Genomic DNA, 72,089 nt, shown 5'->3' with positions numbered 1-72,089 from the left:
GTACTGATAAAATATATTTTCATGCTTTTTTAACAGATAAAAATGAATGGACTGAATGGGGACTTGAATGGTGAAAGCCTGCTTGCTAAGCAAAAGTTTTAACCACTGCACTATTTCACTTTACACTGTGTTGGCTGTATATTTCTATTCAGCTCATTGGGATGTATAAGCTAGGCTAAGCATAGCTGTGCAACGCGCAATCCCACTCAGCTACGCTTAAACTTTATTGGGGAGAGAAAAAAATTACATGTGTTGTATTTTTATTTACTGTATGGGTTTGCACATTGCTTTCTACACCATTATCTGTGTATTGCTCTTACAAGCTTAAAAAGTTGATAGACTAACAGGCTTTGATGTGGCATGACTTTTCTTAGGGGTATGACGTCTGGAACTCAAATGTCTCTCATTATCTTCCACTTCATTGTTAATGCTTTTCCACTAATTTGCCAGATCACCATCATGTTCTGGACTGTGGACCATAAAATTGGGGCACAGATCTGCATACCTCTCAACTGTACAGATTTTCACAGCATGTCCAGATTTTTGGCTCATATTTTTGGCCTGTTCCTCTATTTTCCTGGCAAGTCAATTGGATGATCTCAGGATTGAAGTCACTAAATAATGACATAGCATTTGAGTTTCATACTTCAAATTCTTCAGAATGTTAAAACAAATCCTGTTACTCTCTAGCACCTTAGTTTATAAGGGCAATATTTAAAATATGTTCCGATTTGTCCCCCCATTTTGCCGAGCTTTGTCTAGATTTTTGGCATTAAGAGGTTGAGAGGTATGAGGATCTGGACATTCTGGGAAAATTCTGTATGGTTGAGAGGTACAGTGTGCATTTGCACACATTTCCTGCTTCTGCAGGATGCTGAAGTGCCATTTGGCGCTTTAGCAATACAGGAGGTGTGTCAGAAGCTGTGACACACCCCCTGTATTGCTTTCCTGCTTGCCGGTTTTATTTCAGTGTCCGCAGACACTGAAATGAATAATTTTACATTTCATTGTCCGTGAACACTAAAATTCTGGCATAATATTAGAGCTACACTCTAGTATTATGCCAGCATGGCTTAAAAAGTGCCGTACAGCACTTTCTGAGCTCAGGGGGCATGTTTACTGTCCATGCACTGCACGGACATGCCCCTTGCACTCGTACAAGGATCGTGTCCATGTAGAGCATACAGCAGCATGCCCTCATTAATATGCAAGGTGCACTGCTGCGCTACATAGCCACGATCCGCTCCATGCAAGAATAGCACTATTCCTGCATGGAGTTTAATGAATCCTGGGGTATATTTTCTGAAGAGTCATATCAACCTTTAAATTGTTAGAAATATTATTAGTATTTGTTAAAACATAACAACACCTCTTCATTTAACATAAATTGGCTATAATAGCTTATAAAAAAGAATGGTTTGTGTTCATTTCTCAGGTTTATAGCACCAACAATCACTTGTCTTCAAAGAAATATGTTACAAATATATCATGCATTTAAACATGTTATTGTAATTTTAAATAATAAGTCAGAAGCTGTTGCTAAAATGTTTCATTCAAACTCCATCACAGCAATGCAAACCTTTTTCAGATTCTTTATATAGAATAAGGGCCTATTATTAATTATTATTAATATTAATAACTATATGTATGAAGAGCATACCCACATAAATTCTTCAAATTTAACTGAATATTATGAAAACATATATCCTACTAGATTTGTTAATTAATAGGCAAAGTTGAAAATGTTAATTCCTTCCTATGCATATATTTTAACCACACAAGCTAGCAGAATTAAAGGAAAATACTCCATATGAACAGATTCAGGAAGCTGATAATTCAGTAGAAGTAAAGTACCAAAAATATGCACTTGTTCAAGCTAACTTACTTATATAGTTTAAGAATCTATTATGTATACAATGATGATAGACAAATCTTTTATGCAGACAATCCTGTTATTTGAATGCTGATTACAATATAAAATTAATGGCTTATATTTCGCAAAAGAAAAATAATATGAATATAAATTCATTAATTATATATAATAAAAGTATTAATGATTCAAATGCACTCTGATATCTTTTTAAAATATTATCACAAGTTATTCTTAGAGAATTATCAAGTACAGAAAAGGTAAGCAATTCTTCTTTGAAGTTGTATGGGATTATATCTACAAATAATCTCCTTTTATACTTATCTTGGAATCAGTAAAGGAGATTACCAGCCAGTTATCAAATAAGGCTCCAGGAGCAGATTTTTTAAGTAACACATGTGGAAATCACTTTGTGACCCAGCTAGCTCCCTTACTGTGCAAATTATTTCAATTAGTCTTTTTTGTAATTGTTTTCCATCTGCCTGACAGCCATTAGTCCTCTTTTGAATGATCATCCTAAGTATTATCCTGGAGTAACAGTTGATTGGTGAAGGCCATCACTCAGGCAGCCATCATTTTTTTTATGTCCCTAACTGTTCAGCTAGTATACTCACATATACAAGAGCCTGTAATATCTTCCTTGTCATGCCCAATAAAGATTACCATTTAAATGTAGCTTGGCAGAGCCAAGAGTACATCCCTAACACCTACACTGCATACCATACACGTTATCCAGTAGACACTAACATTGCATTCAGTTGGACTACCTACTTCTCCCCCATGATAGATGAGCTATTATTTACCACATTGTTCCAGTCTCCTACCTAGCTTTGTCAATTTCTGAGCCACTAATCTATCATGGGTCCTCTGCCTTGAAGTCAGAAATTTGCTATTTCACACCATGGGTCTCCCTGCTTTGCCTTATTCTTTTTATCATGCCTCTCAACTGTCTAGATTTTCCCAGAAAGTCCAGATTTTTGTATCACATTTTTGATCTGTTCATTAAAAAAAAGATTTTTCTGGCAAATCACTAAGGACTGAAGTCACTAAATAACAATATACATTTCAGTTTCATACTTTATATCCTTAACAAAATGCATGCTAACACCAATCCTGTTATTCTAGTAACTTCCTAAGTTTATAAGATCAATATTTAAAATCTTTCCCTGTTTTGGTCCTTTGTCCATCTCTGATTTAGGCTTTGTCCAGATTTCTTGGGCTAAGGAGTTGAGAGATATGCTTCTAAATCTTTAGTTAAATATCTAGAAATGTTTCTGTTATCCTTAATAGTTACATTCTGTATTGCTAACTGCATTTCCTAGTAATGTAATTTATTTTTAAAATGTTAAAGCAGTGCTTGTAAAAAAGCAGCAGACTGGCATTTCCCATTTCAAAGTGTTTCATTTGAAGATATTATCAACTCTATATAGTCGGTATGGAAATAGAAAACAGTCCAGAGTTAGGTATTGCATATACAATCTGTGCTCATAGTAGGAAGAAAATAAAGTTTTTTTCATAAACACACACACACACACACACACACACACACACACACACACACACACACACACACACACACACACACACACACATGCACGCACTGACCCCCGGATTCAGTAAGCCCTGCACGATGTGCAGGAAGAGTGCAGGAGCTCCAGGAGGCAAAATGTCCGCCGTGTGATCCAGGAATAAGCTGCAGGGACGTGCACGAATGCTTCTGCACTATTCCTGCATGGACGCAGCTCCTTTATGCAAATTACCCCATTTGCAGGTGAAAAACATGCAAATTAGGTAAATTTGCGATCCAAGAAGCTGTCAGCTGGCCGTGCAGGACTAGTGTAGTGTGCAGAAATGTACTCATTTAGTAACAGAGTACATTTTTGCAAACTACAAAACGGAGCCATGACAGCTCCAAATAAAGTGTGTATATTATGGGAAACCATGCCAATGGCCAAATATATGGCCACTGGCATGGAAAACTGTTTAAAAAATTTATTTTTTTTAGCCAATTTCAGCTGTTTAAACATAGGGCAGTGGTGTGCAAAAGGGATTGGGCCGAAAATATAAAAAATAACCTGAAATAAGCATTCTAACCAAAATCACTATTTTACCATTATACTCAATGGCAGGCAGAAGACAACATGGTCAGTGAATAGTAGTTGCTAAGGGGGAAGGCTCAGTGTGGGACCTGTAAATGTGCATTAGCAGGTAATCCTATGCAAATGAGGGGAATGATACTGAATCCCAGATTTCCCCTCAATGCTAGTCAGCACCCAACAGTGTAAGTGCAGGAATAGCATAGTTCAAGCCCAAGAGTTAGCTGACATCATAGGGTGTCAGGCATACTGTAAGCAGATTGGAGCCCTGTGGCTCAGGATTGCCCTTAGCTTAGCAGAGCTTAGCAAAGGGGTGTGCCTGAGGCTGCCTAGCACTCTTTACATTGCCTAAGCAGGTGTGCACACTGCGCACTGGGTATTAAAGGGGAAAAAAAGTAAACCAGGAAATAACAGCTCTGTAAACATTTGAGCACTGTTTGCATGGTGTGCCCCTGGGCTTAAACAGGAAGGCAGTGGGAAGGGAAAACAGCAGTAGGAAGGTAATAAAGGAGAACTAGCATAGCTGGCAGATGAAATGTATCAGAATCAGCCAATTACACAGGCAGCAGCCCAGCCCAGAACACTACTATAAACTATGCAAACACCTTTCCCTCTGTTTATTCCCACATACTCTACACCACCGATGTATACAAGCAGGGAAATTTTAACAAACAAAACAACAAAATGATAGGGGCTGCAGTAGCTATCATACATCAACATGTGGAAGAGTCTGAGGGTGGTGAGGATGAGAATGCTGTCGACCAACCCACAGTGAGGAGATAGAGGAGTTTACAGACCCAGGGTAACCTACCAGGGGCTACATGAGCTGTCGATAGTGGAGCCCTACAGGGTGGACAGGGACCTCCTACAGCAAATTGTTGAGCTGTGCCGGCAATGCCTCAAACACAGAACTAACAGAAGGGAACCCATCCCAGTGGATACCAAGGTATGTGTAGGCCTAAGAATACTAGCAACAGGTACCTTCCAAAGGCCAACTGGGGATATCATGGGGATCTCACAGGCATCAGCATCCAGGGTACTCCTCCAGCTCCTGGATGCTATGTCAGTACATGCCGGTGAACACATATATTTCCCCAACATCCGTGAGGCGTTAGCCAGCAATATGCATCTCTTCCACCAAATAGCAGAATACCCTGAGGTAGTGGGTGCTATAGACTGCACGCACATATGCATCAAAGCATCACCTGGTGAGCAGGGTAGGATCTACATCGACCACAAAGGCTTCCCCTCCATCAACTGCCAGGTCTTATGCGATGCCCAGGGCAATATAATGAATGTGTGTGTTGACTGCCCTGGGAGCTATCAAGACCCCCACATCTGGCATCTGATGCAGCTGTACCAGAGATTTGCCAGTGGGGACATCCCTAATGGTGGGGGGATGCTGGTTATGCACTGGAGCTGTGGCTGATGACACCCATCTGAAATGCACACACTTCCGAACAAGAACTCCATAATGAGGCACACGCATAGACCAGAATTATAATAGAGCGTGTGTTTGGGATGCTCAAGTCATGGTTCCGGTGCTTGGACACATCCGGTGGAGCCTTGCAGTACTCACCAGCTACATGTACTCAAATTGTCATTGTATGTGCCATGCTATACAATATGATCCTGCAGAAACAGCTGCAACAGGAACAGCATGGGGCAGGGCCACACAGCCCCCCACCATTGCCAAGGCCTGCACATGCACAAAGTGACTTGGAGGAGGAGCAACCTGAGCCTGTTCAGTAGGCAGAAGGAGGTGTACCCAATATGCCCTGGCCTTGGCAAAGAGGCAATGCATAGCACATACACTGACACAGTAGGGACCCAGGGAATGACACCTCTCTCTGACTCACGCATACAGTAAAAGGGATGCCAAACATGACACTACCTGTGGTCAGCCATGTATAGGGAGTGTACTATGTGCATCCAACATAGGCAGCCCTCCAGCACCATTCTCACTACTGGCACAGCCACAAGGTAAGTCACTTTTCCTACCAATTGCTGAATGGAGTAGTGTGTGTTGTTACTTGTATCTATGGTATGTATGTGAGCATGCAAGGGAATCGGGTGGTTGAATGGGATGCCAGCAGGCAGTAGACACCTATAGTGGCAGCATGAGATCTGTAACAAATACTGGTGTCACCATAGTAGCCAGTACTACACTGCAGGAAATGTGCTGGGTCACATGTGTGTCCATATGACACACACACATGCCAGTCAGGGAGGTTCACATACCCAACAACAGTCTCAGCCAGCAGGACAGGTGTAAACAAACACAAACAAAGACTTTCCTAAGGCCTCTGAATGATGGCTATGGGTAACCTCCTCCCCAGGCCTACACAGACACACTAGAACAGGTCAGGCAGTGGGATGTTAGTTCTGAAGGGTAAGAAGTCAGAAACTGATATGTAGATCAATCAAACCTAAGACCTGTAGTACACTGATATGCCTCTAAGCAGCATGATAGGTTAGAATACAGAATGAAATGGAGTACCTGACATACCAGTACAGTCATAGCAAATGTGTACAAGTGTCAGGTGTGCCCCCCATTCCTATGAAGAAATGTAGTAACAGTCAGGTGTGCTCCCCCCAATCCAATGTAGACACATAGTAACAGTCAGGTGTGCCCTCCAATCCTATGTAGAACTGTAGTAACAGTCAGGTGTGCCCCACCATTCCTATTTAGACATGTAGTACACACAGGTGTGCCCTCCCGTCATATGTAGACATGTAGAATAACAGTCTGGTGTGCCCACCCAATCTGATGTAGACACGTAGTAACAGTCAGGTGTGCCTCCCCAATCCTATGTAGAAATGTAGTAACAGTCAGGTGTGCCCCCCACCATTCCTATGTAGAAATGTAGTAACATGTATGTGTAGGTATAATACCAGTGGACCACAGATTACCTGAGGGGGCTAAGGTAGCAGGATAGATAGTAGCATTTGTACAATATGCAGGTATGTGTGTGTTAGGTTGGTGTGTGTTTTATATTGTGTGAGTGTGGTCAGGATGTATGCATGGTGAGGTTTGTCCTGGTGGCCATTGCCCAGTACTGCCAATGACAGGTCCAAGTCCTCACAACTGCAGTGCCAAACACAATGCTCCCCAGTATAACACATTCTAGCAGTAAGCCATTGTAAATGTAAGGAAGTAATATGTATCACCATCTGAAAAATGGACATGGCATGATTGTTGGGCCAGATATACAAGTAGTACACAGGAGAAAGTACCCCAGACAGACAGTGTATAATGTGTAACCATTAAATGGACACACCCTTGGAATTGTACATACAGGTTTGCAGCACATTATCTGGACTTGTAGTAGGGAATACCGATGTCGTCTGGCCAAACACTCACAGACCACAAAGGTCATAGGAATGATGTACTGAGAAATAGCTGATGTCCCTTCCCAAGCCAGCATAAGTGGAATGCCCCATGCATAACTGTGAGTCAGATGCAAGTAGTGTCCATAGCACACATGCACCCAGCTCACCCAACCACCACCCACAGGTATCCCTGCTGTGGGGAATGGTACAATATGACCCCTACCTGTGTATGGCAATAGTGAAAGAATGCAGCATGCAGTGCAGGTGTCCCTAGCTGTAAGCAGCATTCTGCCAGCATCCACAAATTAGATCAATACTGACAGAAAATATTGGCATTAATACCTAGCACACCTACCCTGACATCCCAGGGAAATATACTGTATTGCAGTTTGTGACTGTAGGACTGACAGAATGCAACGGCCTGCTACACCTGATCTGCATCTCTACAAAATGGTCTACAGTCCTCTGCCAAAGGCCTATGTCTCACCCATACTGCCAATGTATGTTATGTCATGGACTCCCAAGTAACAACTTAACATAGTCCACAGAACCCATATGCATGGTTATGTTGACAAACCACAGTAACATGTCCACCATGTCCTACTGCATGAACTGTGGACAAACACCAATGTATGTTGTGACAAGGTGATAACTATAGGTAAAGTATCAGAGAATGTTTGCATAATGTATGGAAGAGGATAGAATAATAGAGGGGTGCGGCAGCATGGGCAGCATGGAGTGTGTGAAGTCCGAAACACAAACGAAACTAAAAATACTGCGAGAATGCCAATAAGTGCCTCTACCGATAAAGGAATAAACACGATAACCAAACTGTGTATCAATCACATTTTAATATAATATAACGTAATATAACATAAAATAATAAAATGGACAACTCCAAACTAAAAGACAAACTGATGGTAAAAAGGACAAACTGGTGGAAAAAGAACAAGCAAACAAACAAGCTAGTTAAGCGCTTTCACCCAAAAAACTGGGCTTCATCAGAACTGGCTTTCAGTTATTACATCACCAAATTTAAGCCTTTTTTGGCGCCAAAAGGAAGTTACAAATTTAAAGTGATATGCACACTACACTAAGAGGTGTTTCATAATCATAAACCACCTATCAACCATGCTAGTACAAAACAAATATAAATAAATAAAACACATCAAATACAAAAATAAGTGCAGAAATAACTAAACCTGCTAAATGCATCTGGCTGATATTCAAATGCCAAAGATGTGATAAATTAAGAACTGTGAAATGAATAAAGTTAATATATATTTTATGCCAACTATAAAATAAAATATGTAAATGCATTCAGTTCATACTATAACACACAATATAAAATATAACTCAAAATGTAGCTTGTACTGAGCGATGCTGGACACAATAATATTACACTGTAATATAAAGCAGAATGCGTAAAACTGCGTAAAAATTACATAAAAAATTCCATGAAAATTAATACATTAAAAATGTGAAATAGGGGCAAAAATTGATGTGCTAATTACTGAAAAAAAAAAGTTTTTTTTAATTTTTTAAAAATTTTTTTGAAAAAACATTTTAAAAAATGTTTTAAAAAAATAATAATACAATTTTTTTATGCGATAAAAACTAGATGAGATAGTGAATTTTTTACATAATCTCCAGAAATGGTTTTACTGAAATGTATTCATTCAGTCCTGGGGGAGTTGTGGCATCTAACAAAATTTGCCACTTTGCTTCCTTATATTTCAATAAACCCTTACAATCTCCTCCTTTAGGGTCTGCCTTTACAACTTCTAAAATAATAAATTTAAATATATGGTCAGACCCTTCCCTATCAATATGTTTATAAAGAGCATTATTATTATCTTTAGTCCTTATACAGTATAAATGGTCGTATATCCTTTTCCTAAAATTTCTCTCTGTTTTTCCTATATAAAAACCAGAGCATTTTTGACATTTACTTAGGTAAACAACCATTTTACTGTTACAGTTATCAGCCTTGCTTGTGATTCTACTCCTATGTACATTATCTAGCTGTAAATGTCTTTCTTCCAAAATATGTTTACACTGATTGCAAGACCCACATTTTCTAGTCCCAATAAAAGTATTCAGTCCACTAGTTTTATTACTGTTGATGTTATAATTCTTTAGTTCCACTAACTGTTTGATATTCATCCCCATTCTATAAATAAAATTGGGTCCATTACAAACTATTTTGGACAAGTGGGTATCATCAGCTGGAATGTACCAAAAATTGCTTATAATTTTCTTAATATGGTCAGTGGCCAAATTATACTGTACGATACATGCGCTATTAAATCTTTCAGGGTTTAAAATTGTGTCTTTTACTGGAAGTACATTCCCCTCTTGTAAATCACACATAGACTGACTACCTAATAAAGGTTTGTACCTAATATTTCTAAAATGCACTATATAAGTAATTACATCTTCCAACATACTGATAGGATATCCTCTTTGTATGAAAAAATCTTTTATATATTCCAATTCCACTTTTAAATGTTCATCACCTGATGTCATTCGAGCTGCCCTAACGCATTGTCCCTTGAAAATATTTTTCTTTAATTTTTCTGGGTGGCAGCTGGTGTATTCTAAATAGTTGTTGGAAAAAGTATTTTTTCTATATATAATAGAGCTTAATTTCTGGTCTTGATATGATATAAAAGTGTCCATGTATGGTACTCCAGTTTTATTAACCAAATGCGTAAATTTTAAATATTCACTACTACTATTTAAAACATTTAAAAATAATTTTAATCTATTCTCATCGGCCTCCCATAAAATATAAATATCGTCCAAAAAACATGAATAATATGAAATGTATTGAAAAAATTCACTGTTGAACAAAACAGTTTCTTCCCAATGAAGCATCACTAGATTAGCGTAAATGGGGGGCGCACGCTGCTCCCATCATGACCCCTCTAATTTGCTTAAAATAGTCACCTTCAAAAAATATATAAAGTTATTGTCTAATACAGTAGCCATCATCTCTTCTAATAAGCAGGTGTCATCCCATGTCATATTCGCATGTTTCTTTATACTACTGGTGTATGCTTTTAACCCTTTTTCCTTGGGTATACAAGAAAATAAATCAATTACATCTATGGTCAAAAAATAAATATTGTCAAAATTCCTTTTTATTGGATATTTTTTTAAAAACATCCAAGAATCCTTGACCATATGTGGAATTTTTTCATACAAAAATTTTAGTTTGGTATCTATATATTTCCCCATCGGGAAAGTCTTGGATTTACTTCCTGAAACAATCGGTCTCAAGGGGGAGTCCACTACATCCTTGTGTACCTTAGGAATACCTATGAAGTCCGAAACACAGCCATGTGCACATACTATCTCTGGCTGCAAACACAAGAATGGATGGCTACAAACCTGCTCGTAAACCACAATAGGGGTAATGTCCTGACTTATGGCCCCTGCCTCTGGGTAACCTGTGTGAATCTGTACAGCTGTGAGGTATTGCCACAGCAAGATAAGGCCTACTGTCACATCAATGGATTTACAAGTATGGGATACTCTGCCACCACTGTACCAAGGTGCTGAACCAGTTACACAGACCCAGCAGAAAGTGTCTGCAGCTTCACCTTCAGAATGGCATTAGTTTGCAAGAATATGCAGGCGTTTGACCACAATACTGGACACAGCTGCATTCACCCTGTGTTCTCCAGGACATCACTGCGAGCAAATATGTCTAACTGACAGTATTGATGACATAAAACATCACAGTGTATAACAGTACACATGTCTGAATATCTCTGCTAACACCAGCACCATGTAGAAGAAGCAGCACAGACACAATTACCTACAGTACCCACTATCCCTTGCCCAGTTTGACCCCATATTGTCAACTGATCTACAGATATCCTGCAGAAACATTTTGCTAGCTGTAGGTGTAGAACACAAAAGTCTGCACTGGAGTACAATCTACCTGGAATTGATTCACACATTCTATACAGAAGCTCATACTGGGCATGCTCCCACACTTACAGAAATGAAGGCAATGTCAGACAACAAAATACTGAAAGGTCATACTGGGCATGCTGACACACCTAAAGAAATGAAGCCCATATCTGGTAACAACAGTGGACCATACATATCTGACAGTTGCAGATGTTAATGCATACACTCCTCAGTATGCACCAGTCATGCTTTGCACACACATTGGATAGGAATACACACATATAGCCAAGGAAAACACACTATAATATGCCAAAAGAGAGTGACAGTGACAAAGAGCCTTCCATCATGAGGCCTGTCCCACCCAACACACAGCCAAATGGCTATAACCACATGATCTGTAAATGTCACTCATCATAGACATTTGCCTCTGGAAACCCTCAGCATTATAAACTCTGTGGTGCTAGTGCTAACTGTGCAACATGACTGTACAAGGCAGTAGTCATCTAGCAGTTGTATACATGTACCTGTGGAATATAAACCTCTGTGTGCTTAAGTGTGGTGTGTCTGCCTCTAGATGAATCGCTTATGGCCCATGCACACACACTGCCCTCCCCATTGCCCTACTATGGCAAGACTGCTGATGTCAGTCACTTTGAAATTTTTCACCTTTGGGGAAGGGATAACACAGTAATCTCTGTGGCGTACCCTATAACTGGGTAATGCTTTAGTGTGATAAACTAGTTAGGTAGGAGTTCTAATTTCAGATGTGGCAAGTGTGTGTGTTTATGCCTGCGTGTGTTTGTCTGTGTAGAGATCAATACTATTTAGGCTAGTCATACTTACTACAAATCAAATGCCCTACTTTGGCATGCCTGCTGATGTTATTCAAATTGAAATACACCTTTGGGGAAGGAGTAGCCCAGTAACCTCTGTGGTGCATCCTATAACTGCGTAATGCTGTAGTGTGAAAAACTAGTTAGGAATTCTAATCCCAGATGTGGTAAGTGTGTGTGTCTGTGTATGTGTGTATGTGTGTGTGTGTGTGTGTGTGTGTGTGTGTGTGTGTGTGTGTGTGTGTGTGTGTGTGTGTGTGTGTGTGTGTGTGTGTTTGTCTGTGTAGGGATCAATGCTTTTTAGGCTAGTCACACTCACTGCAATTTCAAATGCCCTACGTTGGCATTCGTGTTGATGTCATTCCCTTTGAAATACACCTTTGGGGAAGGAGTAGTCTAGTAATCTCTGTGGTGCATCCTATAACAGCATAATGTTATAGTGTGATATAGTAGTTCGGTAGGAGTTCTATTCCCAGACATGGCAAGTGTGGGTGTTTGTTTGTCTGTGTAAGAAGCAATGCTTGTGAGGCCATTCACAGTCAATACAACCTTCTTTGATAAGACTTCTGATGTCATTCCCTTTGAAATACACCTTTGGGGAAGGAGTAGTCCAGTACTCTCCTTGGTGCATCCTATAACAGCATAATGCTGTAGTATGATATAGTAGTTGGTTAGGAATTGTATTCCCAGAATTGGCAAGTGTGGATGTTTGTGTGTGTGTTTGTTTGTCTGTGTAGGGAGCAATGCTTTTGAGGCCATTCACAGTCAGTACAACCTCCATTTCCCTTCTTTGGAAAGCCTGCTGATGTCATTCCCTTTGAAATACACCTTTGGGGAAGGAGTAGTCCAGTAGTCTCTGTGGTGCATTCTATAACAGCATAATGATGTAATGTGACATAGGAGTTCTATTCCCAGACATGGCAAGTGTGGATGTTTGTGTGTATGTTTGTTTGTCTGTGTAGGGGGCAATGCTTTTGAAGCCATTCACAGTCAATACAATCTCCACTGGCCTTCTTTGGCGAGCCTGCTGATGTCATTCCCTTTGAAATACACCTTTGGGGAAGGAGTAATCCAATAATCTGCATGGCACGTCCTGTAACTGTATAATGCTGTAGTGCGATAAACTAGTTAGGTAGGAGTTCCAATCCCAGATATGGCAATTGTTTGACTTGTGAGAGTGTGTGTGTGTGTGTGTGTGTGTGTGTGTGTGTGTGTGTGTGTGTGTGTGTGTGTGTCTGTGTTTGTCATTTGTATCCTATCTAAAAGTGTCTGTGAGTGTGTAACAACTGGGCTCATTGTGCAGTGGGTTTTGCAAATTTCTTATATGGTGGGCCTATTATATGTCACAATGTCCACCTTACAAGGATAACAGATGTGAAATAGCCAAGAGGCTGGAGTTACCAATCCATACCACTACATGTGACATCAAGGCCTGCTGAACAAATTAGGGAACCCTTGTATTACCCAGAGAACACTCTCAACCCATGTCTCATACACAAACAGACTTGCCTAGGCAACAACCGCTTTGTTGGTAGTACCCTGCATATTGCCCACAGATAGTAACCATGGTGTGATTGCAGTGGACTACAGAGGGCATGGCACCCTGTCCCATCACTACAATAGGCGCATAATTGCAGACAGTGCGCCTTCACTATGTTCCCCACTGGACGCCTGCAACAACTGTAGTGCCATCAAATGTGACCCACAAAGGACATACCATGCCTTAAACACATGCCCTGTATGGACACATGCCACTGACACCAGGGAATACCTGTATCATGCTATCAATGTAGGTGCAGTGTCAACCTGGTGTCTATTACCAGTTCCCGCCATATGAAGCCAGGACTGGCACATCTGCTGATAACAATCTGTGTACACAACATGGGCCAGACATCCCAGGTACAGTTCCATATGTCACTGAACATGCATATGGGACGTGTTCACATCCCAGACACCATCCCTGTCATGCACTATAGAACACATACATGGCAAGCATTGCACATCACTGGCCACACACAATAGTAACCCAGATGCCTGGATGGTGAATACAATACCCACCTGTGAGGGCCAATCCAGACACTACACCCCTGACTCACACTGCCGACCATTGTCATGTGGCCTGATGCTAAGGTATACCCTTCACCTTGCCTTGTACAGCCTCTGGCACTGTCAACCACTGCACACCTGTGAAGCAATGCACCCATGCATGTCAGTACTGGCACCCTGTGTCTGTGTGTGTGGAGTATGATGCTTTCAATCCCATTCACACTCACTACAACTCCCATTGAGCTACTAAACCATGACGTCTGATGTCAGACACCTTCACAAACCCTTTGCCCATGCGTATTACTGTATTGTGGCAAACTAACTAGTTAGGAAGTGTATTCCTGACCCTGCCAACTGTGTTATTTGTGTGAGTCCCTGAGAGAGTGTGGCTGTGTTGACTCATGTGGACAGGCACGTGTACTACACCTACCTTATCACTCCTATATCACTGTTGCAGATGTCACTCACCATCAGATATACCTTTGGACAGCTTCCCAACATGTAAGCTATGTGGTGCATGCAATAACTGCATAGACAAGTGACAGCAATACATAGTCAGTCGGGTGTTTTAAACACCATACTGGTGGGTGTGTGAAAAAAACATGCTTAGGTTTTACTATTTCACCCCCTCCCTGACTTACTTTGTCTCTGTCTGCCTCTCTCATTTCCTCTCTAGTGGATGTGGAGAAGTACATCTGCTTTGCTTAAGCAGCAGCTTGTGTTTTGAAAGTGATGCTCATGATCAGTTGATGGCCTCTGCATGAATTGCCGTTCCCCTCTAGCTGATTGCATGTGGAACAGCTGTGGTAACGTTCCCATAGCCAATTGCATGGAAACACACTCCAATTATCTAGGACCATCATGTGGGTGTTGGGCCTTTTCATTCACTGTGAGCAAGACCTCAATTTGGTGTTTGGCAGTCAGAATCACAGATGGTATTGGGATTTACCTCTAACAACATACACTGTAGAGGTAGGCCAACAAACAGGAGCAGGATGTGCCAGACATGACTACAGAATGTAAGTGCTGCTCTTCTGCATTTGGAGTAATGTTGGTTTAACAAGATGTGTGTGGATATGGCTGGTCTACATGACTTAATACCTGTTACGACAGTGTTATGTGTTTGAGGAAACACCCACTTGTAGAGTTATCTGCAGACTGGGCAGTGTGTGGAGCCTTATGTTTCTTGTATTACTCACAGAACACCTATCTTAGAACTGCAGAAGCATAGTATGAGGATTGCAGTCAGTAGATGGTGACAGCCATGAGAGATACTGACTTCATATCCCTCATAGGACATATGTCACAACAAACCCTGGTACGACAGTAAATGTATGAAGTTATCACAGCAACATGCCAATATTGGCTCAGTGTTTGTGGCTCCAGCCACAAGTCTGTCAACCTTTGTACATATATCATGCAGTAAGAGGTGCATATGTTCTGTACACCATTATTTATTGACATTATACCTGATAACAAGCCAGTCAGATATCAGACTGCTAGATATGTTATGTACAGTAGGGGTTATTTCTGAGGACATGACCTGGGAATTCTGCGGATGTGTGAGTTTTCAGGCTTTTGAATCTTCAGGCTTATGAATTTCGAGCTTTTGATGTTTCAGTCTTCTGAAGGGGAGCTATATATATATATATATATATATATATATATATATATATATATATATATATATGTATATATATATATATATATATATATATATATATATATATATATATATATATACATATATCTATATAGATATATACACATATACATATCTACATACATATATGGATATATATATATATATATATATATATATATATATATATATATATATATATATATACATATACAAATTCAAATATATACATATACACAGCTATATATGTCTACACATATACAGATATATAGATTTATTTGCACATATAGTTATTGATATCTACATATATATTGACATAAATAGTTATATCTGATTAGATATGTATGCGTATATAGTTATAGATATCTACATATATATATATATATATATATATATCAACATAAATAGGTATATCTGTACACATAGGGTGTACATATATATATATATATATATATTTATCTATACAGAGAGATCTAAAAATGGCCATATATATGATGCACTTTACAGATGTGTAGAAATACATATATATGAATATATATGTGTATATACATGTAGACATATATCTACATATGTATATGTATATATCCATATCCTTGTCATGTGTAAACATCACGGTTGTGCATACCTTCCCAGATTTATCTCACCATATGTATCTGATATGTGTATATTTAGATGTAACAACATATGTGATGCGACAGTAATATCAATAACAAGTACTACACAATTGTGGAAGTTAAAGCAATTGTTCAATACTATTCGATATGTGTACTGACAGATGTATCGGAAAAACAACAACTGTCTTCACAGCTGTCATGGCGTAGTGGTTAACTGTTGTGACTATAGTGTAAAGGGTCCTGGGTTCAAGGGCTGTGTATTTTGTTGCTGGGCAGAACAAAGGCTGTTGAATACAGAGTGGTTAAGGCAGTTTTGAGCAGCTTTACACGTGTTTGCGTGAAGCCAAGTGGTGCTAAGGTACGGTTATGCTTACATCATGTTGACTTCACTTACCAGTGTGCAAATGTGCTTAGCTGTAATATTGCAGCAATTCTGAAATCTGTTAAGCATGGTTCAGCCCTGGTAACCAGTGCTCACGTCCCAGTCTGATAACCTAGCAGGGTAATGACATCTGTAATAAGTGTATGTAATGCCATGTACATAATATGCATCTATGTGCTGTCATTACAGTAGCAAGGGGTGTGAGTGTCATGTCTGGGACACTCAAGTATATAAGACATGTACAGTACTCTTATCCACGTGAATGTGTTACATACAAGGGTAGTAACCCAGATTACATGCTGTCACACTGGCATGTAGTGTATTATGGCATTACTACTGTTGACAGTGCTTTCCCAGGCAAGAGTGGATTACTAAATGTAGTACTAACTACAAGCACCCCTGCAGGCATAGCTGGACTCTGAGACCTCACTGTTGTGTTCCTGGTGTGTGAGCTGTGTTACAGTATATATCCCCTACTGGATAATTATCTGACATGTGGAAAGTAACTGTAGACTACTGTCTGTACAGCAGATGTCAGTGAGGGCTTCCAACATGTAGTAATGGCATACATATTGGTGTCAGACATATATCTGTCGACACATTCATCCTACTGCATAGTTACTTGCCAAGATGATGTATGTCAGTCCCTGTACATATGTGCAGATGGCAGGTATCCATCTTGGATATGTACAGGCAACCTATGCTTGATGGACACTGACATGTCTGCCCAGCTGTGTTATAACTGGCACATATAGGAGACATCACCTTCTATGCACCACATGCCATGGGTACCTCCACTACACTATCACAGTCAATAGAACATGCTTGGGTACAGGTATCCATCACAGACGCTAACCATGTGTTGTAATACATGTTGCATACATGTCAACTGGATCACCTCAGTGGCCATTTGCAGGAGGCACCCAGAGGATTAGCTGATGCATGTCATTCTCACCCTGTGGGTCACCACAATGGCGTCTGTCAATAGATTGCCTGCTGGCACATGGCAGATGGCATGTTACTACTGTACACACATCCCCTACACTTCCCATCTCTCATGGATAATAGCCAGGTACACACCTATGACTACCTACAGCAATGCACCCCAGTACTGACAAATGTGTATGTGTGCATTACTGAGAATAACAGTGTCTGTGTGTTTGTAGACGTATAGTTGATAATACCCTGAGGCCCTTCACACCCACCACAGCACCCATTGTCATAGTAAGATGTGGCTGCCGCTGTACCAGACATTACATGTACCCTGTTACACTTCTCTCCTTAACGGCTACATGAACCTTGCAGTACCAGTACACCAGTGTTGTAAAAATGGGTCGATAGTCATGGGTTACCCATTTAGTTCTGGCAAGTGTGTGTATGTGTGCATGTCTGTATATCTTTAGGGTACAGCATTCCAAGGCCACATACTCCTATTACAATACGCATTACCACACAGTAGTACAGATAGTGTTGTTGCTGCCTATAGGTGAGGCATGACAATGCAACACCCTACTATGCCTGTGGTATGTGCATTAGATGCATTTCCCTGTAGTACCACTGTTGGGATGGACAACGGGCTGCATTGCAGTCGTGGACAATATGTGATGGTGGGTATGTCAGAGTGTCATCATGGGCTCCAGTGAGTACAATATCCACTGTGGGATGTGGTTGCTGTGTACACTGTGATTACACCATGGTGCACCCGGTATATGTCCCATGTACCACTGTCACTATCAACCATAGGGGTAACTGATACCACATTCCAGCCCAGTTATGCATGTGCTGTGTGCAGCCTACTTGTAACACACTGGACACACTGACAAGTTAGTTAGCACTGATAGGCCCAGGTATCTCGGCTGTGTGTCTACCTGTTATGTGTCTGCTAATGTGTATATGATGGTATGTCACACTATGTATTGTCCATATTCAACCATTACACCCCCCATTACCATACTGTACATGTCTGGGGATGTTCTGCTTGTAACATGTAACCTGGAACACATCTCACCCTAAACACTGTGTGGTGTGTGCAATGAAAGCCACACACTTCAGTAGCACTACATACCTATGTAGGGGTCTAGTCCCAGTGTTGCCAAGTAACAGTGTGCATGTATGTGTCTGGATCTACAACAGGTTGCTGATTATACATGTCCCAATGGGTCACCTGTCCATGTGGCACAGGCAGTAACTGTTATGCAAACCTGTGACATGTGTTCAACTGTACCCAGGATATGTCACAGCCATGGTGCCACTACAATGTCATACCCCTTGTGGAATATGACTGCAGACCATCCTTCTGCTGACACATGTACACATACAACACAAATGGATAATATTATGGAGATCACAATCACTCAGTGTTACTAACAGCTATAATGCATCATGGCTGGACAGCTACACTACCTGACATGTATGCATTAAACATTACTCCTGACAACATGTTACACAGCAGTACATTGGGACACTGTAGTACAGTCCCTATGTGCATCAGAACCATATTAGCCTGTCCTTGCATCGAAGTTATGGATGACAGGGATGTAGGGATGTGGTACAGGTATCGTCATATGCACAGGGTGTGTTGTTGGTTTGTCAGAGACTGAGGGTGGGCCATATGTTTGACACCATGCGTGTGGGTGAGGGGTGTAATTAGTTGAAATGCACCTGGTGATGTGGTGTGTGTAGGTATGGGGTTGCCCTAGGTGTGTTTGTATAGTGTGTGGGTATGCATGCACACAGTTCTGCCATGTGGCTGCCCTCTACAGGTGTTTCTTGGACAGCTGCAGACCATACCTGGCAGGGTGTTCAGTTCACCACCTCCGACCATAGACATGGGGACTGTGCCTGCCACGGGTTCCATGGGCACTTCCAGGTACAGGCCTCAATGTGCTACTCTCCTCTGATGATGACACATGTCTGCTGGAACCAGGTCACTCCTGGGACTGGCCAGGGCCAAGTTCACGTGGCCTGCTGTGGTGTTGTGTGAACAGTGCCCCCCTGCAGTGCTGGAGCTGGTACTGCCACTATGGGAGTGCCTTGGTGTCCTAGCACATCCACGTCAACCGCCAGCTGTTGGAGTTGCTAGCCTAAGTCCACCTGGCTGTCGTCCCACTCCCAGCACATGTTCGAGCCTGGAAAAACAATGGTTGATGAGGCCCACCATCTCATCCAGTCTATCCATGACCTCGGTATAATCACAGAGAGCACCAGCAAGTTCATGGAAGTTGTCACTTACAGATGAGAGAGCAGCCCTCTGCATCCTCAGACCCTATCTGGTGTACAGTTCCATACATGCCTGCACCCCGATGACAGTCTGAAACATGTGCCTGGTGGTACCAGTTGTGGTGCTTCTGTCTGGGGCATGATGACCAGTGGCCCTACCACGAGCACCCCGGTATATCTGCCTATGAAGTGCCCTGCCAGGCATCTGGCTATGCCTGCTGTGACCAGACACAGTAGGCATAGATACCACACTCTCCTGCGCATTGCCACCAACCGCCAACTGTCCCTCTGCTATGGCCATTGGTGATAGGGTATGTATAGGCACTGTATCTGTGTGTAAGTTTGGGGTGGCTAAGAGGGGGATGTCAAATGATCACTCAGTTTTGGCCTCTGACAGCCCCACCTGTGCCTCAGCAGTACTATCATCATATTTGGTGTCTGTATGGACACCAACATCAGATTGTATGCAGAAGAGACCCTGACTCACCTCGCCACCTGTGGGGGAAAACAAAAATGCACTTTAAGACCTGTACAGCATTGCATAACAGTACACACACACACACACACACACACACACACACACACGCACACGCACACATGCACACACGCACACACACACACACACACACACACACACACACACACATGCACACACACTGAAATTCCACCATAATACATACCTGTCCCTGAGTTTACAGACAGTCCCACATTTATTCACATAAGTTCCCCATCCTGCATCACACTTGGTAACATACAATTAATGTATCACAACCCAAGACCTGTTACTCCATTACCTCCGTGACTTGAGTGGAATAGGTTTCACATGGCCTCACTGCTGTCATCCAGTGTTTACCCTGGGTATGTCCGGACATCATGAGCATGGTCCCCCTTATGTTAGGGGCTACTACGTTCACTCCATAATGCCACACACTGGAGTGTCATATGTAACTATTGCTCAGCACATGCCAGATCTGCTGCTCAATCAACTTATCATGTGGACAAAAGTAATATATGGATACACTCCCTGGTGTTGTCTAGTAGTTCCCCAATGCATCTGTAATGCTGCATATGTGGGTGGTCATTCACCTTTCTGCCGATTGCAATATTAAGGGTATACCTGATGTCTACTTTCCCTCCCAATGCATGTTCAATGCTACAGACCTTATTATACTATCAGCTGTCCTGTGATTACATATCAGACAAGTATTCCTGGTGTCTCATGTGTCAGTCCATGTCCATGTACTGCACGATTTCAAAGGGAAATAATGCCATATGAACAACCCAAAAATCATACATGTGCATACATGGACACCCACACAAACACACACGCATGCACACATACATCCTACATGCATCAACCCCCCTCCACTTCACCAGATTGCACTTACAGACAAAATAACCCCCACCCAGACACACACACACACACACACACACACACACACACACACACACACACACACACACACACACACACACACACATACACACACACACTCACACCTACAGGTGAGGTTGCACAAAGATAGTACACAGTCTTCCCATTACCCATCTGTCAACATGCATAACATATGGTACTCAACAGCATGCAGTGCAGCTGTAGTCAATCCATGCTCGCAACAGTATACATGTGTGTGATACATGGGCTGTGTTAGTAGGTGATGCCCCTTCCCCTGGAAAACACTGCACCCATGTACACAGTATTGCTGTGCACCTGTTCTGCACCCTGTCATGTACTCTGCACCAAACCTCACAGGTGTACAAACCATTGCTGAATGTATATTACTGTGTCAGTTATGTCTGCTCTAATGCTCACAGCCCCTATGTGTTTGAGCAACACATACCTGGGATGATATGTGGACAGATGTCATTTGTGAATGCCTGATGTCTGGTTTACAGATCTCAACATCAGCGGTGCATGTATGACCAATACGATACTATTACACTGACAACCGTCAAACCTTACCATGGCTATGGGAAGTGTACACACCCTTATTGATATGACGCACTCTTCCTTGATATGCCATGGAACAACATCACTGCATATATTAACATTACATGAGCCTGATATGTGACATATGTCCTGTACATTCACATGCAGTATCTAAGAAATGTGTTAGCAGTGCAGATGCTGACCATGATGCATGCACTCCATGGGTGCATATGTGTGCACGCCCTTATCATGACGGTTTGTTGCACCTATTGTCATGTATACTACAGCAGCCACTATTCCTGTCAGGGGTATGCTAACATGGGACATCTGCATTTGCCAGTATATGGTCAGTCTGCCCTACACATGTCCCCCAACTCTGCATGATTGCAAGGTCTACTCATGTGCACATCCGTTGGAGTTCACACACTGCCATCACTATTGCTGTGTAGTTAGGGTTACGTCTGCCACAGTTCCTGAACCTGACTGTGCAGATACAGCCATTCTTAGCATCCTTAGGATCTCTGCTGCAGTGCACTGGTGTGTCATGATAACACACCCTCCCCACCTTCAGCCTTTTTGCAGATGCTTGACAACTATGGCCTACACATGTGTGTCAGTTTGCAGTGTCCCAGACACTGAACACCACGTGTAACAGACTAGTCCCAGCTAATCACTGACAAGCATACAGATGTACACTGGCACTGGCACAGTACAAATGGGGATGGTGGGCCTGAGATGGGGTGAGGCATTGGTTGCGCAGCACCTGTATCTTACATAATACTGTCTGTAGGTTTCCAATGTGGTCATGGTACACCAGTACACATTGCAAAGCATGACTGTTGGGGACCTCTTCTGTTATGCATACACTACCTGTAGAGAGGCCTGGCTGATGTTTCCTGTGGTACAACTGTCACATCTGTTTACCCTAATCCATAGGCCACATGCTTGCAGAGTCCAGGCAATTGCTGACATGGGTACCCCACAGCCAGTACTTACTGGACATTCCTGCTACCCCTTCAGTGTTGTGGCATGTTAGTGGGCAGCCTGCATGATCAGTTTGCTACATGTGACAGCATTTGTCTTGGGTGGACATCTGTTTATGTCCAGCATCATTCCTGCATACATCCTTGCCACATACATGACTGTCTGCACTGTTTGCCATGGAATATGCAATGGTGAGGTATAGCTACATGTGCAGCATATGGTTGCTACATGTTGGGTATGGGGTCCACACCATGTCATGTAAGATGTGTGCAAGCTTCGCCTGCCTCTGTTGTAGGTACATGTGCATATTTGATGGCCAAACATCTTGGACAGCTGATCACTACATGGTGTGACATTGGGGATGTGTACTTGTTGAACGATGCATTTCCATGACAAATTCATGCAGGCAGTACCTCAACAGCTACCTCCACTATATTTCCTCGGGAGTGTGTGCACACATATGCTTCCAGTGTTTATGAAGATATGTATTCTCCATATTTGATGCCCTAACCTACGGTTCCATATTACACACACAGTGCTCATGTTGGGCAGGTGTTAAGGGTTGTGGACCACAGTATTATGTTATGCCATACTGGAGATCTGTAACAGCTGTCATTGTAATACTGGTATATACACTGTTGTAGCACTGTATAATGGTGATGTTTCACACATGTCCCTAGTGTAGGCCATGTGTCCCACCATTATGTTCATCCCTGTGGACACTTCGCAATGACAGGATATTAGTTATCTTGCAGGTGTCTGACATACCCTTCAGATACCCCACCATGATCACCACTGTGTTGCAGTGCAGCTAATAGCAACAATACGTGAACATGTACGACATGCATTATGGGTAGGTGTGTTAGATGTGTGCATGGAATATACAATAGCCATTATATGCCCGGTGTATTGGCAAGCATGAACATAAACCATGCTCACCAGCTATAGGCTGCTGCCTTGGTGGTATACCAGAGGGACCTACATAAGAGTGTGAGAGATGTGATGTGAGTAGCCACAGCTGTGGCATTGCTACAGGGTGGGTGCAGCATTACAGTACATCAACAGTACAAGTCCACACTACTACAGCTTATGCACATCTGTTTATCACTACTATGCAGTAACAGACTATATGTATGACATCTCACGTATGCATGATCTAACTGTACAGATGCAGATGCATATGCAACAGTGGTCTACTGATGTGCCCTGTGGCCTTACCTGCATGCTCCTCAGCTGGTGTGTGGGTAGCACCCACCACCACAATGGTCTCTGCCAGTTGTTGGGTGTGTGGGCGGGCAGGTGCCACGAGGCTGGCGAGGAGCTCCTCAACACGTATTGGGGGGTGGATGGCATGACCCCCCCATTGTGAGGTGATTCCCCCCAGACTGCAGCAGCACACCGATGGGCATTACAAAGCAGATCACTACAATGATGCTGGACCTGCTCATAGCTGAGGCTATGCATGTCAACATCATTGACCCTGTGGACTAGATCGTTCCACAGTCCACTCCTGCTGCTCATGGGCTGTCCTACCAAAGAAAACCTGGTAGTGCTGTATCAGGTGGTTCAGTATGACCTAATTTTCTGCCGCTGAATACACTGATAAATGGCCATGAGACATCTTGCCTGAAAGACATAAAGATGGAAACAGGTCTGAGCAACTCATACAGCAAGGTTACCATAGTTCTTAATACACATCTCTGTCTCCCCCCCACCATATCAGTGACAACAAACTGTTAACAGAACTCAACAGGTATGGCTACAGCTTACCTACCATTGGGACATATATTGTATTGTACCATGCATTATGCTATGTGTTTGAGCCATGTTCTCTGTGAGCACCCTATAATTCCTGGCCTTTTACAGACTATTTCACCTGCATGCCATTGTCAGGGCCACTATGGTTCCATATATGCATGTGGTATGCTTGCTATGTAATTGCTGCACATCTGTCATTCTGTGTTATTGGGGATATCTATGCATGCTGTTGGACATGTTCTGGGATTGTGTGTACTATTAGTACCCACATATGTTCTATAACAGTGACACAATAGCATGTTTAGGGAATAGTTGCCAGCAGAACCACCTCTCCCACCTCATCTGGCCATGTTACCAGGCCATATCACAGGTGGGACTCACCCTGGGGCCTCTTCATATACTGGTCCAGCACTACCTTCATTTGGAACCACCTCAGGGGATGGTGTGTGTCCCCCCTGGGAGCACACACAGATATGATCCTATCACCCAAGATCAGGTCCATGGTCTGTTCCATAGGTGGCTCCACAGAAACTTGTGGGATGTGCTACAGCACCTTGAGGCCCCCAGTACACAATCGCAGGGTCCACATGCTCCTCCTGCTCAGCTACCAGGACAGGCACCTTCAGGGCCATGAAACTGCTGATGTGACCAGCAATGGGTGGGGGCCTTTTTCCCATTGTTTCCATATGGGGACTCATGGGGTTTCCACATCGCAGATCACACACACCATCCAGGGTGTTTACCCACCACGTGTCATATACCACCCCTGTAAGCTATCCTCTATATCTACAATCCCGAACCACCTCCACAAATATACCTGCTATCCTTCCCCATATTCCCATTCCCTACTTCACAGACAAGGACAATGTGGTCCCAACATGGAGTTCACATGTGACATAACCATCCATGTTGCACACACTTACAGCTGAATATATCTGTGTGTATTGCTATATGTGATGTTCTCTCACACATAGCATGCAGCACTGTGGTGGTAATATATGGGACATGCATTCACAACATGTGTGTGTGTGTGTGTGTGTGTGTGTGTGTGTGTGTGTGTGTGTGTGTGTGTGTTTGTATATATGTAGACATACAGACACACACAGACACACACACACACACACACACACACACACACATATATATATATATATATATATATATATATATATATATATATATGTGTGTGTGTGTGTGTGTGTGTGTGTGTGTGTGTGTGTGTGTGTGTACACATATACATACCTATATATATGGGGCACATTCAGACATCAGGTCCACAATCTCTAACTCTCCTTCCTGCACAGCTGCACTGACAGGTGCCACATATGGACACAACCTAACATTAGGGGGGTATATATAGGGCCAGATTGCAGGCAAGCCTATTACACACCTATGGCATTTCAGCATGCTACAATACATGTTAACCTGAGTGTCCTGCAAGTGGTGGGCTCTGGAACCCACATGTCCATCTTTATGGCATTACGTCCACCACCAGCTATTGGTCACAGTAATATAAATCCTTTCCATTACACAATACACACTATGTTGGCTTACATCTTGTCAGTCAGTGCTGCTCTGCACAGTTGACAAGTATGGCCCACTACCCACAGGAACAGACTCTATTGTCCACAGCAGTTGTTCAGCTGAACATCATTATAACAACAACACCTGATGGCACATATATATCATTGCACATCATCTATCCCAGTATTGTGGACCGAGTACTACAGTGAATTACATGCATATATACTTCACATACCTGTTGTGGGAATGAGGTCTGTTTTGGATGGTTTCCTTGGAGGAGCTTTTTTTTTATCCTTGACTTTGGCTTTAGCCTGCTTTCTTTGTTTCTGTTTCGGTTTTGGTTTGGTTTTGGTTTCTCTCTCCCTCTCTTTCTCTCTCCAGTAAATGGATTGGGCTGCTTGAAATAGATTGCATCATGGCTTTTGTAGGTGATGCACATGATCAGGTGATGGCCTCTGCACCAATCAGTGTCCTCCACTTGCTACCTGCATGCAGCATGCTGTGTAGTACTTCCAATTACCACTGTCATGGCAACCCACTACTATAAATCCCTACATCATGTGGGCATTGTCCCTTTACCTTTCCTGTATGATGGACATCCTTCCTGTGTGTGGGCAACAATATTACAGACAGCAGGTAGCAATACCTCTTACAAGAGAACTTGCACACTCAGGCCAGGTACATATTTGTATGAGCTTCCAGAACTACAGACAGAGTGTGAGTAGTGTTGTTGTATGCATTGTATAACACCAGTGTTACAGGGTATGTGTATACATACTAGTTTAAAATGGAATGCAGTCTGCCTGCATAGCTCTCAACTGTGGGCCTATCCACTTGATGGCCAGAGGTGTGCCTGTTATGTTTTGTCTGTCCACCACACAGGTCTTGTGTCAGATATATCACTGGCAGTGTGTGTGTGTTGAGTGCTATCATTACATGGCTACATCCTTTTGTGTTTCTGACTTCATATTCATGACTAAGGGTATATTGCAGACTATCCTGTAACACCAGCAATTTGCTTAGTGTATTACAACACTATTTAACATATGGACCCGTGTTCCAGCCTCTGTCCTCCAACTACATACCAGGCTTTGTCCATACGACATGTTGTCAGGGGTTGTTATGTAGTGGCCTGTGAGTATGTCATGCTGCCATTCCTGCCATCACTCCACTGCTGTGGTGGCCCCCACACACATATTGTGGGGTTGGGTCCATATATGTGTGGGCTTCATCTGCACAATACATGTGTGCCCTTCTGCAGTACTGAGGTCAGTGTATGTAACAGTGGTATATGCCCCTGTATGTCAGTCTATGGGGGGAGATCCACCATAAATAACCTAGGCTGTTACAATATGTGAGGAATATCAAGAGCAAGCTGCCTTAAGGTATCTGGATGTACATTACCATACAATTCACCTTGGGAAAATAAAGGCCTACTGCTTCCTGCCATGCAGACTGTTCTGTTTGTCAGTGTGATTTTGATGGTTTCAGTTATGCCTTGTTATGTAACAGATACATCTCATTGTGTCAGCTGAAGTCTTTTCACCCTAGGGATTGCATACGGAGTGTAGTTAGAGGCTGCTGAACTATACATCTGCATTAATTACTGTTGATTGATTGTTATCATGTGGCCTAGTCTGTCTTTACTGCTGTACTATTTGAAAGCCTTGGCCTGGACAGCAACATATGTTATGCTTTCTGGAATACTGTATTAATTGATCTGTTGAGAGTTGCATTAATCTGATTATATGCATTTCAAAGTCTGAACAGTTATATGACATGGTATATACAACTGTAATAGTACATAAATAAAGCTTTCTCATGTATGCAAACCTGTGTGTGGTGTTATATCCTTTGACCTCTCTGTGGGTATATGTTTCAGGCAACAATTGTCTTTTGTATGGGTGACTCATACAGTGTCCATTTGATAAGGTAGCAACTGTCGGAATACTGGCTGTTCCATATGGTATGCACCCTCTAAATATGTATCTTCCTATACATATCTCCATGTGTGTATTTGTAGTTACACATATATATATATATATATATATATATATATATATATATATATATATAAATATATATATATATATGGGATCCGTACAGATCCCCGACTGCACTTTCCACCAAAACAGAAATTAGTGTACTTAACCGAAAGTGCTGTTCACCGAAGCAGCACTTGTGGATAAGTATGCTTGTTGTGCAGCTTGTACTACGGTGAAAACGTTTTCGGTAAAGCACGTTCAGTGATAATGGATTCGGACTTTTATCTTTCGATCAAAAGTCCTAATCTATATATATATATATATATATATATATATATATATATATATACATATATATATATATATATATATATATATATATATATATATATATATATATATATATATATATATATATATATATATATATATATATATATATATATATATATATATATATATATATATATATATATATATATATATATATATATATATATATATATATATATATATATATATATATAGATATATATATATAGATATATATATATATATATATATATATATATATATATATACACATATATGTATTTGCAAATGTGTGTGTGTGTGTTTGTGTGTGTCTGTGTGTGTGAGTGTGTATATATGTATCTTAGGAATGTTTATTGCTTCCACATTGTACATTCCCTATGGTAGCCAGACTGTACTGCATGATATCTTACTGATATCAGCGTGACATCATACAGGTGGGATGGATTACTGTTAACATCGTGTGCACATGTTGTCTCGGGTCCTGGTTATGGGACTTGCAACAGTTGGTACTGTATTGCAGAGCAGACCTGTTTGGCTATGGGGGGGTAATATCAATGCATATAAGACGTATGTAGCTTGGGCTCCCTCACCCCCATTAATGGTGCCTGTGGTCATAAAATGTATTTATTATGATCTCATTTATATCTATAGATATATATCTGTATACACACACACACACAAATATATATATATATATATATATATATATATATATATGTATATATATATATATATATATATATGTATATATATATATATATATATATATATATATATATATATATATATATATATATATATATATATATATATATATATATATATATATATATATATACATAGTGTTGTCGCCTCACAGTAAGACGCTGTCTGGTTGTGCGTCAGGGCTGGTAACTCAGCACGTAAAAATCAACGACCAATCATTAGCGGACTGGAGTTCCGCTGTGGTGACCCCTAACCGGGAAAAGCGAAAGACACAAACAATATATATATATATATATATATATATATATATATATATATATATATATATACATATATATATATATATATATATATATATATATATATATATATATATATATACATATATATATTTATATATCTATTTAAATAAAAATATATATAATACACACACATGTGCTATTGTAACCTGATAGTAACTTATTTGCTGACTGTAATGGAACTTTGTTACATTTTGTTCACTGAGGAGCTTTTCTCCCCGGGTCTCTGCTGAACATGAGCCAAAAGCTCAGTCAGGCTAACACGGTTAACATATGTAAAATAAATAAATACATGAATAATTATATACATCTATATGTTTAAATACATTTCCTGTACTGTTGAATGACTGTGCTGGATGATATGTTTGTGAAAACATCAGGGTTATTTATATCTGACATGGCTTAGTGATAAATCACTTTAGCTATGGTGTGCAGGGTCCTGGGTTCGAGCCTTGCAGTGGCTGTTTATTTTTTTGCCGGCCAGAACAAGGGCCATTGGATACAGAGTGATTAAGGCACTTTTAAGCAGTTGTAAGCGGGTTTGCGCAGAGGTAAGCACTGCTTACTTCCGGTTACAGTTTCTTATATTGATTTAGATTCTCAATTGCTTAACCTGTGTAGGCATTGCTTACCTCTGCGCAAACAAGCTTAAACCTGCTTACTGCTGCTTCAAAGTGCTTACTCCTGCTTACCCCCATGCTAGTTTCTTTAAAAGAAATGAAAAAGGGTTAATAAGAAAGTGGTGAAAAAAAAAGGCACAAAGAAGGAAAGACAGTAGGGAAAATATCTAGGGATGTGCAGGAGGAGTGTAAGGAAGGTCCATAGCTGCCCATTTCTTCTACAGCAATAGCTGTGCATATACACTGAATTTGGAGATAGATTTGGACACTCATACCCCTGATAGAGGGGTGAGGACAACAATAATATGATGTTGAGTCAATCAGACCAGATTACATGTGTCAAGTGGACATGTGTGCAAAATGGACAGCTATGTATGGGGTGAGATTTTTTGGGGGGGAACAGATTGCTTTTTTATTTTTTTTTCAGGTGAGAGTGGGATATTGGGGAGGGATAGTAGGTATATCTGGGAAGGTATGTAGGGTAGGTTAACAGACAAGACAAACAAGATGCATAGAGGGGCAGTATATGACACATGTGGGGTAAACACCTTGATGGGGAGGGGTGTTTGGAAATCAGAAGCCCATGATCCCCCTAGTGGAAACAGTGGGACTGAGGTCCCCACCCATGGACAATCACCACTGCACCTTCACAGCCCTGAAGGTGGCTCTGCTGGGGCTGAGTAAGAGGACCAGGCCAACCCTCAAGCTGGCATAGCAGATCTCCGACCTCCCTGCAGAGCTCGCTACTCACCATGACTCGGACCTGGTGATGGGTAACAGGTTCCTGTCTGTGCCCGCTCTTGGTGGAGGGTGAGCCACATCCCCTGAAGTTGTTCCACCTGAAGGTGGTGCAGGACCAATGGACGAGGAGTTCCCAGGTTGGGCCCCAGACATTCTGGTGCCCAGTGCCATGGCCAGCTGAGGTGGGACAGGTGGGTCTGCCGGGACTGGCCTTCCCAAATGTGCTATGGTGTTTAAATTTTATCAACATATGTGGGTTAGAAATAGTCAACACATTCCAGGATTAGCTATATCAGCATGCAGAGATATTTCCATTAACCCAAACACCAGATATGGAACAGTTGCATAGCAAACAGAACACATGCATATATGGAACCACAGTGGTTTTAACAACAGCATGCAGGTACATTTATGGTAGTATGCCACCAATGTGGGAATATTACAACATGGCACATGCATAGAAACAAATTTAAATAATTATCAAACAATAGGACATATGTCCCAACAGTAGAGTTAATTCAGCACATTCTGATTGAGTTGTGTATTCAGTTTATTGTTGCAGATATGGTGGGAGGGGGAGAAAGATGTCAATTAACAACTAGTATATTCCTGTAGTTTTCATTACTTTCCTAGTCAGTGCTGTGATCTGAACCTTACAGGTATTTGTACACAACCCTATTGCCTTAGCTTGAACAGTGGTATGGCTGTCAACAACGATATACATGAACTAAGTTTTACCTGCAGTATACACCTCTTACCAGGTATACCTGTGGAGGTATTGTTTGTTAACACTACGTAACTGTTCTTCATATACTCCCAGATTCCAGGTTGATGTTATGCCCATACCTGTCCATCTCTTATTGTACACACTCTGGGCATGTCTTCACCACATGCAGGTGAACTGGGACATATTTCGACTATTGCCCTCTTAAACCTTTACTGACTTGTACAATGACAGGTTTGTTTTAGTTGACATTTTCCAAATATGTACAGGTATGACTGTCAGTTATATGACATGAAATGCTGCCTACATGACCAAAATTAGCACACTGACATGGCAGGGGGAGAGAGTAACAGCCGGCAGATATGGGCCAAGTAACTGGACATTCTGGACAATTCTGTACACTTGTGGGGCTTGATTCTGCATACAGCTTACTACCACTACCAGGATTTGAACCATGGCTGTGTCTGCTAAATGTAAAACACTGTCCATCACATTTGTGTGCAATATAGATATTTCTGTGTATCTCTCTTGTCTGATCTCTGTCTATAATTCTCCTGTGGGTTTACATTCTGACCTTGTAATTACAACACTCTTATACAGGATTTCCTAGACAGTTGTATTATGTAGTACAGTGTGGGTGACAGTGATGAGTAATACCTTATTATTCAGAGCAACTGCAACACTAACAATGCCATACAATACCAGAGTAAACAGTACCAGTACAGGATATCAATCAATTCTAGGCACAGTGTTCATATCTGACAGACCTGTGGGAGCAATGTTTGTTAGCACTACCTGAATGTTGCCACAGAAATTACCAGTTTCCACATTGGTATTATGCACATACGTCTCACTCTCTTACTGTACATACTCTGGTCACAGCTTGACAGCATGGGGGTGGAGATAGGACATACTTAGCTAATTACTCTCATAACATTCTGGGGAGTTGCTAGAGTGATAGGTTTGTTGTTATAGATTTCTGACAATCAGTTGTACGTTTTGTTTGTTGCCTAAACATCTGCGATCATCCCACTGGTTTGCCAGAGGGACAGGGTGACAGGCAGCAGATATGGGACAGTTTACTGGACATTCTGGACATATCTGTACAGTTCTAGGGTATGATTCTGCATACAGCCTACTACCACCCCCAGGATTTGAACCATGGCTGTGTGTGCTAAAAATACAACAGTTTACATCACAGTTGTGTGCTATTTGGATTTTGTTGTCTGTATTTTCACTGTTTTCTGTCTAAGTCTCTCTCAGTTGTACTATATGACCTCTTGGGATTACAACAGTCATATACAGACATTCCTACACATTTTATTTATGTAGCACAGTGTGGGTAACAGTGCTTAATACAACACTACTATTAAGTGATTGCAGTTCTACATTACCATATGATACCAGAGTAAACACATGCAGTCCAGCAGTTAGACCTTTATTGTCGGGCTATTATGCTTTTATTTACATACAACCTATATGAGACTCTTCCTGCCCTATTCTCTGGTGTATGCAGTATATGCCTTAAACAATACAGGTTTTATATAAGCAATTAACTAACTAGTACTTTTAAATTTATTTCCTATGACAGTACATGCAAGAGTATTACTAACCTGCCTCGCATCATAACCACCTCAATCTACAGCCTTGGGCTTCCTGTTTCGCAGCCCACTCACCTGCTGCTGTGAAAGACATAAGAGGAATATATAGCTATGCCTATCCATAATATACATGAGCTGGCAATTATTAAACAGGTACTGAGTACTACAGGTACTCAGGACTGATACTTACACACAGCTTGGACATCCCCTGTCCTCCTAGACTCTTGGATCCATTGATCCAAGAGATCCCCCTTTCACCACTTCAGGTCGGCATAGTGATGCCTCACCTGCTTACCAGTTTGGGGTATGCCAGTGGCACTGGTGAGGTTACGAGCTAGACGATCCCAGGCTTTCACTTTGTATTGGGAACCCTGATACTGGCCCTGCAGCAGTCTCTGGTCATGGTTTTTCACAAGGAGTCCAGCCATGACTCTGGAATTCTAAGTGCCCCAGTGCCGCACCTTAATGTGCAGACCCCCTTGCATTCCAGACATAGTGCCTACAAGGTGAAACTACAACCAGTTATGAGATGTATTCCCACCTGTTGGGTTTAAATAAGGCCAGTTTACCACACTTTGCTGTGATTGGATGGCTTTAAAAGTGCTAAGCTATGGACAAACCTGCTTACCTAAGGTTGGCATTGCTTAAAGGGCTATACCAATGGGCAGACTGAGTTAACTGACCTATACATTGCTTACACCTACTAAGCTGGGCTGTGCAATGCTTAGCATTGCTTAATATTTAATTTGCATTATATTTGCATTTTGGCATTGATTTATTATTCATTACATGTTGTATATGTCTTTGGTATCCATGATTCAAGTGTATGTACACTGTATAGAGTCCTTGTGTCTATTAGGGAATTTCAACACTTTATTACAATGACACCTCACATCTGGGCTTAATGCAGTACTCCAGTTCACATGTGTATGTTATATAGTAAGTTATGCAATATAAAACTGTATATAGATTCCTTTCACATGTTCAGTTTGTATTTCCTATAGTGAGGATCTGTTTGGTGAAACCTCAGTCTTATGTACTGCTGTGATGGCTTAGTGGTTAACTACTGTGACTATCGTGCACAGGATGCTGGGTTCAAGATCTGCAAAGGCTGGTTATTTTGTTTCTGGCCAGAACAGCGGCTGATGCACACAGAGTGATTAAGGCACTTTTAAGCAATTGTAAGTGGGTTTGTGCAGGTTTGCGTGAAGTTAAGCAATGCTAATCTCCAGTTAAATATACTTACAGAGAGTTAGCTTCAATATTGCTTAACCTGTGTGTGCATTGCTTACCCCCATGCAAATGGGCTTAAACTCACTTACTACTGCTTAAATATGCTTACTCCTGCTTACTACTGCTTAAATATGCTTACTTGTGCTTACTATTGCTTACTCCCACTTACCATTGCACTAATTTAGACAGTAATGTCAACTGGTTCTTGGGAAGGTGGTGGCATTGGGAACTGTATGGATTTTTCATTCATTACACATTTTACCTTCCATTTGTATCCCTGATTCCTGTGTACATATACTGTATGGGGCACTTGTGATTACCTGTGGACTTTACAACATTATGACAATGACACCTCACCTCTTCATTTAATGCAGAACTCCAGTTCACAAATATATGTTATTTAGTAGGTTATGCAACAAAAAATTGGTCATAAAGTGATTTAACATGGAAAAGGGAATGTACTGGAGTGGGACTCAAACTGGGAATGACTGCTCGTAAGGTGAATGCTCTGCCTACTACACTATTGCTGTATTGCTTCATTTGCATATATCATGCTTTTTATCCTCTTGTGCCATTTAAGCTGCATTAACCGTAGCTAAGCAATGGGCAAACCCACGCACCTACGGTTAAATTTAATCTGTTGTATAAAAAAAGCACTTCTTTATATTTAATGTTTTAACTATTGCTTTTGCAAACTTGGGGGGATGTTGCTGGGGGTATGCAAACACCTATGTGCAGTCTTGCTCATTCTTATTCCTACATTGCTGTTCTTCATTGCAGGGGCATGTATATTCTGAGAGCTCTGCTCTCAGATATGCCCCCTGCACTCGTACACACTCCATGTCCATTTAGGAGCTCAGGCAGGGCGCCTTCATTTATATGCATGGCACGCTGCTGTCCTGCTCCTAAACAGCCGCTTCTGTGCAGGACTAAGCTAGTCCTGCACAAAAGGATAGTGACTCCAGGGGTATTTCTATTATTCTAACATGTTCCTCATCTCCTTTAGAGCCTCAGACAGAATTGACTCCTTCAGTACTGAGCGGTTTGAGAAGGGCTATCTCTAAACACTTTAGTACTGACCATTTTCAGAGCAACTGCTCACAAACTACTGATTGTGTCTGTTCCTGCTTCATGTGTATAAATGTCTGCATCTTGAAAATGGTGTGACATTTTCACATTCAATTATATGGACATATTATTAGCATAACCATCTAAAAAAGTTGATTAGACTTTGTATCTACCATAAAAGGAAATAGAGTGATTACATTATGAATTTTAATTAAAAATAATTATACTGTGATTTTTGTGCCATAGTTTGGAAAATAAGTTCTCACTATTATACAGAAATATGTATGTCTTTCCTGCCACAATATATTTATGTTTAATTTTGAAGTGTTTTACTCACAAGATATTTATGTCACCTCACACATGCAATGCAGTCATACAGTTATTTACATATTAGACCTGACTAGAAAAGAAAGCAGAGAATATTGCAGCTTCATTATTCATGTTAAACAAATTTGATCTAAGACCATGATATCAGCCATAATGCAGATACAGAGCCTCATTTAAAGGTACATTTTCTAGATTCACTTAACAAAAACGGTGTGACCAAAACCACATTTAAGTTGAAATTTACTACATTCATCCCATCTTCTGTTTATATGATATATAAGTTAAGATATAAATATTTGCAAATTTTGAACATCGTATAGTCAAAAATAAAAAAAAAATATCTCTCCAGATTTTGGCTTTCAATTTGTCCTTTGGATTTTCCATACCAGTTTTATGTAAAAAAAAAAACAAAAAAAAAAAAAGCATTCGCTATTCATCCAGCAGGAACTTCTAGCTGAAAACTTAGAGACATTTTCAATTTTGGATCCTTCATATCATGCTACCAGTTTGGGTGGTCATGCCTACTCCACTATATATCGTACTCATATTAGTAAAGTGACACATTTTTATTCAAATAGGATTCTAGATTCACTTAACAAAATGCTGTGCCCCAACCCATCATTTCAGTCTAAATTTACTACATTCATCTCATCTACTGTCTATAGGATATATAAGTTAAGACACAAACAATAGCAAATTTTGAGTATCATATAGTCAAAAAAAATATATATATATATATATCACTCCAGTTTTTAGCTATGAATTTGTCCATTCAATTTTTCATACCAGTTTTATATCAAAGAAAGCATCTCATATTTATCCATCAGGAACTTCTAGTTAAAAACTTAAAAAGAGACATTTTCATTTTTTGATCCTTCATGTCATGATACCAGTTTGGGTGCTCATCCCTACTCCACTAAATATCTTGCCTGTATTAGTAAAGTTATACATTTTTTTCATATAGGGTGTTATAGACTACACACACACACACACACACACATACACACACACACACATATATATATATATATATATATATATATATATATATATATATATATATATATATAAAAAATACAGTAACCTAAAGAATACAGGTAGGACTATCTGCATGCTAAAGTTTGCTTTATCCTTCCTGTGTTATAACCACAGTATGTCGGATATGCAACTGGATACAAGTATTAAAAATCGTGCAAATAATTCCTAGTCATGTAATCTTAACTACTGAGATTTAATGCATACTTTGGCAACTGACATATGTGTCCTCGGTTCTGACTAACAATTTAATGTTTTATAGTTTTAACCCATATTTATTTCCTTTTGTCTATCACCTTACTTTTCAAATGTCTCAGCATCCTAAACACTATGTTTACTAATCACATGGCCACTGATTAGTCACCTCATAGCTTCCATCAATAATGGTAGAAAGGTAGATGGTGTCATCCCAACTAACTCTTAAAATGGGAATTTGCAGTACTGATTAGTACTGCAAAAATTTAAGAGTTATTTAAGCTAAACATATTGATTTTTTTTCCAGATATACCATGTTACCTTTCTGACAGTTTTTTATTTGTTAGTATAATGGCAATGGATAGCCACACTTTTACTGTATACCATTGTGCAAATGTTACATTTTCCCCGGGATTCAAGAAGCTCAAAATTTCATGCAGGAACAGTGTAGCCGTTCCTGCATTGAATATGGCCACCGAGCGATCCAGCAAACAGCTCATTTGACGTGCACGAGCATGCCTACACTGTTCCTGCACGGCCACAACAGCAGAATGCTAATTACCTCATTTGCTGGTGAAAACCATGCAAATTAGGTGAATTAGCGATTCAGCAAGCAGGCAGGTATCCGTGCAAGAACAGTGTTAGTTACAGAAATGTATTCGTTTACTAACCGAATACATTTCTGCAAATAAGAAAATGGAGGCATGACAGCTCCCAAAAAGCATGCATTATAGTCTTTAGGCATGCCAATGTCCAAATATATGGCCATTGGCATAGAAAACTGCTTAATTTTATAAAAAAAACAAAGCTATTTTTTTTTTGGCCGAGCTCGGCCGTTTAAGCATAGTGCAACGGGATTGTGCCAACAATTAAAAAAAATGTGAAAATTCAATTTTAAGGAAAATCTACATTTTGCCATTATAGTCTATGGAATGCAGAATGAAAACAATACAAGGGAACAGTGGTTGTCAAGGGGAAAGGCTCTGTGTTAGTGCAGTAACTATGGACTAAGGCAGTGGAGTATGTAAATGAGGGGAATGTACTGAATCACAAAAATCTTCCAAGTGCCAAACTGCACCTAACTGTGTAGGTGCTATAGCACAATTGTGCAACTAGGAGGAGCAACAGACATGAGAAGGGGGGTGTCAGGCATGTTGGATCCCTATAGTGCAGAGATAAGCTTAGCTAAGCACAACTAAGCAAGAGGGTGTGTCTGAAGCTGTATTGACTTATTCCATTAAATGAGGAGTGTGTTTGCTTCCAGGGCAGGGCCATTTCTTCATGTTTACATTAGCTAAAAAAAAATGAAAATAGCAGGACTGTTTACATTTGGGCACCGGGTTTGTGTGGCATGCCTCGGGGGTTAAAGGGGTAGGAAATCAGAAGGGAAAAAAAGGGAAAAAAATGAAAATAGCAGAATAAAAGCAATCAAGAACAAATTACATAGCCAGCAGGTGGAATGAATCCTATTCAGCCAATCATACAGGCAGCATCTGCAGCACAACAGTATAAACTATGGAAACACCTTACAGTCTGTTTTTTTCCCACAAACTCTGCACCATTGGTGTACACATGTGAGGCAATTTTAACTGGAAAAATGCTAGGGGCTGTCATTGCTTTGATCCATCAGTATGTGCTAGAGGCTGAAGGCGGAGAGGATAATGCTGACAGTGCCACAGACCAAGGAGGAGGAGTAGAGTGTTCAGACCCATGGTAACTTACCAGAGGCTACATGATCTGGAGATTGTAGAACACTACAGAATGGACAAAGACATACTTCAGCCAATCACTGAACTGTGCCGGCCTCAACTCAGACCTAGAAATACCAGAGGGTAACCCATCCCTGTGGATACCAAGGTATGTGTTGCCTTAAGAATTCTAGCTACAGGAATTTTCCAAAGACCTACTGCGGACATCAGGGGGTCTCACAGGCATCTGCATCCAGGGTACTGCACCAGTTCCTGGATGCCATGCTACCACATGCTGGTGAGCACATTTACTTCTGCAACACCCATGAGGAAAGGACCAGCAATATGCGTATCTTCCATCATGTAGCAGAATACCTGGAGGTACTAGGTGCAATAGACTGCATGCAGATCCACATCAAAGCAACACCTAGTGAAGAGGGTAGAGTCTACATAAACCACAAGAGATCCCCCTCCATCAACTGCCAGGTCATGTGCAATGCCCAGGGCATTATCATGAATGTGTGCGCTGGCAGCCTTGAAAGCTAACATGACTTCTACATCTGGCATTTGTCACATCTGTTCCAGGCATTTGCCAGTAGGGGCATCCCGTATGACCATCTTTTGGGGGATGCTGGCTATGCACTGAAGTCATGGATGATGACACCCATCAGAAATGCACACACACCCACACAAGAACATCTTAATGAGGCACATGCACAAACCAAGAGCATTATAGAGCATGTGTTTGGGATGCTCAAGTCAAGGTTCCATTGCCTAGAGATATCTGGTGGAGCTTTGCAGTACTCTCCAGCCACATGTGCACACATGTTTATAGTATGTGCCATGCTACATAATATGATCCTGCGGAAATAGCTGCAGCAGGAGCAGCATGGGGAAGGGCCACAGAGTCCACCACTATTGCCAAGGTCCCCACAGGCAGACAGGAACTCAGAGAAGGAGGCCCCTGAGCATGCTCTTGTAGGCAGACAGAGGCATGCCCCGTATGCTCAAGCCTTGGCAAAGGGGCAATGCATAGCACACACACTGGCACTGTAGGGACCTCAGAAACTGACACCCATCTCTGACTCGCAGCACACAGTAAAATGGATGACACACACACATCACATTACCTGTAACTTACAATGTATAGGCAGTGTACTGTGTGCATCCAACATAGGCAGTCCCAAGCACCGTCCTCACAACTGCTGCATCACAAGGTAAGTCAGTCTTCTTAACAATAATTGAATGGATTAGTATGTTTTGCTAGCATATCTATGATAATGCTATATGCATGCAAGGGAATGGAGTGGCCTACTGGGATAGCAGCACACAACTGACAGCTATGTGGGACACCAGGAAATGTCTGGCCAAAACTGGCCCCCACACACTATGCAGTAGTACCCAAAGTGGCAAATCCCACTGCAGTATATGTGTGGGAACAATTAACTGTGGGGTCATAGGTCACAGATATGGATGTCAATGTGGGGGTCCCATACCCACTCCTCACACCCACACAAGTCAGTTGTAGAAAACCACAGAGAAATGCCTGGTAAAGGCACACAAATGGTGGCAATGTTGAATTAACCCCTACAGACTCACACAGTGATAGCACATCAGGACCCGCAGTTGCAGTAAGGCTATGAAGGGTAAGAAGTCTGAAACTGTATGAAATGTATGCCAGTATAATCTAACCCATGCTCTTTACTGATATGCCTCTATTCCCCAAAACAGCGCACAATAGTATGGTAAATGGAACCAAAATGTAAAGCAAATATCAGCACAGTCTGTGAAAATGTGTACATTTGACAGGTATACACACAAATGCAGTAACATGTATGTTTTCAGGGAAATAGCAGCATAGCACACATTGGCAGGGCTGTACCAATACACATGAAAACATGTTGCCTGTCCACAATATGCAGGGGTCATTGAGCTATGTGTATGTCTAGTTAATACTGTCAGGATCTGATCAGGATGATCTGGCAGTCGTCTTGTAGTGCCCTAGGTACAGTGCTGTCTTTGATTGGGCCATGTGCAGATAACTGCAGTACCAGCTGTTATACATGTCAGTGACACCCACTGCTCTGCCACTGATATACCTGGAAGTCACAGTGCTGTGTGGAATATACTACACATATAAGTGACATATTGATGGATGTGTAGCTGAGGTGCCAAGGCTTTTTGTGAATATAAGTGCTTTTTGGTACTGTTGCCAGTGGTTATTCTCAATAATCCTTTTGTGTTATGTTTGCTTTTACATGTAATGGACATGCCTGCACAGCAGAATGCACTCTGTACCCACACCCATAACTCCCAACCTCTGACAGCAAAATGACTGGACAAGGGCAGAAATTAAAGTAGAACAAAGGCACAATGATAGGCATGTTTTACAAATATCACCCTTTCATACCGAGAAAGTTGGTAAGGTGAGGGATTTGCAGTAGAGGCAATTGTCTGAAGGTTATGTAGTCTGAAACAGTAATGTCTGCCATTATTTTGTAACATCACTCTTCAATTATATGCAACTAACTTGCCATAAAAACACAAGTTTACGTAGAAAGGTTGAAACCTCTAGCCAAACACCTAGGCTGTAGCCACACCTCACAAATGGCCTTGTTGGGCAAGAATGTGCATAGCTTCCCTCATAATATTGGTCTATGCATCATACAACTAGTATTCCTCTTGTAAAGCACTGTGATGATCTGAAGATGTCTGGCACTAGGTAATGACAGAATACATTGCAGTGTCAAAGTACAGATATGTCAGGAAATGTCTGCTAATCAAACCAAGGACCCGGAGGAAAGTCCTGTGTACTCCTGAGAGGTATGGTTGTAGCACATAAAACCCTGGACTGGAGTACACCTATCTCTGGAATGGGGTCCCACTCTAACTATAGAAAGTCACAATGGGCATACTCCTACACTTAGAGAATCACAGGACATGTTGGAACCCACATCGGAATATATGACTGTATTGTGCATATAGGTCTGTGCATACAGACAGCTATGTACACCTCAACTGTCCCCACACACTCACATCAGACAGGATTACCATCAGCTAGCTGTAGCTGGCCCATATGTAATATATCTGCATCTGTTGCATGAGATACACACACACATATATATATATATGGGCAATAGATAACAGCATATGTCAAGCATACACACACATAGATATGGGGAAGTGAGAGACAGACAGTGATAGAGAGAGAGACACGGGGACACAGACAGAGTGAGTCACACACACGGATACCCTTAATGGCATACAGTGATGTTCTACTGTGGACAGTGGCATACCAGTTGTAAACAGTTGCACATGCCAGCATAAAAGATGATCCCCATTGTGTAACTCTACTGAGGGTGGGTTTATAATATCACATCACCTGCCTGTGTGTGTGTGTGTGTGTGTGTGTGTGTGTGTGTGTGTGTGTACACACACATGTGTGTGTGTGTGACAGTTGTGTATGCAAGAGTGAGGGAGAGTGTTTAGTTGAAACAGTTTTAGGCTATTCTAACCCAAAACACTTCCCAGTGCCCCACTTTATCAGTCCTGCTGATGTCATTCATCTTATCAGCACCTTTGGCCAGGTGTCAGCCCAGTAAGATCAGTAGCAGATGTGATAACTGAGTAACATTATAGTACAAATCACTAACTAGGCAAGGGTTCTAATCTCAGATCTACCAAATGTATGTGTGGGAGTATAAGTGTGTGTGCATGTTTGTAAGAAGTATTTTGATAAGTCTCCCTCACAGTGCCCTACTTTATCAGTCCTGCTGATGTCATTCCCATTATCAGCACCTTTGGCCAGTTGTTAACCCAATGAGCTCTGTAGCACATGCGATAACTGTGTAACACTATAGTACAAATAACTACATAGGCAGGGGTTTGACTGGCAAATGTGTGTGTGGGTGTTTATGTTTGTAGGAAGTATTTTGATAAGTTTCCCGCCCACTGCCCTACTTTATCACTCCTGCTGATGTCTGCACCTTTGGCCAGTTGTCAGCCCAGTAAGCTCTGTAGCACTTGCGATAACTGTGTAACACTCTTGTACAAATAACTACATAGGCAGGTGTTCTACTCTGTGATCTGGCAAATGGGTGTGTATGTTTGTAGGAAGAAGTATTTTGATAAGCTTTCCACCTAATGCACTACTTTATCAGTCACGCTGATGTCATTCCCCTTATAGGTTCATAGGTGTGTACTAGGCTAATGGCCCTGGAGTTTTTACAAGCCTAGCCCATAGAAGTGCCCTGCCATTGTGCCACCCAACATTAGTTCCCAGTGCATCTATCAAGTAGAGCCACTGAAGTAATCCCTGGGGTGAACTTTCTATTACCTATCCTCTCATCAAGATTTCTCTGGAACAGGGTCAGATATATGCTCTGCTTGACATGTATGGGAAGTATATTCCAAGACCTGTGCAGTCTCTGGGTGAGGAACCTGTCCCTCCAGCATGTTGTGTTGATTGTGGTAATGAGGTTGAGGTCTCAGCAGTGTGTGGTGCAGAGGAACTGGGATGTCTTTAGATGTAGCATTTCTAAAAGAGCTGGGTCAGATCTAGCTTTGTAAGTCAAGCAGAGATTGACTCTAAGTAGGTGATATGAGACAGAGAATAGCTGGAGTCTTTGGAGTCTGTCCATGTAGGACATGTGTTTAATGCCTAGGATCCTCTTTGTGAGGTACTTCTGTGGCCTCTCCAGCTGTTGCAGGTGTTTAGTGAGGTACATGCCAAATGGGCCATTATACTTGATGATTGGTCTAATGAGGGAAGAGTAGACAGAGATGATGAACTCTTTCTTCCTGGATGCAAAACCCTTGGTAATGAGATGTGACACATAGAAGGACTTCCTGACTGCAGTGGAAATGTGGTGGTTGATGGAGAGATTGCTGTCAACCTGTGTCCCCAGATCTCTTATAATGCCTACAGTTTTCAGTGGGCTGCCATTGATGTGGTACTTAGTGGGAACTGAGTTTGTACAAAAGGGGATGATGATGCATTTTTTGGTGTTAAGCTTCAGACCATGGTTTCCACACCAGTCATTGCTCTCAGTGAGGCTTTTCTGTAGGATGTCTACATCACTTCTGGAGTTAATGATGGCTCCCAGCTTGCAGTTGTCTGTGAACTTGGTTAGCCAGAGTTCCTTTGTGTTGGCCTGGACTCCTGAAAAGTAGATGCTGAACAGGAGAGTACCCAGGAGTGATCCCTGTGGAACTCCACTCGTGACTGGTTGGCAGTCTGACTTGGAGTTTGCTACTTTCACACTGTGTGTTCTATCTGTGAGATAATTTTCAACCCACCTAGTTTGGTGGGTTCATCAATAGTTCCTCACTGAAGAAGGGTATCAAAAGCCTTGGCCAGATCAATGTAGGCTGTATGCAGTACCTTACCATCATACACAGCCCTGGTGAATGACTCAAAGAAGTCAACCAGGTTGAGCAGGCATGAGCTCCCTTTCACAAAGCCAAACTCTGTGGGGTCCAGAGTTAGGAGATTACCTATATCTTTGTTGATCAGGTCCCTGGTGATGCACTCCATAGCTGTACATATCAGGTCAATAATTCCCAGGGTCTGTAGTTGCTACCCCTTTATGGAGAGGGATGACTGTAGCAGTGTGAAATTTGGAAGGAAAAAAGCCTGAGATGAGGCTGTGACTGAACAGGACACATAGATGTGGTACCAGGTTTCTTTGTAGTTCATGTAAAACACAGTCAGGGATATTTGTAGGTCCCATGGAAGCTGCTTTTTTGCCCGTGGACAATGCAAGTTTAACCTGGTCTGCAGTAAAGCTGGGTGCTGGGCATTCTTCTGGCATTGTGATTATTCCCTTGGGGGGAGGGGTAAAGCTGGCACTGAATGTGTTGGCAAGAATGTTGACAATATCTGTTGGCTCATTAAAGGAGGTAGCATTGTGCAGTAACTCAGAGCACTTCTGGGTATTGCCCTGGAGGTTCTTGATATAACTATCAAAGGTGTTTCTGATTGTTGTCAGTGACTGCTGTAATTCTGATGTTATAGCTGGCTTTAAATGATTTCATGAGGGATCTCAAGTTGTTTTTGAGGCTAATAAAGGGAGATTTTCCAGTCTTGGAACTCCACCTTTTTCTGGAACAGTTTCCTCCTTCTGTTGTACAGTTTATTAATGTCAGGGACCATCAGATTGGCCACCAGTGTTTGGAGGAGAGCATCTTGGTTCTGTTGGGCATGGCTAGTTTCATGCATTTATGTAGATGCTTGTACAGTGCAATTGTGTATGACTCAGCAGTCATGCAGCTATTTTACTTTGGCATAGGTGCTGTGAAGTTATCCACCTCTGTTTTTAGGAGTCCAAAGTCAGCCTTGGAGAAGTTTTTCAAGGTGGTTACCTTTGCGGGGTGTGTGGGTGAGATGTGGATTTCCATGGTGATTACTTTATGGTTGGATCTGACTAGGTAGGGATTGACTACTGTTGTCGACCAATGGTCCCTATGTTAGTAATCAACACAGGTCAAGGATGTTGCTTCCTCTACTGGGTGCCAAAATCAGCTGGTCCAGGTCATTAGAACTGATGAATTCCAGGAAGTGTTGGGCCAGTGTATTGGTGCTTGAGTACTTTTTCCAGTTGATGGAAGGTAGTTGAAGTCCCTATTATGACAGTGTTGGATTGGACCTGGTTAGATTCCAGGGTGTTGAGGAATGTGGATTGAGAGTCTAGGGACATGGATGGGGACCTATAACAGGCTATGACCTGGATTGCACTATTAGCCTGAAGTATCTCAGATGCATTAAGATGGGATACTAGTCTGGAGGTGTGCATATCCTTTATGAATATGGAAACACCACCACCTTTGGAGCTGTGGTCCATGTTTTGGGGCTGACAGGTGTGGAATGAGTGATGTTTGCTGCTGTAAACTAGGTCTCCGTTACAGCACAAATGTCAATGCTCTCCATTTTGAAGAGTGCTTTGAGTGACTGCATCTTGAGATGTAGATGTCTAGTACTGAGCAGCATGACTCTCAGATTGCATTTATTCATAGCTGTTGCAGTGGTAATTTGATTTGAACACCACCTAAAAAGGCACTGTAGGGGTGGCAAGAGACTTATCCAGTTCCTGGAAACCCAGGGGTGACAGATGCAGGCCATCTTTGGCAAGGCGTCATGGTCTGTCAATCATGTCATCCCAAGCAGACAGATACTGGATCCCCTCTGGAATAACACCAGACACTTAAGACAATTGTTGAAGTCAATCATTTATTGTTTTTACTGCTGTATCATTCTGGGTGTCAGTAGTATACTTTGCAGGGTTGCTGTCATACCTGCCTGGCCCACATAATCTGAGAGCACCACCATGTCTCTTTTCATGTAGTACAGGGAGGTGCATTTCAGGTCATTCGCACCCACATGGACAATGACAGAGTGATACTTGTAGTTGTTGTAGAGTGACTTGACTGGGTATGTTATGTGTTAGATTCTGGCACCTGATAGACAGCTAACTGTTACCTTCTCCATATTCCACCTAGTGAGTGGGACATCTGTGTGTCTCACTATTGAGTCACCTATGATGACTGTATTGGGCAAGGTGGTTAGCCTTAGGGGCTTAGGTTGTGGGTACACTGTGTAGGTGAGATATGTCTCCTGTGGTTTGTGCTGTGGTGGTTGAGTGGGTCTGTCTTGGTGTTCTCTGCTGTTTTGTAAATGGCTATTGAGCACCTTTGTGAAGGTTGGTGTGTGGTTTTTGTTTGTATGTCAGAGCTGTGATAGTGGGTGTTCTGTAGGGCTATGTGACCCATGTGGTGTGGTGCAGGTGTTGACCTTATTGTCTTGACCAGCTAGTCCACTCTTCGCTGGAGAATGCATATTTTCCAGTTTGGTGATATAGGGGTATCTCTCACAAGTCTGAGTGTTGGGAGTTTAGAGGAGAGGTTTGTCTGTGTACAGTTGCAACAGTGCCTCTGAATGCCCAAGTGCACCAGGTTAATGGGTGAAATCACAGAGAACTGCACTTTAATCATGCCAGGAGGGGTGGTCATAACTACTAAGTACTGGAGCTAATTCTGTGAGGAACAACTACTGTTGATGGCTCTCAGGTGTGCTAAAATAATTGATACAAAAACCTGTTGAAGTACAAAGCTATTAGGCTATTTGAAATGCAAGAGAGAAATAACTAGCAAGATCTAAGGGAAAAACTGAAGGCAGACTTTCTGGCACCCATAATAGTTTACCTCAGCTGTGCAGTTATCATCACCTTTGGCCAGTTGTCCATCCAATAAGCTCTGTAGCATGTGCAATAACTGCGTACCACTATAGTAGAAATAACTAGATAGGCTGGGGCTCTAATTCCAATACTGGCAAGTGTGTGTGTGTGTGTGTGTGTGTGGGGGGGGGACTGAATCATGTACTGTGTGGGTTATACCATTTTGAGTTGTGCACCACCTTGTACACTTCCCATCACCATACTTGACTAGGCCTGCTGATGTCATTCACCTGAGAAGAACCTTGGGACAAGGTGAAATCATTTAAGCTCTAAGGCACATCTGATAACTGTGCAACACTATTGTAGAAATAACTACATAGGTAGAGGCTCTAGTCTCAATACTGGTGTGTGTTTGTGTGAGAATCATATACTGTGGGGTTATAACATTTTGAGTTGTGTACCAAGCTGTACACTTCCCATCAACCCACTTTACTAGGCCTGTTGATGTCATTCACCTTATTTGCCAATATTGTCCTGACCAAATGGGAAACTACTAAGGTATTTACCTCTGAGTTGTATAGGGATTGCTTATTCTATGAGCATTACCTAGAAGACATACTTATTTTGTGGTAAGGGATCCAAGTTGCATTGGAAAAATTCTTTGAGTTTTTAAATGAAAGTACTAAGTTTTTACAGTTTACCATGGAAACCAACAAAGAGTTTATACATTTTTTGGATATAACTTTTTCCAAAGATAAAATTAAACAAAAGTTCACCTCCACATTGTATATAAAGTCAACTTACTCCAGTACATTACTTCATTTTTCCAGTGTCCATCAAATACACCAAAAGAGATCATTGGTCAAAGGCCAAGGAGTTAGGTTGGTGAGGATGGTGAGTGATGAAGAAAATTTCATTAAAGAAATTAAAACTTTGGAAAATATGTTGTTAGTGAGGGGGTAACCACCTCATATACTTAAGCCTATATTACAGGAAGTTATAACAAAAAGGAAGGAAGGTCATTTTGTACCTTTGCTGGGAGGATCATACACTAGTAACATCAGTGGAATTATTGATTCAATTATCCCAAAAGATGTAGAGGTACACCAACATGCTATGATACTTACTTTTACACCCCATTTTGATATGATAAAAAGATATACTACAACACAACTGGGTATTGTTTGATATTTAACATCAATATAAAGAAAAATTAGGGGACTACCCAATAGTGGTTTACAGAAAGGATAGATCGTTTAAAAATTTGTTTGAAATAAACTTTGTGACTGATAGAAGAGGAAATAATGGGTAAATTACAATGCCCACACATTTTGGAGAATGAGTTTCTATACATAATGGGTTTTGGAAAAGTAATTCAAAAACAAAGGCTTAACTGTTTGAGTAAACAACTAGTCTATATTGAGATTTGTCAGAATTGCTATTGTTTTTATATAGGGAAAACAATCAATAGTTTCAATAAGCGGATTTATCAACACCTATACGACATCCAGAAGGGCAACCTAAAGAATGCATTAAGAAAACATGTTAAAGATTTTCCTGGACATACATTTACATTTAGTGCCCTCGAACAAGTGCAACACAGAGATGGGGGGGGGGGGGTCCATTGGACACCTACGTAGAATATAGAGAATTATTGTGGCAGCTTAAATGTAATGCCACAAACCCCCCAGGGCTTAATGAAACTGTCTCTATTTCCAGCTATTTAAAGCTGAAGTCAGATTTTCATATATAATGTGTGTATTTTTTCATCATAAAACATTAGTATGTATAGGTTCATAGGTTCATACTAGGCTATCTGCCCTAGGGCATTTATAAGCCTAGCCAGAATGTGTTTGGCTTTCGCCACCCATTTTAAATTTATTTTGCTATGCCCTTTTTCGAGGTTAGTATACTGTGCCTCTGTCTAACAGTGACACAGAAGTGATACCCGGGGTAAACCTACGATCTCCCATCCACTCATCAAGATTCCTCTTGAAGAGAGTCAATGAGGGACTCTGCCTAACCTGGACTGGGATTTTATTCCAGAGTGAAGGAGCCTCTGGGTTATGAATCTGTCCCTCCAGCAAACTAGTTTTGTCCCTAAGTCCTAGTATTAGGCTTTATTAATTTCAACTAACCCATTCTACCAGATTAGTAGAATTTTAAATGAGCTTTAGAGGTGAACAGATTTAAATATCATCAGCTAAAACATTGTTTATAGGTTATAAAACAATCAATTTTATACAAGTCTCCCTTTCCTTGTTCAAGATTTTATTCACAAGTGTGTGTGTATATACATTTTCTTTTAACATATTTTGTTTAGACAATTTAATATATTTTCAGATGTCTGTATTTTTTAAGGAATTAATTGAGTGTTAATTAAGGACATGTGATTGAGTGTGTATTTATATGGAAATGAAGTTAAAGTGGATTGTCTTCTGAGGAAGTCAAGCTGTAAAGCAGACAAAAGTGCATAATAAAAGGTTGTGGTACACCTGTGAGCCATATTGCTTTTTCTTTTGTTCAAAAGTTTGTGGAGTTGCTTCAGGTCCTGACTCCCATGCATATAATCTATGTAGGGCATGTCATGTGTATGTAGTACTACAGTACATCAAAGTGGATATGTAGGTTTACTAATCTGTCTATTACCAATGTGTTTGTGTTACTGTATGCACATCCCCTGAGTCAGTCCTTACTGTGTGTATGCAAAGGTTATACCATTTTGTCTCCCTGTTCCACCCTGTGAACTCAGGAATACATACCACAAACCTGCCGTACAAAGTATCATGCATGCCCTCATCAACTGCATCAGGGTTGAGTGTATGGGAAAGAAATGGCAGGGCCAACAGGTGTTGACAGGTGAATCTGTTGCAGTTAATGTAATGACAATGCTTTGAAGGGACCTGCTGACAGTAACTGCAGTAATCTGTTCTGTATGTATGAGCCTGTGGTACTACACAACACTGAGGTGACATGTCAGAAGGCTACCTGTCTGTGACAAGGGGTATGTATGCAAGGTCACACTGTCTGACATGAGTCCCACACACACTGTTGCATGCATACATACCTGGTACATGTACATATAAATCTGTACCTTGCCTATGACATGGCGGTGTATTCCCACTCTGCCATACTCCCTCTTGGTAATGTCTGCAGGGCCACAGCCTGCAAACACACAGGCACCTGGAGCACAAACAGAATACAGCATGTCAGACTGCATTCAGTCAGTGGTACTAACAGTAATAATGCACCCTGGCTAATAAGATACATATACCTGTATGTGTACCCATAACAAATGCAAACAGACAGCACCTTATACAGTATTACATAGCTACACTGTACTATATTCACCCTATGCATCAAACCCATATTAGCATGTCCCTGCATCGATAGTATGGATGACAGGGATGTAGCACAGGTATCATCATATGCACAGGGTGTGGTGTGGGTTTGCCAGAGGCATAGGCTGGGCCATACAGTTGACATCATGTGTGTGTATTTGGAGGGGTATCCAACAGATGGTCTTTGCAGAGGTACTGTGTGTGTCTGGAGGTGACCTACCTGTGATACATATGTGCGCTTGTATGTATGCACACAGTCGCACTATGTGGCTGCCCTACACAGGGATATGTTGGACAGCTGTGGACTGTGCATGGCAGGGTGTCCAGTTTACCATCTCCAGCCATGGATACAGGAACTGGTCCTGCCAGAGGTCTCACTGGTACCACCACGACCAAGGCCAGATGCAGTCCTGCTTCCTGATGGTGACTGCTGTCTGCTGGATCTGTGTCCCTGACAGGACTGGCCAGGACCATGTGCCCATGGCCTGCATTGGTGCAATGTAGACAGCAACCCTTTGGTAGTGCTGGTGGCACTGTCACTACAGGAGTGTGAAGGTGACTCTCAGCTGTTGCTGGTGCTGACCTACATCCATGTGGCCAATGCCCATCTCTCACCACATGCTCTAACACAGACATGCCATGGTCGAGGATTGCCAAGGTCTAACCCCACCATATATTCATGACCTCAATATTTTGACATCTGGCCTCAACAAGGTCATGTATGTTGCCACGTAAATCAGGAAAAGTTGCATCCACCACCCTGTGTATTTGTCTGGTGTTGCACTCACTATGTGCCCGTGCATTCATGACATCCCGAAATATGCATCTGGTGACACCTGCTATAGCACTTGCAACAGCAGCTTGACAAGCAGCAGTCCTTCTGTGAGCACCCCTGTCCATCCACCTGTATGGGACCTTGCCTTCACTCTGGCTATGGCCAGTGTCTATACTCACACCTGCCATAGTCACCATACTAGCCTGTTCCATGCCACCACCTGCCAACTGTCCATCATCTGTGGCCACTGGTGATGGGTATATGTGGGTACTTTCACTGTGTGCGGGGGATGGTGTGGACAACAGTCAGATGTCAACCAATGGCACAGATTTAGCCCCTGACAACCCCACCTGTAGATCACTATTCCTATCATCATTGTTAGAGTCTGCAGAGACACTGACATCAGTTTCCAAGTGGGAGGGACCCTGAACCCCATTGCCACCTGTGAGGAGAGGACAACTTACAGGTGAGGTGGCACAAATCTGTTACACAGATCTCACATTACCCAAATGGTGACATGCATGACACACAGCCCTCAACATCATGCATTGCAGACAGTTTTACTTAATGTAACTAACAATCTAGAGCTCTCGGATATGTAAGTAGGGTTAGTAGGTGATGGCCCTTCCCCAGCACAGACTGTACCCATGTACACATCATTGCTGTTCACCTGTATAGCACAGTGGCAATTACTACAGAATATACCTTACAACTTTACAGATCCTTGCAAAATGTGTAGATGTCTGGCTCATATGTTTTCTCTGTTTCTCATAACCCCTGTGGTTGTCTGATACATAGCTGGGATGATCTGAGGAGTAACGTCACTAATTAATGATATACATTTGATTTTCACACCTCCAAACCAGCAGTAAATGTATGGACACACAAATCTTGTTACACCACCAACCTTCTAAACTTACAGTGGATAAGTGTACACACCCTTGTTAGCATGCCATGTTCTTATAGGTTCATAGGTTGGTACTAGGCTATCAGCCCTAGGGCCTATACAAGCCTAGCCATAACAATTCCTTGGCTATTTCTTCCCACATTATTTACTTTCCTGGACCCCTGTCTAGCAGGGCGACTGACGTGATCCCTGGGGTGAATTTCCTTTCTCCCATCCAATCGTCAAGGTTCCTCTTGAAGAGGTCCAAAGAGGCACTCTGCTTGACATGTATGGGCAATCTATTCCAGAGTCTGGGGAGTCTCTGGGTCAGGAACCTATCCCTCCAACATGTTTTGTTTATTGTGATGACAAGGTTTAGATCCCCGGAGCGTGTAGCTCTGAGGGATTGGGATTTCTTTAAGTGTAGCATGTCCAACAGCTCTGGGTTTGACATGGCCTTGTATGTTAAGCAGAGATCGCCTCTGAGTAGACGATATGCGACAGAGTATAGCTGGAGTTTTTAAGGCGGTCAGCATAGAGCATCTGCTTTAGGCCTGTGATTCTTTTAGTGAGGTATTTCTGAGGCCTTTCCAGTTGTTGCAGATGTCTTGAGAGGTACATACCAAATGGGGCATTGTATTCTATAATGGGTCTAATGAGGGATGAGTACAGTGGGACAATGACCTCCTTTTTTCTGGATGAAAACCCTTCGTGATGAGGTGTGCCACATAGAAGGATTTCCTGACTGTTGTGGCGATGTGGTTATCGAAGGTGAGACCACTGTCCACCTGTGTCCCTAAGTCTCTTATCACACTTTCTGTGTTTAGTGTACTGCCACCTATATGGTAATTCATGGATACATGTTTTTCCGAAAGGGATAACAATACATTTCTTGGCATTGAGCTTGAGCCCATGGCTCTGGCACCAAGCATCTGTTTCTGTAAGGCCCTTTTGTAGAGTATCCACATCATTTGGGATTCAATAATGGCTCCCAGTTTGCAGTCATCTGCAAACTTTGTTAGCCAGAGTCCCTTAGTGTTGACCTGTACTTCAGAGAAGTAGATGCCAAACAAGAGCGGCCCCAGGACTGAACCCTGAGGTACTTCACTTGTCACTTGTCTGGAGCTGGATTTGGAGTTGGCTACTTTTACAGTGTGGGTTCTATCAGTAAGCCATTTAGCAACCCATTGGGTGACATAGGGATTAATGCCCAACTTAGTAAGTTTATCTATGATTCCAGAGTGGGGGATGGTGTCAAAGGCCTTGGCAAGGTCTAGATAGGCTGTGTGGACCACCTTACCCTTGTCCATGGCTCTGGAGACTGATTCAAAGAAGTCAATCAGGTTCAGGAGACAAGATCGGCCCTTGACAAACCCAAACTGGGTGGGGTCCAGTGTTTGAAGGTTGCCAATGTCTTTGTTTATAAGTTCCATGATAATACACTCCATGGCCTTGCAGATAAGGCTTGTCAGACTGATGGGACGGTATTTTCCGGGATCCAAGGTGGATCCCCCCTTGTGGATTGGGATAACTGTAGCTCTGCGCCACTCAGTGGGCACGAAACCTGAGGTGAGGCTATGATTAAATATGACACTTAGGTGAGGTGCCAGTTCATATTGTAGTTCATGTAGTACACAGCCCGGGATGTCATCTGGTCCCATGGATGCTGTATTCTTGGCTTTAGAGAGTGCGTTTTGTACCTGTGTGGCCGTTATTACTGGAATTTGGCAATCTTCCAGTATTGAGATGGGCCATTTAGGGGGTGAGAGTGGGGTGAAGTTGGCACTGAATCGATCTGCCAGGATATTGTTGTAATATATAAAATGAGACCACAATAATGCAATCAAAAATATTACCCACCTTTAATGTGACATATGACCTGTGCAATCCAATTGGCAAACAAACGTGTTACATGTAAAATATAATGAATGAAATATGTACAATATGGTGGTTGCAAAAGTGTGCACACCCTTAAAATTATACTTTGTTGAAGCACCTTGTAAGTGACTTACACCATTCTCTCTTCTTAGAAAGGTGTCTATCAGCATGGCATATCTTGACTTGGCATTATTTGGCCACTCTTCCTTGCAAAGGTCCCCCAACTCTGTCAGATTGCAAGGGCAGCTCATGTGCACAGCTCTCATCAGGTCACACTGGGGTTTTTCTATTGGGTTTAAGTCTAGGCTCTGGCTGGGCCAATCCATAACCATGTGTGTGTTCAGGTGAAGCCATTCTTAGCTAGCTTTGGATGTATGCTTCAGGTCTTTGTCATGTTGAAGGCTGACACCCCTCCCCATCTTCAGCATTCTTGCAGACACCTGATGGATTTGGGCCAGATGTGAGTGTTATTTAGAACAGTTCAGAAATCCTACCACCATGACTACAGGTAAAGTTCCAGCTTTGGAACTGCCTCCCCAGAACAGGCTAATGCCACCAGCATGATTCACTATGGGGATGGTGGTCTTCAGGTGAAGAGAAGTGTTGCTTGTCCACCACATGCACCTTTTGGTATTGTGACTGTGAGGTCAATCCATAGACTCATTACACCACAACACATTTTCACACATCCCTTTGCATGACTTGATGTGTTGTATTGCAAATTGTATCCACCCCTTTTTTTTTTTTTTTGGTGTGGAGAAATGCTTCCATCTTCTTCCCCTACCCCATAGACCAGACTTATGCAGAAAATGGGAGATTGTTCTCACATGTAGTACACAACACCAGTACTTGCAAGAGATTCCTGCAACTCCCTCAGTGATGCTGTATGTCTCCTGGTAGCCTCCCTGACCAGGTTTTGACATGTCTTTTCATCAGTTTTGAAGAGACATCAGGTTCTTTTCAACAGCACTGTTGTCCCATATTCAATCCATCTTTTGATGACTGTCTCCACTGTGTTCCATGGTGTATGCAATGCTGTGGGAATGTTGTTGTACCCTACTCTTGACTGATAACTTTCAAATATGAGATTCCTCTGCTGCTTTGTAAGCTGTCTGCAAGGCATGGCTGTTGCAGGCAATTGAGCAAATGTCATGAATATCCTACTTGGACAGCAGACTGTTATTTGGTGTTATTCAGAGTACCTTTACTTGATATCAAGTGTGTACCCAAGCAGACTGAATACTGTCAGTAAATCACAAGCTGCTGCAATAAAATATTATTTGAAGGGTGTGCACATGTATGCATCTGGCTTATTGTAAGGTTTGTATACTCCATATTTGGAGCCCAAAAAGATTGATTGGTTTTACAAGTGAATTGTTCATGTTATGGGTCACATTAAAGGTTGGAAAAAGGTGTGTACTGACATATTGTGGTCTCAATTTGTATATATCCCAAACACCTGAAATCTTAACAGGAGTGTGTAAACTGTTTACATCCACTGTATAAGAGTAATGTTTCACACATGTCCCTACCTTAGGCCGTTTGTCCCTCCATGTTTTCGGTTTCTGTCCAGAAGTCTTGCACTGACAGGTTGTGAGGTATGCTACAAGAATGTTACATTCTCTTCCAATAGGCCCCTGTGCTGACCACTGTGATGCAATGCAGTTAACCCCACCACAAGTGAACATGCACATAAAGCAATATGGCTATGAATGACAGTTTTGTGCATGGTAAATTGCATGCCCTTCACATGCCAGGGGTATTGGTAAACCACAGCAGAAGAATTCCATACTCACCAACTTTAGACTGCTCTCACACATGCAGACCAGAGGGACCTAGGTAGCTGTGGGAGAGAGGTATTGTCAGCAGACTTACATGTGGCTTTGGTACAAGATGGATGCAGCATGTCTGCAGATTTACAGTACAACCCCCAATACTACACAATTTGCTGTCCTTCACCATAGATGTGCACTTCTGTGCATTAGAAACCCCCATCCACAACTGCAATCTGACCTGACACATGCATGTAGATATTCTACAGATAAAGGTATGAGTGCTGCACTAATCTAGTAATCTTCACTGGGACCTTACCTGCATGCTCCTCGTCCATTGTCTGGGTGCCACCCACCTCCAGCATGTGGGGGTCTGTACCCTGATGTTGTACTGGGATGAGTGCCTCAAGGTTGGCAAGGAGCTCCACAGTGGATGTCAGTGGGGGCTGCATGGCTGGGCCCCCACCTGTGGCTGTGCGGTCCCTGGCCATGGCAGCAGCCCTTTGTCAGGCATGATGTATGAGGGCGGTTGCATGATGCCGGACCTGCTCGTATGTACATGCATGCAGGTTGACATTGTTTAACCTGTGGGCATGGTCATCCCACAGGGTGGTCCTCTCCTGCAGATGTTGCTGGCTTCGGCCAAGCATTATGGCATGGTTCTGTAGTATGGCTTCTATGATTATATTTGTCTCAGCCACTGAGAAAGTTGACCTTCGCTGATGCAACATTGCACCTGGAAAACATAAACGGGGAAACACATCACAGGACCTCATATATTTGGCAGCAGTATGTACAGAACCTACACATCTACATTGAATACCAGTAGCCACCACTCACAACCACACCATACCCCTCTAATCTATCAACACAGTATCAACTTGCATTGCACTCCTGGTCCTGATGTGTAATATTCCCCCCAATGAGGGCCAGTTAATTGAATAATCTTCTATTCCTCATTCATGTCTGTGTAGAGAGATGACATTGTTCATCTTTCATGTGGATGGTGTGTGGATGGTGCTGAGGCTTGGTGTGAATACAGTGTGTAATCGAGCTGGGAGCACATGCCTGAGTTCATGTAGGATGCAGACAGGGATGTTATCAGGTCCCATGGATATTTACATTTGTTGCCTTTCAATAGGCAATATGTACCTGCTCACTGGTGTTGAGGGGAAGGGTGCGGGTGCTATGCATATCCACCTATAGTGGTGCTGAGCCAGGGGGATGATGTTTGCCCTAAACCTATCTGCAGCAGGTTGACTATAGTTATGTTTTGTGTGTATGTGGTCTGACTGACCACCATTACAGGGTAGATTGGTTTGTTGGCTCTGAGATTGCAGACATATGTGAAGATGGCCTTGTGATTGGCCATGGTGGATGTGTCCAATTTGTACTCATAGTTAGCCTTACAGTAATCCACCTGTGACCTTATATGCTTGTTCAGGCAAAGGATAACTTAATGCCAAGTTGGTACCTGCTCCTACTTTCCCTTGTGCAGCCAATATAGGGACCACGTCTGTGGTTTGTGTATTGCTGCTGTCCAGCAAAGGGGATTACTCTACTTTGGTGGAGGCAGGTTTTACAAGTAGGGTATTGCTAAGTGCATACAGCTATGTAGGTGTTCATATAGTTGTTTGTAGCAGGCATTAACACAAAGTCATAACACAGTTGGACACCTCTCCAATTTCAAACTGATAATCATGCTTATTGTAGTACCAACGACTGTGTCAGGGCAATGCAACAACCAGTAGCTACAGAAATGTCACTCTGTTGGATGCACAGTAACTAAGATTACACATGTGTACAACATGTCTAGCTTATTTACCTGACATTTTGCATCCCATGTCTGCTGTTATGAGGAGGCCAGCTACACCTACTCATACAGACATGTGCATAGGTAATACCTGATATACATTTCTGTTCTATGTCAATATGGCACACTGTATTCACACTATTGCTACCCAGTCATCCCTCTCAACCTGTTAGAGCAGGACATCTGTAGAATGCCACGCATACATGCGGGCAATGGGACAAAATTAGTGACACTGTCTTAATATTGCTGGAACACACTTGAGTCATTAGATAGCACAGTAGCCTTTACATTGATAGACATACCCTGGAAGATGCCCAACACTCATATGGCAGGAAGAGGAGAAAGACTAGGAGTGTGGTAGTGAGGGTAAGAACTTTTAATGTTGGCAGTATGACTGGTATAGGGTCAGAGATAGCTGATATGATGGCCAGAGGAAGGTTGATATATTGTGTGTGCAAGAGACCAGATGGAAGGGGAGTACGATTAGGTGTATTGGTGGCAGCTCGTAATTGTGCTATCATGGTGTAGATGGGAGAAAAAAGTGGATAGGGGTTATCCTGAAGGAACAGTATGCCAAGAGTGTTTTTGGAGAATGAAATGATTGTCTGCTAGAGTGATGTTTATGAAGCTGAAAATTGATGGTGTAATGATGAATGTTGTTAGTGCATATGCTGCACAAGCTGGCTGCACGATGGATGAGAAAAAGAAATGTGAAGTCAGTTGGATGACATGGTGATGGTTGTACCCAAGGGTGAAAGAGTGGTGATTGCAGCAGATTTCAATTGGCATGTTGGTGAAGGGAGCAGAGGGGAGGAAGAAGTGATGGGTATGTATGCTGTTAAATAAAGGAATGCAGATGGTGAGATGGTAGTAGATTTTGCAAAAGGATGGACATGGCTGTGGTGAATTTGTACTATATCAAGAGAGAGGAGCATAGGGTGACATACAAGAGTAGAGGAAGATGCACACAGGTGGAATATATCCAATGTAGCAGGGCTAGTTTGAAGGAGATTAGAGTATGTAAATTGGTGACAGGGGAAAGTATACTTAGGCAGCATAGAATGCTGTTCTGTAAGATGATGTTGGTATCAAGAAGCAGAGGATTGTGAGGGCAGCACCAAGGATCAAATGGTGGGAACTGGAAAAGGGTGATTGTGAGTTGGAATTCAGGGAAGAGTTAAGACAGGCACTGGGTGGCAGTGATGATTTACAAAATATCTGGGTAAGTACAGCAGGGCCAGTAAGACAGATGGCTAGAAAGGTGCTTGGTGTGACATGTGGATGGAGGAAGGAGTACAAGGAGAACTGGTGGTGGACTGAGAAAGTATAGGACAGTATGCAGAGAAAGAGGTTGGGAAAGAAGGAATGGGATTGTCAGAGAGATGAAGAAAGTAGACAGGAGTATGAGGAAATGAGGTGCATGGCAAAGAGAGAGGTGGCAAAGGCTAAGGATGAGGCATATGAAGAGTTGTATGGCAGGTTGTACACTAAGGAGGAATGAAAGGACTTGTACCAATTCGCTAGACAGAGTGACTGAGCTAGGAAAGATGTGCAGCAAATAAGAGTGATAAAGGATAATGAGGGAAACATACAAGCGAGGAGTGTGTTGAGCAAATGGACAGAGTACTTTGACAGGCTGATGAATGAAGAGAATGAGAGAGAGAAGGTTGGGTGATGTGGGTATGGTGAATCAGGAAGTGCAACAGCTTGCCATGGAGGAAGTAAGGATAGCTATGAAGAAGATGAATACTATAAAGCCTGTTGGTCCACATGACATACCTGTGGAAGCATGGAGGTATTTAGGGGAAACGGCAGTGGTGTTTTTAACCATATTGTTTAATGATATATTCAAAAGTGAGAAGTTGCATGAGGAGTGGAGAGGAAAGTGTTTGGGTACCATTTTAAGAATAAGGTTGATGTGCAGAGCTGTAGTAACTACAGAGGGATAACATTGATCAGTCACAGCATAAAGTTATGGGAAAGAGTAGTGGAAGCTAGGTTAAACAGGGAGATGTTGAGTAGTGGTCAGCAGTATGGTTTCATGCCAGGAAAGATCACTACAGATGTGATGTTTGCTCTGAGAGTGTTGATGGAGAAGTACAAAGAAGGTCAGGAATTGCTTTGTGTCTTTCTGGAATTAGAGAAATCATATGACAGGGTGCCTAGAGAGGAGTTGTGGTATTGTATAAGGAAGTCATGAATGGCAGAGTTCATAGGTTCATAGGTGTGTACTACATTATTTTGTTGCACTGAGGAAGGCTTGAATCTTCAGCCGAAACCAGTTTGCTTATTATTCTACATGAAGTTGCCATAATAAAGCCTTTATTTATTTTTACCTTCTCTTTGTGCTGGATTACTTGTTCATAGTACGGATTCTACTGGTACAATCCATGCACTCTTGTCTACCTTACTTGGTTTTTGGTTTGTGCCTTTATAAGCCTAGCCATGGGATTAACCTGTCATAGTGCCACCCGACCTTAGTTCCCAGTTCATCTGTCGAATAGAGCCACTGGAGTTATCCCGAAGGTGAATTTTCTGTTTCCCATCCACTCATCAAGATTTCGCTTGAAGACGTTTAGCGAGGTGCTCTGCTTGATATGTATGGGAAGTCTATTCCATAGCATGGGCAGTCTCTGGGTTATGAACCTGTCCTTCCAGAATGTTCTGTTAATTGTGGTAATGAGGTTGAGTTCTCTGGAGCATGTGGTGCAGAGGGATTGGGATTTCTTTAGATGTAGCATTTCTAACAGAGCTGGGTTAGACATGGCTTTGTAAGTCAAGCAGAGATCGCCTCTAAGTAGGAGATATGAGACAGACAATAGTTGGAGTTTTTTTACTCTGTCCATATAGAACAAGTGTTTAAGGCCTAGGATCCTCTTTGTGAGGTACTTTTGTGGCCTCTCCAGTTGTTGCAGGTGTCAAGTGAGGTACATGCCAAATGGGGCATTGTAGTTGATGATTGGTCTAATGAGGGAAGAATAGAGGGAGACAATGACCTCTATCTTCCCAGATGCAAAACCCGTAGTAATGAGATGTCCCACACAGAAGGACTTTCTGACCACAGTGGCAATGTGGTGATCAAAAGAGAGGTTTCTGTCAACCTGTGTTCCCAGATCTCTTATAATGCCTTCTGTGTTCAATGGACTACCATAATGTGATAATTCATGGGAACCAGGTTTTTCCCAAAGGGGATGATGACACATTTTGTGGCATTAAGCTTAAGGCTATGTTTCTGACACCAGTCATTGGTCTCAGTGAGGCCATTCTCTAGGACGTCAACATCACTTGGGGAGTTAATAATAGCTCCCAACTTGCAATCATCAATGAACTTTGTCAGCCAGGGTCTCTTTGTGTTGGCCTAGACTTCAGAGAAGTAGATACCAAACAGGAGAGGACCCAGGACCGAACCCTGTGGGACTCCACTTGTTACTAGTTGGCAGTCTGACTTGGTGTCAGCTACTTTCACACTGTGGGTTGTACCTTTGAGCCATTTTGTGACCCACCTAGTGATTTAGGGGTTGATGCCAAGCTTACTGAGTTTTTCTATGGCTTCTGAGTGGGGAATGGTATGAAAAACCTTGACCACATCAAGGTAGGCTGTAAGAACCACCTTGCCTTCATCCACAGCTCTGGTGACTGACTCAAAGAAGTCAACCAAGTTGAGCAGGCATGATCTATCCTTCACAAAACCAAACTGTGTGGGATCCAGAGTTTGGAGATTCTCTATATCCTTGTTTATTAGGCCCATGATGATGCGTTCCATAGCTTTACATATCAGACTTGTTAGGCTAATGGGGAGATAGTTCCCAGGGTCTGTAGTCGCTCCTCCTTTGTGAAGAGGGATGACTGTAGCAGTGCATCATTTGGTAGGGACAAAGCCTGAGGTGAGGCTGTGATTGAATAGGGCACACAGGTGAGGTGCCAGTTCACTCTATAGTTCATGTAGAACACAACCAGGAATATTGTCAGGTCCCATAGAAGCTGTATTCTTGGCCTTGGACAGTGATGTTTTAACCTGTACAGCAGTAATACTGGGTGCTTGGCAATCTACTGGTATTGTGATTGGTCCTTTGGGGGGAGGGGTAAAGTTAGCACTGAATCTGTTGGCTCAGTATAGGAGGTACCATTGTGCAGTAGCTCCGAGCAAATCTGGGTATTGCCATGGAGATTCTTTACATAACTATAGAAGGCCTTGTGGTTGTCTTTACCATCTGTTGCAATTCTGTTTCCATAGTTAGCTTTAGAGGATTTGGTGAGGTATTGCAACTTTTTGTTGAGGCTGAAAAGGGAGTTTTTCCCAGTCTTGGGACTTCACCTTATTCTGCATCAGTTTCCTCCTTCTGTTGTAGAGTTTGTTTATGGCAGGGAACCACCAGATTGGCTTCCTTTTTTTGAAGGAGAACGTCTTGGTTCTATTGGGTATGGTGAGATCCATGCATTTGTGTACGTGTTCATATAGTGCATTGGTGCATAATTCTGCGGTCACAGAACTATTCTCCATTTGCATGGGTGCCATGAAGTTAGCCACCTCTGTTTTTAGGAGCCCAAAGTTAGCTTTGGAGAAGTTTTTTGTGGTGGTTACCTTTGCAGGGGAGGTGGGAGGGATGTGGATTTCCAAGGTGATTAGTTTATGATCGGATCTAACCAGGGAGGAGCTGACTATTGGTGTACAGCAATGGTTGCCCATGTTAGTAATGACCAGGTCAAGGATTTTGCTACCACTAGTGGGGGTAAGAACGAGATGGTCCAGATAATTGGAATTAATGAACTCCAGGAAACATTGGACAAGTGTATTGGTACATGAGTAGTTTAACCAGTTAATGGAGGGGTAGTTGAAGTTGCCTAGTAAGAGAGTGTTAGGTTGGACCTTAATATTCTCCAGGGTGCTTAGGAACGTGGAGTGCAAGTCTTGGGACATGGTTGGGGACCTATAGCAGGCTCTAACCTGAATCACTGTCTTACATAATGTTAGCTGCACCTGAAGTATCTGTAATGCATTATGTTGGGCTACCAGTCTGGAGGTGTGCACATCCTTTATGAATATGGAAACACCACCACCTTTGGAGCTTCAGCCTAAGTTATGGGGCTGAAAGGTGTGCAATGAGGTATAGCATGGTTGTGCAGGGGTGCTTTCTGTTGCCTTTAACCAGGTCTCTGTTATAGGACAAATGTTGATGTTCTCCATTTTAAGGAGTGTTTTGAGTGAGTACATTTTGAGATTTAGACTTCTATAAATGAGCAGCATGACCATCAGATTGCATTTGTAGCTGTTACGGTGGTAATTTGGTCTTTGGAACACCACCTAAAAAAGGCACTATTATGGGTGGCAAGAGTCTTGGCCAGTATCCAGAAGCCCAGGGGTGACAGATGCAGGCCATCTGGCAAAGCGTCGAGGTCTATCAATCATGTCATCCCATGCAGACAGATACTGGATCCCCTTAGAATGACACAAGAAACTTAGCCAGTTGTTGAAATCAATCATTTTCTGCTTGTACTGTGGTATCATTCTGGGTGATGGTAGGATGCTGCTCAGGGCTAGGGTCATACTCACCTGGGCTACATAATCTAAGAGCTCCTCCATGTCTCTTTACATATAGTCCAGGGAGGTACGTCTCAGGTCATTCACACCCACATGTACAATGACAGAGTCATATTTGTACCTGTTGTTGAGGGACCTGAGTGCATGCGTTATTTGTTGGATCATAGCACCTGACAGGCAGATGACTATTACTTTCTCCTTTTTCAACCTAGTGAGTGGGACATTGCTTCACTATCGAGTCACCTATGAATAGTGTGTTGGGTGTGCTGTTTTGCCTTAGGGGCTTTGGATGAGTGTCACACTGTTTAGGGGAGCTATGTGTCTCATGATTAGTGTTGACTTGTGGTGCTTAAGTCCGTTTCTGCCTTTGAGGTCTCTGCTGCTTGGGTAGATTTTTATTGAGAGCCTCCATGAAGGTGTGCATGTGGTTTGTGATTTTATGTGAAGGCAGTGCTGGTGTGTGTTCTGTATGGTTATGTGTTCCATGTGGTGTGGTGTAAGTGTTGACCTTCTCCTCTTGATCAGCTATTCCAGTATTGGCTGGAGAGTGCATGGCTTCCAGTTTGGATATATAAGTGCACCTCTCACAAGCCTGAGTGTTGGAAGGTAAGAGGAAGGGGTTGTCGGTGTACATGAGGCAATTGCTACGTTGCCTCAGGATGTCCAAGTTTACCAGGTTAATAGGAGAAAGCACATGGAACTGACCTTTAGACATGCCTGAAGGAGTGGGCATTGATAATAAGTACTGGATCTGTTTCCTTGTAGATCATTTAGTGCTGGTAGCACTTTTGCATGCTACAATAATTGCTCAAGACATCTGGTAAAGTGCTGGACTGATAAGCTAGTATAAGTGCAGGAGAGTAGAGAACTATTAGATCTAAGGGGAAAATTGAAGAGCAGCCTATGGCCCGGCTAAGAAGCTTACAAACAGTCCTGGATACAGCAAATCTGTATTTGGACTAGACTAGTTACAGGAAAGGGGGGGGTGAACAAGCACAAATGCAGGCTATTAAACCAGAAAGTTGAAAGAGATGGAAGAAACTGCCCAAAAGGCCAATAAGAGACAATATATGGGCTAGATAAGATACCTAGTGCTTACCACTCCCACTGAGAAGCAAGAAGGCTTCCCTCTAACATAGAAAGGCTTGGAGACTTAGGAGCTTACAAACAGTCCTGGATACAGCAAATCTATATCTGGACTGGATTAGTTACAGGAAAGAGGGGAAACAAGTGCAAATGTGGGCTTCTAAATCAGGAAGTTGAGAGAGATGGACAAACTGCCCAAACGGTCAATAACTACAATTTCTGGGCCAGAAACCACTCCTTATGTGGTAGATAGGTTACCTAGTGCTTACCATTCCCACTGATAAGCTAGAAGGCTTCCCTCCAACACAGAAAGACTCAGAGACTCAGGAACTTACAAACAGTCCTGGATACAGCAAATCTGTATCTGGACTAGACTCGTTACAGGAAAGGGGGAAACAAGTGCAAATGTGGGCTTTTAAACCAGGAAGTTGAGAGAAATGGAAAAACTGCCCAAACGGTCAATAACTATAATTTCTTGGCCAGACACCACTCCTTATGTGGTAGATAGGTTACCTAGTGCTTATCACTCCCACTGATAAGCTAGATGGCTTCACTCCAACACAGAAAGGCTTGGGTGGCTCAGGAGCTTACAAACAGTCCTGGATACAACAAATCTGCATCTGGACTAGACTAGTTACAGGAAAGGGGGAAACAAGTGCAAATACAGGCTTTTAAATCAGAAAGTTGAGAGAGATGGAAACAACTGCCCAAACGGCCAAGAACTACAATTTCTTGGCCAGAAACCACTCTTTATTTGGTAGATAGGTTACCTAGTGCTTACCACTCCTGGCTTCCCTCCAACACAGAAAGGTGTGGGTGCTCAGGAGTTTACAAACAGTCTTGGATACAGCAGATCTGTATCTGGACTAGACTAGTTACATGAAAGGGGGGAAAGAAGTGCAAATGCAGGCTTTTAAATCAGAAAGTTGAGAAATATGGAAGAACTGCCCAAATGACCAATAACTGAAATTTCTGGGCCAGAAACCACTCCTTATGTTGTAAATAGGTTACCTAGTGCTGACTACTCCCACAGATAAGCTAGCAGGCTTCCTCCAACACAGACAGGCTTGGGGCGATCAGGAGCTTACAAACAGTCCTGGATACAGCAAGTCTATATCTGGACTAGACTAGTTACAGAAAAGGTGGGAAACAAGCGCAAATGTGGGCTTTTAAACCAGAAAGTTGAGAGAGACGAAAAAACTGTTCAAACAGCCAATAAACTATCATTTCTGGGCCAGGAACCACTCATCTTGTGGTAGATAGGCTACCTCATGCTTACCACTCCCACTGATAAGCTAGAAGGTCTCCCACCAACACAAAAAGGCTTAGGGGGGGCTCAGAAGCTTACAGTCTTGGACACAGCAAATCTGTATCTGGACTAGACTAGTTACAGGGAAGGGGGGAACAAGAACAAATGCAGGCTATTAAACCAAAAAGTTGAAAGAGATGGAATAAACTGTCCAAAAGACCAATAAGCCACAATATCTGGGCTAGAAAACACTCCTCTTGTGGTAGATAAGATACCTAGTGCTTACCACTCTCACTGACAAGCAAGAAGGCTTCCCCCTAACACAGAAAGGCTTGGGGACTCAGGAGCTTACAAACAGTCTTGGATATAGCAAATCTGTATCTGGACTAGACTAGTTACAGGAAAGGGGTGAAACAAGTACAAATGTGGGCTTTTAAATCAGGAAGTTGAGAGAAATGGAAAAACCTGCCCAAATGGTCAATAACTACAATTTCTGGGCCAGAAACCACTCCTTATATGGTAGATAGGTTACCTAGTGCTTACCACTCCCACTGATAAGCTAGAAGGCTTCACTCCAACACAGAAAGGCTTGGGGCACACAGGAGCTTACAAACAGTCCTGGATACAACAAATCTGTATCTGGACTAGACTAGTTACAGGAAAAGGGGAAACAAGTGCAAATGCAGGCTTTTAAATTGGAAAGTTGAGAGAGATGGAAAAAACTTCCCAAACTGCCAATAACTACAATTTCTTGGCCAGAAACCACTCTTTATTTGGTAGACAGTTTACCTAGTGCTTACCACTCCTGGCTTCCCTCCAACACAGAAAGGTGTGAGGGGCTCAGGATCTTACAAACAGTCTTGGATACAGCAGATCTGTATCTGCATTAGACTAGTTACAAGAAAGGGGAGAAAGAAGTGCAAATGTGGGTTTTTAAATCAGAAAGTTAAGAGAGATGGAATTACTGCCCTAACAGCCAATAACTGCAATTTCTGGGCCAGAAACCACTCCTTATGTGGTAGATAGGTTACCTAGTGCTGACCACTCACACAGATATGCTAGAAGGCTTCCCTCCAACACAGACAAGCTTTGGGGGGATCAGGAGCTTACAAACAGTCCTGGATACAGCAAATCTGTATCTGGACTAGACTAGTTACAGGAAGCGGGGGAAGCAAGCTTAGAAGTTTTTTTTTTAGTAAAGTGGAAAAGGAGAATGCTGGAACAGAAAATAATTCAAGGTTAAGAATCTAAGTGGGTTGGCCTTCTCAAATGTTCTCTCTCTATTAGGTAGAATGAACTAATGACACTAGACTGGGAGGAATGTCCCAGATCATATATCCAGTATGGGAGGGCAACTGCAAAGCCACCAAGTATAAAAACAAGACAAGAATAGGGAGGCCGGGTGGGAAACTATTACAGCTACTAGCTGTAGACACTAAATGAATGTTTTAAACAGATAAAGGAGCAAGGAGACTCTAGAGAATGATTTTAACTGCAAATAAATCAGTTATGATACCTGATTAGAACACAGAAACCTTAAAGAAATGCACAGAAAGGCACAGATAGAGCACTCACAAGCAGAAAATACAACTCACAGTATGAAAAAGCAGTTTACATTTAACTAATTCAGTAAACTTGCAATGAGAGTAATAAAACAGTATCTAGCAATGAGAAATACAGTTAAACAGTATAAAACAGTACATAAATGCAGTGAAACAGTAAAAAAGCTTTATAACAGTGAAAAATGTAGTAGATTCACTGTAGAGCACAATTATAAGCATTACAGAGTTGCAATTCAATGAAATAAGTGTAAGACATGATTTATTCTGCTCTTGGAATCTTAAGGAATTTCTGCTTAGCCCCAGTAATGAATCACCATCCACAGCCTGGTAAATACAAACACATCCCTTTGCAGAAACAGGATTTATATACCAAGGAGCTTGGATTACTACTCAGTCCTACTAGCCCCTGCTGTTATCTAATCACTCTTGCTACAGAAGGTCAGGAAACCCTGTTACACTCAATAATAATGAAGACAACACACTATCAGCAGAAAATGGCTGCCAGAAACACATGAAACTCAACAAACAAAACTACCAGGCCTTAACAACAGCAGGCCTCTATCAAGATTATGCAACCTGAGTAGAACACAGAAACCTCATGATAAATGCACAGAAAGAACACCCCCAAACAGAAAATACAAGTGTTAGTATGGAAAAGCAGTTTACAGTTTAGCAATTCAAAAAAATTCAATTATAGTAATGTACACTATTACAGCTACTAGCTGTAGCCACTAAATGAAAGTTTTAAACAGATAAAGAAGCAAGGAGACTCCAGTGAATGCTTTTAACTGCAAATAAATCAGTTATGATACCTGACTAGGTCACAGAAATCTAAAAAAAAATGCACAGAAAGGCACAGATAGAGCACTCAAACAGAAAATATAACTCTCAATATGAAAAAGCAGTTTACAGTTAAGCGATTCAGTAAACATGCAATTAGAGTAATAAAACAGTATCTAGCAATGTGAAATAAAGTTAAAACAGTATAAAACAGTAAATAAATGCAATGAAACAGTAAAAAAGCTTTATAACAGTGCAAAATGTAGTAGATTCACTGTAGAGCACAATTATAAGCATTACAGAGTTGCAATTCAATGAAATAAGTGTAAGACATGATTTATTCTGCTCTTGGAATCTTAAGGAATTTCTGCTTAGCCCCAGTAATGAATCATCATCCACAGCCTGGTAAATACAAACACATCCCTTTACAGACATAGGGTTTATATACCAAGGAGCTTGGATTACTACTCAAGTCCTACTAGCCCCTGCTGTTATCCAATCACTCTTGCTACAGAAGGTCAGAAAACCCTGTTACTCTCAACAATAATGAAGACAACACACAATCAGCAGAAAATGGCTGCCAAAAACACAGGAAACTCAGCAAACAAAACTATCAGGCCTTGACAACAGCTGGTCTCTATCAAGATTATGCAACCTGAGTAGAAAACAGAAACCTCACGATAAATGCATGAAAAGATCACCCACAAACAGAAAATACAAGTCTCAATATGAAAAAGCAGTTTACAGTTTAGTAATTCAAAAATGCAATTATAGTAATGCACACGATTACAGCTACTAGCTGTATCCACAAAATGAAAGTTTTAAACAGATAAAGGAGCAAGGAGACTCTAGAGAATGCTTTTGACTGCAAACAAATCAGTTATATGATACCTGACTAGAACACAGACACCTCAACAAAAATGCACAGAAAGACACAGATAGAACTCTCACAAACAGAAAATACAACTTTCAGCATGAAAAAACAGTTAACAGTTAAGTAATTCAGTAAACATGCAATTAGAGTAATGAAACAGTATCTAGCAACGAGAAATACAGTTAAAACAGTATAAAACAGTACATAAATGCAGTGACTAAAACAGTAAAAAAGCTTTATAAAAGTGCAAAATGTAGTAGATTAACTGTATAGCACAATTATAAGCATTACAGAAGTGCAATTCAATGAAATAAGTGTAAGAAATAACTTATTCTGCTCTTGGAATCTTAAGAAATTTCTGCTTAGCCCCAGTAATGAATCACCATCCACAGCCTGGTAAATACAAGCCTCTTGTAGACCTTCCTTTTCACTTTTACTGATACACGTCTGTCACAAATCACTCCTGACACTCTTCTGCACCCTCTCCATCCTGCCTGTACTCTCTTCTTCACCTGGCCTCCACAGTCGTCATTGTAAGAATGGTACAGGATATGTACAAGGGTGGTGTGACAACAGTGAGGTCAGCGGTGGGAGTGATGGATGCGTTTAAGGTGGAGGTGGGATGACATCAGGGATCAGCTGTGAGCCCTTTCTGATTTGCAATGGTGATGTACAGATTGACAGACAAGATCACACAGGAGTCCCCATTGACTATGATGTTTGCAGATTACATTGTAATCTGTATTGAGAGTACAGAACAGATTTAGGAGACCCTGGAAAGGTGGAGATATGCTCTACAGAGGAGATGAATGAAAGTCAGAAGTACTAAGACAGAATATGTGTGTGTGAATGAGAGAGAGGATAGTGAATGTTGTGGGATGCAGGGAGTAGAGTTGGCAAAGGTGGATGAGTTTAAATGATTGGGATCAACTTTTCAGAGTAATGACGACTGTGGAGGACAGGTGAAGAAGAGATTTCAGGCAGGATGGAGAGGGTGCAGAAGAGTGTCTGGAGTGATTTGTGACAGACGAGTACCAGTAAAAGTGAAAGGGAAGGTCTACAAGAAGGCAGTGAGACCAGCTATGTTATATGGGTTGGAGACAGTGACATTGACAAAAAAGGCAGGAGTCAGAGCTGGACATGGCAGAGTTACAGATGTTAGGTTTTGCACTGGGTGTGACAAGGGTGGACAGGATTAGCAAAGTGTATATGAAAGGGTCAGCCCATGTTGGAAGGTTTAGAGACAAAGCTAGAGAAGCAAGATTACATCAGTTTGGACATGTGCTGAGGAGGGATGCTGAGTATATTGGGAAAAGGATGGTAAGGATGAAGCTGCCAGGTAAGAGGAAAAGAGGAATGCCTTGGATACGGTTTCTGGATGTGGTGAGAGAGAACACGCAGGTGGTTGGTGTGACAGAGCAAGAAACAGAGGACAGGCAGACGTGGCAACATATGATCCACTGTGGCAACTCCTAATGGGAACAGCCAGAAGAAAAAGAAGGATATGTTGTAATGTCAGTCTTCACAGATTTGCCAGTGATTTGCCAGACATAGCATAAGTCTATGAGTAAATGACTACAAATATGAGACACACATATGGTCAGTGTGCATAACACTGGACAGGTTAATGGTATGAGCTCAGTATATCACATGCAGTTCAACACACACATCTGCAACAGTATTTTACTACGCAAATACCATGTATAGATCTCTCATATTTCTGAGACAAGCAAGTATATCATAGTTGTATTCACAAGTAAGATATGGATAAGTATGACATCCCAGTAGCTGGCCTAGCATTGTCACAGTCAGTATTGTTCAACACACACTCCAATAGTAGTCATATGTGAGCCATCCTTTCCTGGGGTGACTAAGAGGCTTAACCTATGGTCTATGTCACTGCAGACAGAGCCAGATGTTATGGCCATAGGTTTTGATCAGCAATATATCAGTACAGCAAGTATTGTTGAGACATATGTTAAACTTCCTATTTACCATTCTTACATACCCCCTACTGCAGTCCATTACATGCTTACTTGTTTGACATACCTGTTTTTTTCAAGTGTAGGTGATTATATCCTGCTTGTTTTTTTTTTTTACTTTTCACTGTTTCTGTCTCTCTCTCTCTCTCTCTCTCTCTCTCTCAGGGATGTAGGGTGTACATCTGTTTTGCATAGGCAGCAGCTTGCATTTTGTAGGTAATGTTAATAAGCAGCTGATGGCCTGTGCACCAATTGGTGTCCCCTACTTGCTAATTGCATGCAGAACAGATGTATTGTTATTCATATAGTCAGTAGCATGGCAACACACTCCTATAATTGAGTACTTCATGTGGGCATTGGCCCTTTTCCTTGCCACTTAGGAGAACTTCATGGAGGTGTGTGAACAACAGCATCACAGAAGGTATTTGGGAATACCACTTACAACCAAAACTGTGGAGACAGGCCAACAAAATGGGGGAGAATGTTCCAGACATAGGGACAGAATGTAAGTATTGCTGTTATACATTTGGATTAATGCTAGTCTAACATGGATTGTGTGGACATGGAGTTTCTGCTTGATTTTAACTCTGACAGTGTTATGTGTTCGACATAACTCTCAATTGTAGGGCTATCCACAGAATGGCCAGTGTTTGGATTCCTATGCTTGGTGTGTTCCTCAGACACCGTTTTGTATTTAGAAAATCAGTAGCATACTCTGGGGATTGCAGTCAGTAACTGCTAACATCCATTTGTGTTTCTGACCTCAAATCCCCCAGAAAAGATATGTTACAACTAACCCTGTTATACCAGCAACTTTCTCAGTTTATAACAGCAATATTTCAAATATGCCCCTGTTTTTAGGCCTCTGCCCCACAACTATGTCAGGCTTGGTCCAGATGTCATGCAGTAAGAGGTTGATAGGTACGGTATTTGATTACTTAGGGCCTACTGTCATGTATCAGATTGCCAGATATGTTATGCGGAAGATGCCTTATATATGAGGGGAAAGCCTGGACATTCTGTGGGACACTGTACAGTTGAGAGGTCTGAGTATTTCTGGAAATTGTTGACAGACTGTCAGGATTGTGTAGCAGTGTAGTGTGTCGATGTTATTTGGCCTGTGTAGGGAGGGGGGATGGCTGTATGTGTTATGGCTCCTTTTCTATCTGCCTGTGCATGCTGCTCCTGTTTCTGGTGGGCTATCAGCTGTATATGTTTGTAGGGGCAGACTGAGATGTCCCATGCCATGGTCAGGCATCATACTACACTGTGAATTGTGCCAGTATATGTAGGGGTAGTGTGTGAGTGGCAAACATGTTGAGATGCTTTTGTTCACACAGTCTTTATAGTGTACTGTTCCTTTGGCATACTGGTATGTCACTGTGACTGTGATGTAATTGGTTGTGGGTATGTGGTTTCACATTAGTGTCTGTTTTTCAGTACTGTTACATCCCTGTAGTACCAGATATATTTGACAATACATGTGTAATTCACCCTAGCAGATTTGGGTTACTGTTGTTTCAATCTGACTGTAGTATGGACAGTGCTTGGTGACATGCTTAGCAGCTGAGAGTAGTTTCCTTAATGTGATGTCACATCCAGATATTTGTAGAATGTACTGTTGCCTGGCCATCAGAAGTGTTGTGTATTTCTGACACATTAGTGGGATGATGTGAGGATTTCAGTCACT

The sequence above is a fragment of the Protopterus annectens genome, chromosome 8.part0 (genome assembly GCF_019279795.1).
Source record: "Protopterus annectens isolate FY-2018-M chromosome 8.part0, PAN1.0, whole genome shotgun sequence".
NCBI lineage: Eukaryota > Metazoa > Chordata > Ceratodontiformes > Protopteridae > Protopterus > Protopterus annectens.
This window is presented reverse-complemented; position numbering follows the sequence as displayed.